General features: G+C 46.6%; 3 protein-coding genes across 3 annotated transcripts in view; all 3 read right to left on the bottom strand.

Moving 5' to 3' along the window:
* Positions 1 to 12,015: 12,015 nt before the first annotated feature.
* On the bottom strand, positions 12,016 to 16,118 carry LOC146041794 (chemerin-like receptor 1). Its single transcript, XM_083161687.1, has 2 exons — positions 16,046 to 16,118; positions 12,016 to 13,974 (listed from the first exon to the last, which is right to left on the bottom strand). The coding sequence occupies exon 2, from the start codon at positions 13,944 to 13,946 to the stop codon at positions 12,843 to 12,845; it is 1,104 nt and encodes a 367-aa protein (XP_083017813.1). The 5' UTR covers positions 13,947 to 13,974; positions 16,046 to 16,118; the 3' UTR covers positions 12,016 to 12,842.
* Positions 16,119 to 43,238: 27,120 nt separating this feature from the next.
* LOC146041793 (chemerin-like receptor 1) lies at positions 43,239 to 44,318 on the bottom strand. Its single transcript, XM_083161686.1, has one exon. It carries the CDS (start codon positions 44,295 to 44,297, stop codon positions 43,239 to 43,241), a length of 1,059 nt encoding a protein of 352 aa, XP_083017812.1. The 5' UTR covers positions 44,298 to 44,318.
* A 27,010-nt stretch (positions 44,319 to 71,328) lies between these two features.
* LOC146042390 (chemerin-like receptor 1) overlaps positions 71,329 to 72,089 on the bottom strand; it is a 17,985-nt gene continuing 17,224 nt past the window's right edge. Inside the window, exon 3 of the mRNA XM_083162365.1 lies at positions 71,329 to 72,089. This exon is cut by the window's right edge and continues 4,238 nt beyond it. The gene's annotated coding sequence lies outside the window, so the exon portion shown is untranslated.

Genomic DNA, 72,089 nt, shown 5'->3' with positions numbered 1-72,089 from the left:
GTGTTGCTGTGTCTCGGCTGTCACTGTCCCTACATTTCCAATGGCACAGTCCCTGAATTTTGTCTCAATCTGTGTCTCATAATGTGAATTTTGGCTCAATCCATGTGGCATAACGTGTTTGGCTCATTCCGCATGGTATAATGTGAGTTTTGGAAATGGCTGCTAATTCCAAATTTAGTAGCCATTTCCGTGACAGCAGATTGGGCTCTTGAGAAGCAGATTCGGCTTTTCAAACAGCCGGATCTGCAAATGCGAATCCCAGCCATTTCCCTGGCGAAAACAACCGGTATTGAATACTCAAATCCCGTTATTTCCAAAAATTGGAAATAATTGGAAACATTGAATACCCCACATAATGTGTAAAGCCCCCCATACACGGTCCGTTAATCTGATCCGTTGTGTGCTTAAACAGCACACATCGGATCGGATCGCATCCCTAGTGCATGCAGTGTGCATGCACTGCGATCCGATCCGATGTATAGCTAGTACAAAAAGTATGTGCAGCACATACTTTTTGTACCGTACTATGTGATGCGCGGGAGCGCGCATCGCATAGTACAAAACGGAGCCATACACAACGGACCGTGTATGGGCTCCTTAAGGGGCACTAGTACTAGATAGTATAAAAGGGTCTACTATTGTGTTGCATAATGTGTATAAGGGGTACATGGTGTTGTTCACTGCAGTAAAGGACACGCCCCCTTTTGAGTGGCCACACCCACTTTCTGGAGCACGCAGAACTACGTCCTTCACTCTTTGATACCCCCACTTCGACCACTGGATCTATCTATCTATCTATCTATCTATCTATCTATCTATCTATCCAGTGGCGTAACTAATAATTGTGCGCCCCCCTGCCGAAAATGCAGGGGGGCGCCCCCCCCCCCCAAAAAAAAAAAAAACAAAAAAAAACAAGCAGCGTGGAGCCGTGGCGCGCGGGGGGGGGGGGGGAGAGGGAGGGAAGGGGATTGAGGGGAGAGAGCGTGTGTGTGTGTATGTGTGTGTTTGTGTGCGTGTGTGTTTTACCTTGGGCCGCATCCGTCCGCGCCGGGTCCCGGCTCTCCGGCTACTGCTGCTAACGAAAGTGACACTTGGAAAATGGCTGCCCCCATACAGCAGACGAAAAACTGTCTGCGGTATGGGGGCAGCCATTTTCCAAGTGTCACTTTTTGTATCAGTGAGAGAGCAGCGCTGCGGCAATAGCCGGGAGAGCTGGGACCCGGACGGTGCACACACACACAGACAGGCAGGCAGGCAGACAGTGACTGTCGTCCCGCAGCCCCCCGGCGCCCACATACCCTCAGCGGGACGGTAGTTACGCCAGTGTATCTATCTAACAATAGAAGGGATCTCTGAAGGATCAGAGGGACCAGCAGCACCTGGTTCACAGCGGGATTCAATGAAACAACCAGTTTACCAACGGAGCCCTGCTACCTGCTATAGGGGCAGCATGTTAGAATGCAGCGCCCTGCGTCTGTCTCCATACACTGTTTAGTGTGCAGCCTAACAGACTGCCTTGTCCCCTTGCAGCCACTGTAGCTAGACGTCACCCAGAGTGACAGCTCACATAGCGAATAGCAGGGCAGAGACCCCTGACCCTGCTGGCAGAGTTCCCTTTCTTGTAGGGAAGTGATAGCGTGATAGTGTGCCTCAGCGCGTGTGTGACATCCTCCATGCCTGTTTGCAGCTCCACGTGCACCGGAGCGCGTAAGAGAAAGCCCCGCTGTACTCCCGTTACAAGCGTGACCTTTATACAGGGAGATTCATCATCTGTGGCAGCAGCGTCGGCTGGGAGAGATACCGCAGCGTAAACCAGTCAATTGCCATTAACCCTGCACAAGCTGAACGCTACAGTTAAGTAACACCTGAGACTGTGATTCCTGCATCAGTTGTATTACACCTGAAGTTAACTACTGAAGTACTGTTATATTCTACAAGCTTGTCACTTGAATAAACCTCAAGTTGGTTATATCTTCTAAGTGTGTCGTCTAACAACCACACAGCACGTATTTATAGACACTCTGCCAATACAGCACAGTTCCCGCTAGGTACCGCTCAGACTACGTTGCTGCTGCTGCTGGACTGAGAGATGGGACCCACCAGTGAAAGCTGATTGTGCATGCTACAGACAGCTGAATCTCATGCGCCTGACCCTGACCTATCAGCTGTTGTCACACAGCATAGCTGGAGCCCTACCAATTCACTGCAGACTCTTGTCCCTGTAGATCGGCTGAGGGCGCTATGTACAGTATATCATTCTATAAGTAGTCATCACACATGTGAATACACAATGCATGATTACTGCAGGTAGTTCCTTGAGCTTGTTGGTTTGTAAACAAAGGAGAGATCTTATAAATGTACTGACCTGGGGCTGTAATGAGGGATGTGCAAACAGTGCTGCCATTCAGGGCACAAGCAGGGCATACTTGCCTTCCCTCCCGGAATGGCTCCTGAAAATCGGGTCCCCCACCCAGCCCCCCAGGAAGGCGGGCAAGTCTATTACATGCCCCCCAAAGCCCCGCAACCCCCTGGAGTAATTCCAGAATTCGTGGGTCTGAGGGAGGGGGCGGGACTTAAATGGCACAAACACATCATTTTGCATCATTTTGGCCCCGCCCACTCCTCACAGACCTGTGAATTGCGGCTGTTGTGTGGATTGGGGGCAGGGTTTGAGAGTCAGCTTTGTCCCCGACCCGGTTAGTGCTTTGTTCCTGTCCTTTCCTATTTTGCCCTTGGTAAGCTTTTTGGTATTGGGATAAAGTTAATACATATTTACCATCCATCTTAAATGTAGCACAGTCCTGCTCTGATGTTTGTCTCCTTGGCAGGCGCAAATGACCTGGTCCTATAAAAGGGGTACAGTCCACCGATGGAGGATAGATGGTGGCACTAGGCTCCAATGGAAGGCTCTAGTGCAGGTGGAGATGTATGGTGTGGCATTAGCGCTGGTTTGGATAGGTCTAAGGCTTGAAATTGAAAAGGTTTGATGTAACCAGGTGTTTGGGGGAAGGTAAAAGATGCCACTCACGTGTTTTTTTTTCCCTTTGATAAAGCCGCTTGACATGACGAAACGCATCAGTGGCATCTTTTACCTTCCACCAAACACCTGGTTACATCAAACCTTTTCAACAAGCAGTACGGACGGTGTAATGGTTAGCATTACTGCTTCACAGCACTGAGGTCATGGGTTCCATTCCCACCATGGCCCTAACTGTGCGAAGTTTGTATATTCTCCTTGTGCTTGTGTGGGTTTCCTCCGGGTGCTCCGGTTTCCTCCCACACTCCAAAAATATACCGGTAATGTTAATTGGCTCCCAAATTAACCCTAGAATGTTTGTTTGTGCCTGTACATGTGGTAGGGAATATAGATTGTAAGCTCCACCAGGGCAGGGACTGAATGTTAAACTAAGTAACTAAATATAAGAAACTGTTAATATATATAATAAGTTGAAGAGTATGTGTGTGTCTGTCGCATTGCAGGCACACCGTGGCACTCAGAGCCACCAAATTCAGCAAAAAGGTACCTTTTGACCTGGTGGTGTGCACCTCAAAGCCGTTTTTGGTAAATTTCAATTTAAAAAACACCAATGTTTAATTTGCCCTGATTGGGAAAAGATTGACGATCTGGGAAACAGATGACGAAGGAACAACTCCACACCTGATTTCATTGCATCATTGAGTATGAATGACACATTCTAACATTATGGTGAAGGTTTTAAAAAATTAGGAATAATTGATGCTATACATATACCACACATCACACACACGTACACACATACACAGTACACCACATACGCACACATAGAGCACACACACACACACACACACACACACACATATATACGTAGCGCACCTCACACACACATTGGACAGATACACACAACAGAACACACACACATAACCCGCCACATGCAGTACAAAACCAACCCACATACATACACTATAACACACACACTCAAAAACAGTACAACAAACACACAGAACACACACACTTGAACATTGCCAGGATACACACAGCACACTACACACACATATATACGTATACCTCACACACTTACACATTGGACAGACACACACAACACACACACATAACACACCACTCACAGTACAACACACACCCACATTCACTACAATACACACCCAAAAACAGTACAACACACACACTTAAACATTGCACAGATACACACAGCACACTAGACACTCATATATATGTAGCACACCTAACGCACTTACACATTGACAGTTGCACACAACACACACACACACATAACATACCTCTAACAGTACAACACACACCCAAAAACAGTACAACAAACACAAAACACACAGACTTAAACATTGCACAGATACACAAAGACACATCATACACATACTATATATACGTAGCGCACCTCACACTCTTACGCATTGGACAGAACACAACACACACACCCACATAAACTACAACACACACAAAAACAGTACAACACACACATACACACAAAACAAATAAAAAATAATTGCATCATAGCATACCCTGTACCGAATTTGCAGTTTTTTAACCTTTTTTTCCCATATCCATCTCTCCAGTCCTCCAGGCTGTGACTGCGCTCCCCGGCCGACGGCAGTTGGATGTTAGACGCTGCTCTGCCTTAAGGGTGTCCCAGACCCTTTTGGTTCATAGAGAATGTTTGGTCGATGGCCATGAGCGCTGCCTGTATTTGTTTGAATGTTATGAGTGTAAGAAGTTGAAGAATAAGACTGAGATAAAGCAGTGGCAAACGCAGGATTTTCAGAAGGGGGTTTCCAGAGGGGCGGAGCAAAGCACGGAGTTGGACACTTATGTGACCCAGTATATGCCGGGTCAGTTAAAGTATTATAGATAGACCAACTGTATGTAAATAATAATGATAATAATTATATATATATATATATATATATATATATATATATATATATATATATATATATATATATATATAGAGAAAAGACAAGTGTGAGCAGCGCTGTTGATTAGAGTCCAAAATGTCTGTAAGAAAGTCCAAAGTCAAACTTTAGCAAGGATGACCGATATTGTGCACCAAGTCCAAGTTAATGAACTGAAGCAACCTCTCTTAGGGGGGGCATCCAGGGTCAGGATGAAACAAATATCTAAAATAAACAGGAGAGAGAGGTGCGCCTAATAGTGCAGATCAATGGATATTTATTAAAGAGTTAAAACACTCCAGGTAAAAAACACAGTTGCTCGTACCATGAATTAAAACGCTGTGGACTGATTACCACATGATATAACACGTTACCCACGGCAAACAGCTCCTCTGGAACCACGAAGTCCTTAGTAGCATGTATCGCTGCAGACACTGGGTTGTGCCGAAGAAACCAGCAGACGGTTGGACGAAGGGACACCAGAACAGGAGAGAAGACGGGACGTGATGGAAAGCGGGTATCACAGGCCACGCCCTAACGCGTTTCGTCAGAGACTTCGTCAGAGGGCGTGGCTCTGTGACTACCCGATTTGAATATAACAGGACAACAACCAATGAAAACACAGTGGGTGTCTGACATCACTAAAGGTGTACACAATATAGTAACGTGCTGATTAGCAACAAGTGCATGAATGGAAACAAATGAATTCAATGCACCCTTTCATTTACATAGTACTGGCGTATTACGACGGACTGGAGTGATATATATCATGTCACAATCCTGTATGCATATACAATTTTGAACAAAACAATTAAGAACATGATTTAAAACATGTATAATAAAAAATATATATATATATATATATATATATGTGCAAAAAATAGCGCACATGGAATATCATTAAAACAATACAAAACAGAAAGACATAATATACATTAAAAAAGGTGAATAAATAAAAGATGTTTATCAATAAAATAAGGACGTATAAAATATAAGTATAAAATAGACCAACTGTATGTAAATAATAATGATAATAATAATATATATATATATATATATATATATATATATATATACACACACACACACACACACACACATATATATATATATATATACATATATATATATATATATACACATACAGGGGCATCAACAGCAGTAAAGACCCCTGGGCATAGCAGTGTATTGGGGCCCCTACCGATCCTCCAGCGGTAGGGGTGGGGGAAGCTTTGATGACCCCCGGGTGGTAGGGGGTATTTTATCAACTGCTCAGCATGAAGGGCCTGGATCAGTAATTTCCACTAATTACCCCTTTACTGCACAGATGGTGGGAGAAGGGGGCATTAGGCTGAATGAAGGGGCCCTGATACATAACTTCCAGGGTGGTGGAGGATGTTTAATATGCAGAGGAGGGGTGTGGGCTTATTATCCATAATTTTCTGGTGGGAGGACAGCTTGCTTGACTGCAGATATCTCCAGTTCCCAGAAATAGATTTCTAATATTTTAATGGAATTAAAAACTAGAGAATCCCACCTACCAAATGGTATTGGGGACTAGGGGATCAGAGTTCAGGAGGCAGAGCAATCTGCCAACAAGTATATAAAACTACATACCAGGTGTGTGGAGCTGGAGCAGTAACCAGCTGCTGGAAGGCTGATATCTCTGGTTTTGGGAAGAGTGTCCTTCAAAGGGGGAGTCCCAGCTTTTGGAATATACCCTCAGAAAAACTCTAAGTCAGACAGAACCCGAAATATCTGACTGGAAAGAGCAATTAACAGGTTTGGATGGGGACCACTTCTTTGAAGTCAGATATCTCTGGTTCCCAAGGGCCGATTTTTAAAATACTTATACCCATGGAAAGAGGGGACCCTCAGCTTTCAGCCTAGGGCCCTCAGACTCCAGGGGGGGTTTCTGGGTACTCAGAAACCCCCCCTGCGTGCGCTACTGTAAAGATTTGTCACATTAAAGTGTACAATTTACTCAATACATCGTGAAAAAAATATAGGTGTATAGGTGATAGAAATACAACCAAGAAATGAAAGTAGGATTAAAAAATAAGTTCTGATTCAAATTGATAATTGTTTGGATGGGGGTGCGTTTCAAAACAAATCTATAGGTGGGGGGGGGAATGAATATTGTGGGCATCATTGGTGTTTGGTACACCTACAGGGGGTCCCCAATTGATGGGAAATTTTCACTACTTATTTTAATCCTACTTTCATTTCTTGATTGTATTTCTATGTACACCTATATTTTTTTTTTCACAATTTATTGAGTAAATTGTACATTTTAACGTGGCAAATCTTCATCTCAGTCTTCATCTTCAACTTATTACACTCATAACATTCAAACAAATACAGGCAGCGCCATGCCCATCGACCAAACATTATCAATGAATCCGTTGATGCTTGCGATGACTGGATCGGTGGATTGGCCCGGCGGGTGTAGGGAAGAATTTGGCCCATTGCACCTGTTGCCAGTGGTGCCTTGCGATCCGGGTAGCGTGCGTTGCATCATGACGTCATGTGGCCGGGCCCGCGGACCTGCTCCTGCACTCAGGGCTGCCCCACTGTTTGGTAGAGACGCCCTGTGCATGCGCTTTACAGATCTCCAGACATCAGAGACTGCGGCAGCAACTCTGCCACTGCTGCTCACCTCAACGCTCCGTTTTTATTAATTATGGCGAGCTAAGTAACGCCCACCCCGGTCTCCACGCGCTCAGCGCCTGTAATTACATACCCTAGAAACTGTACCATTGAAAGTATAGAAATGGAGATGTGGCCACGCCACCTTTCCCATGGCCATGCCCCTTTCTGATTTTGTACTGATTTCTGACCCTCAGATGTTGGAGTGTATATCATAGGTGCTAAATCTCAGGAGTGGATGTGCAATTCATTAACACACACACAAGCTATGAAGTCTGGAACGGTCGGTTTCAAACAACAACCCCACACCTGATTTCATTGCTGTCATTGAGTATCAATGCAAACACATTCTAACATTATGGTGGACACAAATTACAATCATACTGTAGATCTTTGGCACAGCATAAGATGAAATTTGACAGCAATTTTGGAAATAAAAGAACCCAAAGGTTTCCCCGGGCAATGCCGGGCGGGTCAGCTAGTAAATAAATACATAGGTGGGACACTTATTATTATTTATTATATTTCATAACTGGTCACATACCTGTTTAATAAATGCTTTTATTTTTTTTATTCCACATTCCAAAAATGTGAGCGCTGCCATCCATTTGTTGTGTGTTTTCTAGTTATCTGGGGTCTGACCACCCCTTATTGCAGCTGCTAGTGAAGCAAATTGTGTCAAGCGCCTGTACCTCCCTGTACCTCCCTCAAGGGGGCAGGTTTTTCTTTTCTTACCATTGTCCCTGCCCCCCGATGAGCAGATTTGATTGTCCTCCCCGGGTTTCTCGAAGAGACAACTTCAAAGGTAGGAAAGTGTGGAGCAGGGTAGTTGCACTGATGGGAATCTTTCCCACCTTCCAAGCATGGAAATACACCTACTACATAAAATGGTGTTTGCTACCTAGGGGCAGATCCAAGAAAAATTACACAATAGAGGAAGAAGGAAGATCAGTGGCAGTGATCCTGCTACAAGAAGCATGGCCTCACAACATACGCCGTCCCCAAGACCAGCACCCCTATTTTTTCCCGGTGGCAAAAGCAGTCCTGCCAGAGAAATGCAGTAATGAAGAGTGAGGGGAGGAGAGGAGCCAAGGCCCCACATCTCTATCAGGGAGAAGTTATGCTTTCTGGCTTGTTACGGAAACCATTGTCCTAGTGAATAGCTTTCACCCTTTATACCCCTTATATCCCTTTCACATCAAACAAATAATAACCTGGTTTATTGCCGAGTCAATCCGGGTAAAGGTGCGCTGTGAAAGCACCAAAAGCACCTAATAACCCAGGTTGACCAACCCAGGCAATTGGACCCGGTTATAAGAAGGGTTAAACCTGGGTCACCCTGTTAATAATGGGCTACCCGAGATTAGTGTGAAAGGATCGGACCCAGGATCAGGAACCCGGGTCCAACTTTCCGATGTGAATTCAATATTAATTAAAAGAGCAAAATATACTACTACTATACGCATAACTGAGTGCAATGTACTACGCGTCAGTGAGTGCAAAGGACTACTGTGGCATCAGTGAGTGCAATCTACTATGCACGGCATCACTGAGTGCAATGTACTATGCGCGGCATCAGTGAGTGCAATGTACTACGTGCGGCATCAGTGAGTGCAATGTACTACGCGTGGCATCAGTGAGTGCAATGTACTATGCGTGGCATCAGTGAGTGCAATGTACTATGCGTGGCATCAGTGAGTGCAATGTACTATGCGTGGCATCAGTGAGTGCAATGTACTACGCGCGGCATCAGTTAGTTCAATGTACTATGAGTGGCAACAGTGAGTGCAATGTACTATGCGTGGCATCAGTGAGTGCAATGTACTATGCGTGGCATCAGTGAGTGCAATGTACTATGCGTGGCATCAGTGAGTGCAATGTACTATGCGTGGCGTCAGTGAGTGCAATGTACTATGCACGGCATCAATGAGTGCAATGTACTACGCGCAGCATGAGCGAGTGCAATGTACTAAGCGTGGCGTCAGTGAGTGCAATGTACTATGCGTGGCATCAGTGAGTGCAATGTACTATGCGTGGCATCAGTGAGTGCAATGTACTATGCGTGGCATCAGTGAGTGCAATGTACTATGCGTGGCATCAGTGAGTACAATGTACTATGCGTGGCATCAGTGAGTGCAATGTACTATGCGTGGCATCAGTGAGTGCAATGTACTATGCGTGGCATCAGTGAGTGCAATGTACTATGCGTGGCATCAGTGAGTGCAATGTACTCCACAGACTCTGCAATTAGGTCAGCAAAAGTCAGGGATCTGCTGGCTTCACTGAATTGATGTCACCATTGCCAGGTAGACTCATTATAGTACTGCCACTGGGTGCAGAACCACCTTCCTGCCCTTCTCCTACTTCCGCCTCGATCTTTGCAGGGCGCCGCGCATCCCAGTGCCTGTCGGTTTCTAACAAATGGTGACCGATAGAAGCCGCAGCTGCTACTGATGTATCTTTAAAATGCTATAAATATCAGAGGCCCTGCATGCCACACCCCCCCCCCCCCCCCCCCGGATCTGCCACTGAAGCTACCCCCTTCCTGCACAAAAAGCCTGTTCTGATAAATTGCAGTGACACATGCCCCAGGGCCATCGGGCCACCTACAACTATCTTAAGAGTTGTCTTGTCAAATATTTCGTAATTAGCTGAAGCCCCCTACATACTCGGTGATCCCGGAAGGAAGGGAGTGGCGGCGGGCAGGAGGGGGTGACAAGGGGAGCGACGGCAGGTGCAGCATGGTCATTGTCGACTATGTATGGGGCTTTACACAGTACACAAGTGTATAAATATTATATTTCTCTATATTAATGTTTTTCTGTATTTATTGCAGAATTTACAATGAAAATTTTGGATTTACAATATTTGGTAGATATACAAGTTACATTACTGCAGTGATTAATCATATACAGCATAATAATGAAAGATACATAGTTTAAAAAAACATTTCAAAATAATATCACAATATCAGCATTTATTATTTCCCAGCACTGATATACAGACCACACTGTGCTAGAAGCTTTACAGCAGAGAGCGACACCCCAGGCAGGAAATCGGAACTGCACAGGTTTTGAAAGTTGCAGGGTGCTAGAACATTAGTCTTAGTACGTCATGCTGACTTCTCATGCTGTTCTACGGGCCCAGATTGAACTATCGGCTCGATTCGTGCAGGCAGGGGTACGTCTGCATTTGCTGGGGTCCATCCTTTTTTGTGGGCACGCCCATGAAACACTGGAGATATGACTGGGGTCTCTATGGGGTGGGGGCATTGCCAACTGCCCTGGCCGCCTAGTTGTTAACCTAGCACTGTTCTTATAATTCTCATTGAATTGCATTTTATATAAGCTTTTATTATATTTCTTCAAAATGTCCATTTGCCTTATGAAATGAGATTAGAATTTTACATCAGTTGAAAACATTGTAGGGCGGAGGTTCCAAAACCATTTTTGAATCACTGGAGTATCAGAATTTTTTTCATGGCACCGAGGCTAAAAGTTTCTTATTGAGAAATTTTGGAAAAAAATATATTCAATTTAGTAAATTGTGTTTAAATGTCACCCTCAGGTTCCATTATCTGGTGAAGATTTCGCTTGTGTTTGTCCATGTGTTTGATTGTGGAAGGTTAAGCAGTGAGACGATAATCACCTGGGTGAATGTCTACTTGAGGTACTTGCCCTTCTAGCCAATGTATATGCTGATTACGGAAGACAATGTCAAGGCAGCGTGACCTATTGGTCAAGCCAAATCTGGGTGTTAGTATGAAAGCTCATCTAGCGTTGGATATGCTCAGAAACATAAAATATGAGGCCCAAACTCTAGTTCCAAACCAGCTCCACAATGTTAACAATACTTTACTGTGAAATACCTATTTTAGTAATTAAGATCATGCTCCTTTTCTGGTACCAGTTCTTATTTGGATGACAGCGACCCCTCTAAGGTGGATCTAGATATGGCAATTTATTGGAAGTGCTAACCAAGCCGGGAACCAATACAGTCTTGCTTTTCACAAATACGCCTTGGCTAAAAGTTGCTGTGCAACGAAACGCGTCGGTGAATCCATCAATGACCTTGTGACACCAACTCAGCTATCCAGTCACCCTTTTTGTACCTTAGTGTCCGAGCCAGCCTCCATACTTCAATTGCAGGTTTTCCCGGGTGACGACCCGGTTGAGAACCCCATCTATCTCCAAGGGAGTGTGCCGTATACCATCCAGGCCAAACAAGTAAAGTAGGTTGTATCCTCCATCAAGCGACAGGAAAAACCATTGCTACCAAGGATATCGAAATACACATGAGGCATTATAGCAGGCCTGGCCAACCTGTGGCTCTCCAGATGTTGTCAAACTACAAATTTCATCATGCCTTGCCACAGTTTTGCTATAAGGGAGTGTTAAAACTGTGGCAAGGCATGCTGGGATTTGGAGTTTGACAACATCTGGAGAGCCACAGGTTGGCCTGTCCTGCATTATAGGAACGGACACCCATAATGTACAGGTAGGATGACCTAATGGTGACTATACAATTCCTTATAAGAATATCCGAGTTACAGTCACACAGTTAGTGTTACATGAACAAGTCCTTGATTTTATTTATTTTGTATTAAATATCAAGTTTTTAATATAACAATTGTGGCATCACACCGCTATACTCCTATTGAGCGCAGTCACACCACCCACCCCATTTTTTGTTACTATTGTACGGGAGGGACAACCCCGTCCTTTGTACTGCAGCTTGGCACAGCAGTCTCACATCTGGCGCCCCATTGGATACTTGTTATCTTTCCCACCTGCACGCCTTGGCTAAAGGCTATTGATCAAAAGCTCTCTTCAAAAAGGAGTTGTAAATATATCACACTGTTACTAACACCTATTGCTATTGTTCTATACTGACTCTCCGCCCTCCACATACTAACGGACTACCAACTACTAATCCTTATGGCCCTAACTGGAATTTGCTTTATGTTCTCCAACTAACACTGCTAAACAACATCATATTCTGTCTGTGGGACTAGAATATTAAAATCAATACTGTTCCGTATGTCTGCCTCTCAGTATTATTGTGTTATTGTTATTTGTTTATGATACATTTTTGAAGTTTTATTGATTCGATTACATTTATGTTCTATTTTAGCACAGTGTTTCTCTCTATTTCTATGTATTTTAGTAATGAAACATTTAAGACACAGAATATTGTCTTGAATGAAAGAAGAAATGATAACTGGATGCAGCGATCTTGAAAAAAAATTTTTTGCATAAAGATGTATGGATTAGAGCTCTGGTCTCATCTCAGACCATCTTAGAGTCAGAGGCGTCAGAGGTGGACTTGGTCTTAGATGGTACATCTGCCTGCGGGGAATCCTCAGTGAAAGCTCTCTCGAATATAGATTGGAACGATGTCCCGAATTTGTCCTTGAAATCTCGACCAATGAAAACATAGAGAACAGGATTAACGCAGCTGTTAATAAATGCCAGGCTGGAGGTAAGTGGTATTCCAACACCTACCACATCATAGAGAGCTTGACTATCGCTATAATATAAAGACCATTCAAGGAAGGAGAAGACATGATAAGGGAACCAGCAGACAAAGAATGAAATGATGACAGCTACGATAATTTTAAATGGCCTGGTAGATGTGGCAATGTGATTTCTTTGGATACGCCACATAATTATCGTGTAACATGAGACAATAATGAAAAAAGGAAATACAAAGCCTATGATGAATCTATATATCACCGTGTCCCTATGTCTTGATATGAACAAGTCCTCATTATCTGCAAAGTTGTTATAACAGAATATTTTCCCATTGTCATCATCGATATCTCTAAATATAAAGTAAGGTAAACTGAAAATAAAAGCCAAGATCCATACAACAAGCACAACAATGGAAGCCAGTCTTGGGGTTCGATGGTTCTGACACCAAACAGGAAAAATGACAGAAATACAGCGATCTATACTGATAACGGTGAGCAAGAAGACACTGGCAAATAGATTGAGAAAGGCCACTGTGCTGTTTAACTTGCAAATATATTTTCCAAAGGGCCAATGAAAACCAAGGGCAATGTAAGCAACGCTCAAGGGGAGAAACAACGTGAAGACAAAATCAGCTATCGCCAGATTGAGGAACCACACGACGTTGAATGTCTTCTTCATTCGAAAGACACTGAACCAGATGACCAGGCCATTTCCTGTTGTACCCAGTAGGAAAGCCACAGAGTAGATTACCATGGAGAAAACATGAACGATGCGTCTCACATTTTCCATCTGCACTGAGGGATCCTCGTAATCTTCGGTTGAGTAAGTTTCATAAGTGCCATCAGAGACACCTTCACTGATGTTCCCCACACTTTTGGTGATATTGGGTGTCAAATACGCATTTGTAGTGTTGTCCATTTTTTCGAGGCTGAAGGAAGAAGTAATTCTGCGGAGATAATTCAGCAAAAGTCTGAGATTACATTTTATGTCAGTAAACACTGTAAAATGATCAGTTTTCTAAATAAAAGTGATACACAACAGTTCTACTTTCAGCATAGATTCATCACAACGATATATAGACATTTAAGAAGGTAGTCGTTTAGAAATGTACATATAACAATGATTGAAGTCTTCTCTATCACGACTCCTGTTTAGCCTTCCCTATACATTTTGGGCCTGATTCAGATTTTTTCGCTAGGCAGCATATACTCGCAATAAAAAATTAATATTTATACACTGCATATACTGCAGCCTAGCTAACAAATCAGTGCTGAATGCCAGCCCCCCCCCCCCCCCCCGGCCACCTGCATCACCTCTTAACATGCGAGGGGAGTTGTACGAGATCACCTCCCCTCTAATGCAGACAAAGGGAAGAAAAATCTTTCAATGGTCCCTGACTATCGAAGGACTTTTCTCCCCTTTGGAAATAAAAGTTGGTAAAAAGTGACTTTTACTTCAGCCGCAGTTGGGCGAAAAGGGGGAGGGCGCTGTGACATCAGCTGCCTGCGTTTTTGGGGGAACGCCCCGTGCTGAGAGTTCCCCTGCTCCAGCCCTGTGTCCGCCCCCGTCCACCCCTCCTGGGCGAATGGCCCTGTGAGTGTGAAACTCGGTGGTGCCATGCGCAAACCCCCCCACAATAGGACAAAGGGCCAAATTCGGACCCAACGGAATGGCCCCTTTGTTGGCATCCCTACTGTAGACAGTGGCATTAATAGGGGGATGTGGGCCACACTCGGGTGCGTAGTTATCATTTTGCTTCCCAATCTTTGAGGGAAGAGCTTGTGACCCAGCAGTATTGCTATATTGAGTGTTGTGTATTTAGTGGATATCTTACCACAGTCACATTAAAAATGTAAATGAAGGAAGTAACACATTTCTATCTAATGCGCATCTGCTGGAAGCTACCTGTGAATGGCTCAACCAATGCGGTGTCTGCTCACCTCTATAGATAAAGCTCTAAATTAAGTAAATAGGTCTTCCACCGGCGCTCCAAGAAAACCATAAAGACCACATGTCCCTTTAAAATGTCCCATTAAAAAGGTGCATTGAGAAAATAAATTCCCTTATTAACTATGGATTTCTGATCGTCTACATGGTTTTCCCACTATAATTTATTATTCCATGTGTGGACGTACCACCACAGTAGTAGTGTTCCTATGGAGAAATCACTGGTAGTACAATATGTAAAGCATAAGATCACAGTACAACGTCCTCCTACTTTAGAAGCAACTCTGAATAAAATTAAATATTTCTACTTTCCACCAAAAATACTGCTCTGTTAATTCTGAATTGTGCCCTAAAATGATGAAAAAAATAAAAAAAATTAAGGGGAGAATGGAATAGAATACAACATTTCGCCAAATTTAAAACTTTTAGAAGCTTTAATTATTTTCTAAACTGTACTAAAAAACCTGACTGCTATGCTCTAGTGCAGGCTGGCCAAACCGGTCCTCAAGATCTACCAACGGTCCACGTTTTCCAATTCAACTAGCTGGTGCACAGCTGCAGTCATTATTAACATTTTCAAACATGCTGCATTCATTCCTACTATAGATCCACAGGTTGCCTGAGACACAGGAACTGTTGGTAGATCTTGAGGACAGACTTGGACACCCCTGATCTAGGTGAGAGTGAAAAGATACTAAAACATGATTCATCAAAAAAGATCATATTGTCAAAAAAGTTTTATGCTGTAGAGGCGTAACTCTTGAAGGCAACGGAGTCATCTGCCGCCGGGCTCCTGCTCCCAAGGGGGCACCTCTACTCCCCTGCAAGTTTGAATCAGTTAATTGAAAGCCATTGATATAGCTTCCTTGGCTGACTCCCACTCCTACCAGGACCATAGACATCACACTGTCTGTATTTTAAACATATCATCCATACACACACATGCATACATATATTTATATAAGGTTGTGTGTGTGTGTAGGGGGGAAGCGGACCAATATTTATCTTGCTTCTGGGCAATTGGGATGAACTTACGCCACTGGCTGTACATATAAAGTGGGTGTACTCACATTCTGTGATTGTCAATAGGGACAATATCCAGTAGTTTGAAGAACTTGTAGATGTAGTTATCTGGTCCTTGTAGCTATATATTTGAAAAAAGCAGAAAGAAATAATTTTTAATGCAATACTTTTTTGAGCAAGGCAGTTCTATCTATCTATCTATCTATCTATCTATCTATCTATCTATCTATCTATCTATCTATCTATCTATCTATCTATCTATCTATCTATCTATCTACCTATCTACACTTACCCAACCTCAGATAAGGAAAGGAACAGCCCAGCACTCACAGGGTAAATGAAGAAAAAAGTTTTTATTGTGGTTTACAGCATATTAGGAAACCGTTACATCATGGCTGACCCAACATACATTTAAATGGAAACCTTCCAGCTTTCATCACCCCTGAGGTTATCTAAGGATGGGTAAGTGCAATTATTGGTACTTGTTTCCTAGCACGGCCACAAATCTTATGGATCGTGTACCTTTAGTTAAGGTACACGATCCATAAGATGGACCCGATTTCCTTTGAAATCAGGTCCATTTGGCCGGCTAGGATAAAATATCGGGGGCATCGCGTCGGTCGGGACCGTTAACAATGGTCCCGACGCGACCGACGCGATGCCCGCGATTTCCCCATAGGCTTCAATGTTAAAAAATATTTTAACATTGAAATCGTGTCGGGAAAGGTAAAATATCGGGGGCATCGCGTCGGTCGGGACCATTAACAATGGTCACGACGCGATGCCCCCGATTTTTCCATCGGGTTCAATGTTAAAATATTTTTTGACATTGAAATAGTGAAAAAATGTGAAAAATGTGAAATGGGCCAATATGACCCATTTCACATTATAGATGTCCCCGTCGTCACCCCACGATAGACGCCAACCCGAAGCGTGGCGACCGCAGCGAGCCCGCGAGGGGCGGCGGTGCGCGTCCTCCGACCTTTTCATTCCCCTACTATCCACGTCGGCGTGGAGTTGAGAATAGAATAGTGTGGCGAGCGCAGCGAGCCACCGAGCCCGAAGCGTGGCGAGTGCAGCGAGCCCCGCGAGGGGACGCGGATACCTTCACAGTTATACGCGTCCCCTCGCGGGCTTCACAGGTGTCCGTGGCGACGCGGACACCTGTGAAGTCCGCGAAGGGACGCGTTTACCTGTGAAGGTATCCGCGTCCCCTCGCGGGGCTCGCTGCGCTCGCCACGCTTCGGGCTCGGTGGCTCGCTGCGCTCGCCACACTATTCTATTCTCAACTCCACACCGACGTGGATAGTAGGGGAATGAAAAGGTCGGAGGACGCGCACCGCCGCCCCTCGCGGGCTCGCTGCGCTCGCCACGCTTCGGGTTGGCGTCTATCGTGGGGTGCGGTGTACGCCGTTAAATTTGGGGGGGTTGGGAATATTTTTACATTGAATACAATGTAAAATCGGGTCCCAGGGACCCGATTTACATTTCATTAAAAAAAAAAAATCGGGTCCAAAATCGGTCGGTCGCGACGATCGCATCGCATGCGACCAAATCGCATGCGATGCGATCGACCCGATTTTTCCGACACGACCACCCCGATGTAAATCGGTGTGGCCGTGCTAGGAAACAAGTACCCAATTATTATTACCTTCTGGTTCTGGACCCTGCACCACTGTCATTAACATCCTATGAGTGAGTGCCGTTTTGTAATCTTACTATATAGATATATCTATCTATATACTGTATTTATCTATAGATGTATAGGTACTTATGTAGTATCTGGGCGTCCGATTTAGAAATCGGATCGCATCGCATCGCATCGCATCGCATGCGACCAAATCGTATGCGATGCGATGGTCAAGATTTTTCCATAGGATTCAATGTTAAAATGGTCTGAGTCCATTTTAACATAGAATTCAATGGGAAAAAGGGGTCCTTTTCCTTTCCCCACTATCCAAGTGGGCATGGAGTTGGATATAAACCTGTGGCGAGCGTAGCGAGCCACCGAGCCCGAAGCATGGCGAGCGTAGCGAGCCCCGCGAGGGGACACAGAATACTTTTTAAGAAATATGCGTTCGCTCGCCACGCTTCGGGCTCGGTGGCTCGCTGCGCTCGCCACGCAATATAAAATCAACTCTTTGCCCACTTGGATAGTGGGGAAATGAACAGGACCTTCTTAACATTGAATCCTATGCAAAATCGCATCGAATCGCATCGCATCGCATCTGATTGTATGCCTTAAGGTAAGGCATACAATCACAAAATCGGACGCCCAGATACTACATAAGTACCGATGTATATATCTATATATAAATATATATATATATATACAGGTCCAGACAATCCCACCAAAGCGGGAATAAACGGCACTCGTAGAGACTTGTATAAATGCAAAAAAGGTGTATTAAGAAAATACAGGTATGTGGGGGACGTTTCGGGGTATCAGCCCCGTCCTCAGCCCCAAACCTACAGCTGTAGGTTTGGGGCTGAGGACGGGGCTGATACCCCGAAACGTCCCCCACATACCTGTATTTTCTTAATACACCTTTTTTGCATTTATACAAGTCTCTACGAGTGCCGTTTATTCCCGCTTTGGTGGGATTGTCTGGACCTGTACCTATTACGTTTCTGGCACCAGGAGCAGCTGTTACCGAGACTATTTGAGTGCCGGCAGGATTGGACAGATATATATATATATATATATATAGAAAGCACTTACCCCCCTCTTGTTGGAGAAGGATAGAGACCGGCACACGAATGATGGTTGAAGAAGGAAAACGTTTATTGTACAATCATATTGCACAAAATGACAGCTGTAGACCTGACAGCCGTTTCAACTGCATGCTCACAGTTTTCCTCTGATGAAACGGCTGTCAGGTCTACAGCTGTCATTTTGTGCAATATGATTGTACAATAAACGTTTTCCTTCTTCAACCATCATCCGTGTGCCGGTCTCTATCCTTCTCCAACAAGAGAGGGGTAAGTGCTTTCTGTCTAAAATTTATATGGTCCTGGCACCGGAGCTATTTTACATTTGCATAGAGTGCCATCCTGCGAACCGTCATATATATATATATATATATATATATATATATATATATATATATATATATATATATATATATATATAAATGGGAATAAATCACAACAGCGGCACTCGTGAGGAAATTTTTCAGCGTGTATTAAAGTAAATCCACGCTGAAAAATTTCCTCACAAGTGCCGCTGTTGTGATTTATTCACATTTATTCACTGCGCCCAGAAGGCAACGGAGGTAGCTGTACCCTGTTGGGTGAGTGCCAGGCCGCCCCCCCAGACTTATATATATATATATATAAACAGGTTGAGTATCCCTTATCCAAAATGCTTGGGACCAGGATAACTTTTTTGGATAACGGATTATTCCGTATTTCGGAATATTTTAATATTTCAATGATGTATCTTGAAGTATCCTGCATTTGGGCCTTATTTTGGTTCACTCTTTCTGACAAAATCCTTCTTAGATGGACAAAACCATGTGCACTGCAGGGGAGCATATGCAAAATGTGCAGAGAGAGTTAGATTTGGGTGGGGTTTTACTTCAAAGTGAGATCTATACTGAAGTGTAAAAATAAAGCAGCCAGTATTTTCCCTGCACAGAAACAAAATTACTCACCCAAATCTAATTCTCTCTGCACATGTTACATCTGCCCCCCTGCAGTGCACATGGTTTTGTCCATCTAAGAAGTATTTTGTCAGAAAGAGTGAACCAAAATAAGGCCCTTTATGTTGTACATATACATCAAACACATGAAATAAACACAAATATATATTTTATTTGTGCATAAAACAGGGTTTCAAAACCTGAAACAAAGTTTGTGTACAATCTCAGGCACTGAATTTAAATGCCAAGCAATCATTGTCTTGTACATATATAGTGCCAGTTACATATCATTCCCTCAGTAGTGCTGTTACAGATGTCCCCAGTAATGCCAGTTACATATCATGTCCCCAGTAGTGATTTTAGCAAAAAACAACAACTTTTTGTTCACTTTCTGGAATGTATGATTTTCGGAATAATTCGGATAACGGATATTCGGATACGGGATACTCAACCTGTATATATGCATATACACACACACACACACACAGAAATTACCCCAAGTGCGCCTCCTGAAACCAAGCAGCTGCTCGCTTTTAAATACCGCAAAGTTCATGAGACACACTTCCCCATTTTAGATTATTGGACACTCGGGATGACATTTAATGACATGCGAAAATGTGATTTTTGCGATTTTTTTGGGACAAAAACATCCGAAATCACACTTTTTCCCGAATTCGCATATTTAATGAAATGCAAAAAACGGCAAAAAAAACAAACAGATTTTGTCACCGAAATCACACATTCTGAATGTGCAATTTTTAGTCAGAACTCGCATCCAGATGTTTTCCCATTGAAAAGTATACAATTTGCATATTTGCCCACAACAGTTGTCGACAGTAGTAGCGCTGCCTATACATGTGCCCACACCAGTTGCTGAAAGTAGTAGCACTGTCTATACACGTGCCCACACCAGTTGCTGACATTAGTAGCGCTGCCTATACATAACGCCTACACCATTTGCCGACAGTAGTAGCACTGCCTATACATATGCCCACACAAGTTGCTGACATTAGTAGCGCTGCCTATACATAATGCCCACACCAGTTGCCAAAAGTAGTAGCGCTGCCTATACATAACGCCCACACCAGTTGCAGACAGTATTATCGCTGTCTACACACATGCTTACACCAGTTGCCGACATTAGTAGCGCTGACTATACACATGCCCACACCAGTTGCCGACATTAGTAGTTCTGCCTATACATGTGCCCACAACAGTTGCCGACAGTAGTAGCGCTACCTATACATGTGCCCACACCAGTTGCCGAAAGTAGTAGCACTGTCTATACACATGCCCACACCAGTTGCCGACATTAGTAGCGCTGCCTATACACAACGCCTACACCATTTGCTGACAGTAGTAGCGCTGCCTATACATATGCCCACACAAGTTGCTGACATTAGTAGCGCTTCCTATACATAATACCCACATCAGTTGCCAAAAGTAGTAGCGCTGCCTATACATAACGCCCACACCAGTTGCCGACAGTATTATTGCTGCCTATACACATGCCCACACCAGTTGCCGACATTAGTAGCGCTGTCTACACACATGCTTACACCAGTTGCCGACATTAGTAGCGCTGACTATACACGTGCCCACACCAGTTGCTGACATTAGTAGCAGTGACTATACACGTGCCCACACCAATTGTCAACATTAGTAGCGCTGACTATACATATGCCCACACAAGTTGCTGACATTAGTAGCGCTTCCTATACATAATGCCCACACCAGTTGCCGACATTAGTAGCGCTGCCTATACATAATGCCCACACTAGTTGCAAAAAGTAGTAGCGCTGCCTATACATAATGCCCACACCAGTTGCCGACAGTATTATTGCTGCCTATACACATGCCCACACCAGTTGCCGACATTAGTAGCGCTGCCTATACATAATGCCCACACCAGTTGCCGACAGTATTATTGCTGCCTATACACATGCCCACACCAGTTGCCGACATTAGTAGCGCTGCCTATACATAATGCCCACACCAGTTGCCAAAAGTAGTAGCGCTGCCTATACATAACGCCCACACCAGTTGGCGACAGTATTATTGCTGCCTATACACATGCCCACACCAGTTGCCGACATTAGTAGCGCTGTCTACACACATGCTTACACCAGTTGCCGACATTAGTAGCGCTGACTATACACATGCCCACACCAGTTGCCTACATTAGTAGTGCTGCCTATACATGTGCCCACAACAGTTGCCTACAGTAGTAGCGCTGCCTATACATGTGCCCACACCAGTTGCCGAAAGTAGTAGCACTGTCTATACACGTGCCCACACCAGTTGCCGACATTAGTAGCGCTGCCTATACACAACGCCTACACCATTTGCCGACAGTAGTAGCACTGCCTATACATGTGCCCACACAAGTTGCCGACATTAGTAGCGCTGTCTACACACATGCTTACACCAGTTGCCGACATTAGTAGCGCTGACTATACACATGCCCACACCAGTTGCTGACATTAGTAACGTTGACTATACTCGTGTCCACACCAATTGTCGACATTAGTAGCGCTGACTATACACGTGCCCACACCAGTTGCCGACATTAGTAGCGCTGCCTATACACATGCCCACACCAGTTGCCGACAGTAGTAGCGCTACCTATACACATGCCCACATCAGTTGCCGACATAGTACACTCACACTTTAGTCTCCTGGCAGCTCAGCCAAGGGGCAAACACAAGATTTTCAGAAGGGGGTTTCCAGAGGGGCGGAGCAAAGCACGGAGATGGACACTTAGGTGACCCAGTATATGCCGGGTCGCTTAAAGTATTATAGATAGACCAAATGTATATTAATAATTATATATATATATATATATATATATATATATATATATGTATATTGTGTATATATATATATATATATATATACATACATACACACACACATATATGTATGTATACATACATATACATACATATATATACATACAGAGGCGTCAACAGCAGTGTTGACCCCTGGGCATAGCAATGTATTGGGGTCCCTACCGATCCTCCAGCGGTAGGGGTGGGGATACTTTGATGTCCTGCGGGTGGTAGGGGGTATTATATCAACCGCTCAGCATGTAGGGCCTGGATCAGTAATTTCCTCTAATTAGCCCTTTACTGCACAGATGGTGGGAGATGGGGGCATTGGGCTGAATGAAGGGGCCCTGATGCATAACTTCCAGGGTGGTAGAGGATGTTTAATATGCAGAGGAGGGGTGTATAGTGGAGTGGGCTTATTATTCATAATTTTCTAGTGGGAGGACAGCTTGCTTGACTGCAGATAACTCCAGTTCCCGGAAATAGATTTCTTAGATTTTAATGGAATTAAAAACTAGAGAATCCCACCTACCATAGGGGATCAGACTTCAGGAGGCAGAGCAATCTGCCAATGAGTATATAAAACTACATACCAGGTGGGTGGAGCTGGAGCAGTAACCAGCTGCTGGAAGGCTGATATCTCTGGTTCTGGGAACAGTAAAGACAAGCTTCTAGTGTCCTTCAAAGGGGGAGAGTCCCAGCTTTTGGAATATACCCTCAGAAAAACTCTAAAGGCCCCCATACATTAGGCCGACTTGTCCCTAGGACAAGTCGGACCCAATTCTCCTGTGAGCCACCCGGCAGCTCCCCGGGAGGCTCACATACAATTTGTCACTTGATGAGCCAAATTTACATGTGATAAATCGCTTGCGATTTACCACATGTAACGGGGAGCTGCGGGCGGTGAGGAGCAGGGGGCAGGCAGTGAGGGGCAGGGGGGCACTGGTGATCCTCATCAGGAGGAGCAGTGGGGCGGGCGGCGGGTCCCTGAGCACTTGCAAGAAGCCACTGCCGTCAGCGGGAGCAGGGGGGGCAGCACAGAATACCAGAGATCCGGGCAGGAGAAGACGCTGCCGGGCAGCAGCGGGACTCGGGAGCAGAACACTTAAAAAAAAAAAGCCCATACAAACGCATAGGAAGCCATTGATTGGCTGAGACCTCTCTCAGCCAATTAGCGATTGGCTGAGAGAGGTCTCAGCCAATCAATGGCTTCCTATGCGTTTGTATGGGCTTTTTTTTTTTTTAAGTGCTCTGCTCCCGGCGCCACTCGCGCTGCCGCTGCAGCGTCTTCTCCTGCCCGGCTCTCTGGTGCTCTGCTCCGCCCCCTGCTCCCGCTGACGGCAGCTTCTTCCTCCTCTGCCCGGCTCCCTGCGCCGCCCCCCTGATCCCTCCGCCCGGCTCTGGTAGGTCCCCCCGCCAGCTGCAGTCCCCGCACGGCTCCGGGCAGCATAAGATTTAGAAAATCTTATATGCAGCCCGTCCGACCTGCCGACTCCGATCCGATGCACACGGGGCCACGCATCAGGTCGGAGGGCATGTCTCCACATGCGATTTTAGCTGATTTTACGGCCCGATTCATCCGAATCGGGCAAAATCGTGCCCAAATCGCATAGTGTATGGGGGCCTTAAGTTAGACAGAACCTGAAATATCTGACTGGGAAGAGCAATTAACAGGCTTGGATGGGGACCACTGCTTTGAAGTCAGATATCTCTGGTTCCCAAGGGCAGATTTTTAAAATTCCTTTACCCCTGGAAATAGGGACCCCCAGCTTTCAGCCTAGGGCCGTTAGACTCCTGGGGTTTTTTCTGGGTGCTCAGAAACCCCCTCTGCGTGCGCCACTGCAGCCTCTCCTGTGTCTTCAGTCTTGCTCCCTCATAGCCCCTCCTCCGTCAATGCAGCCCCGCCCCCTCCACCAGTGTAGCCCCGCCCCTTTTCGACCGTACTGCTGGCCTGATGTTTAGGAGCCTGGAAGGATGGTATAATGGTTAGCATTACTGCCCCACAACGCTGAGGTCATGGGTTCGATTCCCACCATGGCTCTGTGTGGAGTTTGTATATTCTCCCCGTACTTGCGTGGGTTTCCTCCGGGTAAATAAAAAAAACCTGGAAAATCAAACTGGTTTTGCAGTGTAAATGATCTCTCACTTTCTGAATCTCTCATCCTATTAAATCTCACCCAATATTTCTACATTCACATTGATTGCTTAATGATATGTAATAAAGAGTCCTTGTACTGTACGAGTGAAGCTTACAATCTACAGTATATTCCCTAACACATGTACACGCACATGCATTCATTCTTAATTTTGTTGGGAGCCAATTAACCTACCAGAATATTTAGGATTGTGGGAAGAAACCGGAGTACCCGGAGGAAACCCACGCAAGCACGGGGAGAATATACAAACTCCGCACAGTTAGGGCCATTGTGGGAATCGATCCCATGACCTCAGCGCTGTGAGCCAGTAATGCTAACCATTACACTGTCTGTGTTGCCCTTAAGGTAGGGTGAACTAGCCGGAATAGCTATAAATTCAATTGAAATATTCTGCATGATAAAAACACAGGTTTAAAAGTTACATCCACGCTAGAAATGTTTCTACTAGATGGACTTTGTCTAAAGAAAGGTGACATTCCCTGTGTACAGTATATAATGGTCTAAGACCTATGTCATCATTGTCCCAGTCTGGTATTTAAATGCTGGTGTGGAATTCACAGCAACAACTGAAATACTAAGATCCACATAATTTACATGGTAAATTCTGCTAAAGAAAACTTTTAATACTAATTGACTTAAAAATGTTAAGGTACTTGTGTAGTTTCACGGTGGCAGCTTGCGCTACATTCGAAGTAACGCTATTAGCATAACCCAACGGCTGCCTTACTTTTCACGGCGGCAGCCTAAGCTACGTTATCAGCATAGCCCAAAGGCTGCCTTACTTGTGTAGTTTCACGGCGGCAGCCTAAGCTACGTTATCAGTGTAGGCTGCCGCCGTGAAACTACAAAAGTAACTACCGAAATGTTGCCGGGAACTGCATCAGCGCCTCTCACACCGCCGGCGCCAGCATGATCCCCTCTCTTTGGCGGAGAGAGGATCATGCTTGCCTTGGCGGAGAGGCGCTCCATCTGTTTGACACGCAGGAGCGTTACGCGTCATCCTGACCTTTTCATACCCCCACTATCCACGTCGGCGTGGAGTTGATTTTATTTAGTGTGGTGAGCACAGCGAGCCACCGAGCCCGAAGTGTGGCGAGCGGATGCGGATTACATGTAAGGTAATCCGCGTCCCTTTGCAGGGCTCCCTGCACTCGCCACACTTCGGGCTTGGTGGCTCACTGCGCTCACCGCACTATATATAATCAACTCCAAGCCAACGTGGAAAGTGGAGGTATGAAAAGGTCGGGAGGACGCGTAACGCGTTCACTCGTGGGGATCGCTGCGCTTACCGCACATCGGGCTGCCGTGGATAGTGGGGGTTTGAAAAGGCGCTAAAGAACCCCTAACCCTGTAGGCAGGGTTACTGTACCCTGCCGTAATAGCTACTCAGACGCCGGAGCGTCTCATTGCTGGAGGGTCTGAGACGCTCCTGCGTGTCAAACAGATGGAGAGCCCCTCCGCCGGCGCCAGCATGATCCCCTCTCCGCCAAAGAGAGGGGATTATGCTGGCACCGGTGATGTAAGAGAGGTGCTGATTAGTCTTGCCAGGGACGCCGGGGACAGAGATGCAGTTCCCAGCAACAGTACGGTTGTTACTTGTGTAGTTTCACGGCGGCAGCCTACGCTGATAACATAGCCAGGAACGCTTAAGCGGCCGCGGGAACACTACGCTACTTCTGACTGACTACGCTAACTACGCTGGCCGCGGGAACACTACGCTGATTCTGACAGGAACACTACACTGACTGCGTAACTGCTGCCATGAAAGTACACAAGTACCAATGTTAATATATTATACATTATGCAAACGCAAAAAAAGAAGAAACAGAAATTGTGCAATAAACCAGCAACTGACAATGTTGCCTGTAGTCATGATCCCAGTATTCTGCAACCTACATTATACTATAATATACTCAATTAGTATTTAGGCGTTAGCTAAGTAACATGATATATTAATTGTAGTCTGTTCCTGTTTCCAACAGTTTGCCTTTTGTTTGCAGTCAGTCACTGTACGTATATGATGATGAGATTAATGTTCTAACTGTTAACATGTTTTAAAATAATTTGAGTAGAGGAGCAGATATAATGACTGTAATTTCTAGATTATCCTTAGTAAAGATAAATTTTCCAGTATTAATAGATTAATACTAATTAATTATTAAATACCAATAATTAATTATTAATGCTCCTGATTGATTTATGTGGAAATGATTCTGCTAAATCTTATTTGCAAAGTTTTAAACACGTGCCACTGATTAGTCAGGGAAGATCATCTAAGTGAAGTCTGTATTGTGTTACTTACAATTGTACAATAAAATACACTCACCTCTAGTTTCTATGCAGCCAGCTGGATGCAGATGCCCGAATTGCACTGAACAACAGGTGTCGGATAGGATGAACCTAGCACACATAGGGGTGGGAGGAGGAACACAAAGGGACGGCACTAAAACATTTAGATCTCTGAAGTGATGTATTGCAACATGAGTCCTGTACATCATCAGATGGATCATTAGGTCACCACAATGTTGGTCAACAGTCATTAGGTCGACACCATTAGGTCGAAATGGATTTAGGCCGACTTGAGTCTAGGTCCACATGCAGGAAGGTCGACAGGAGTCTAGGTCGACGTGGGTTAGGTCGACAGGGGCATTAGGTTGACATGGGTTAGGTCAACAGTCAAAAGGTCGACATGGGATTTTTCACATTTTTTGGTCCCGAATGTCGACACAGTTGACATGGGCACTGAAACGTAGCACCGCCTCCCCTAGCATGGCTCTCTGTGCTCGTCATGCTTCGGGCATGTGCCTGATACGCTCGGCACACTATTTTATTCTCCCACCACACCCTAGTGGATGGTACGGCATGAAATACTGCCTGTCGGCACATGTTGGCTCAAAAAAAATTGCGAAAAACGCCATGTCGACATTTTGACAGTTGACCCATGTCGACCTAATGACCCTGTCGACCTAGACTCATGTCGAACTTCCTGCATGTCGACCTAGAGTTTTGGAGCTTAACCCTTTCAGGTCCAATGTCTAGTCAGGCTCAACAGCCCTAGCACTAGCAGCAGACCCAGTGGTGAGCTGGTGAACTTAAAAATAATAACATTAGCATTGTTTAACATTCAATGTAGACCATTGTTTAATAAAAAAATTACAATTAATTTAAACCAGACTGTTTGAATTGCAAAAGGTTAATATATTTCAATATCACAGTAAATAAATTTCGGGCCCGACTGCCTCTGCTGAGCTGCCCCCACGGAAGCCCACTGCTCCAGGATCGCTTCCAGAGCGCAGGCTTCTCCTTCACCTCCGAGCGCTGGTAGCCATTTAAAATGCTGCACCGTCTGGTGAGCCAATTAGAGCTACTCTAATTGGCCGGAGGTGGAGGAGAATACTGCACTCCTATACAAGCACTTCGGGAGCAGTTGGATTGAACGGGGCAGCGCAGCGGAAGCGGGGGGAAGCCTGTGCCTCACCCTACTCCCCCCCCCCGTAACCTGCAGAGCCGGGCAGCGAGTGAGCACCAAATGGGCATTATGTGTCAATGGGGGCTGGGACTAGAAATCACTCACGGGCCCACAATTTCCAGTGGCAGCCCTGGTAGCATGTGCCCTTGCATTGTATGCTTCAGGCATGGTGCTTCCTGCGCTCGGCACACTTTACAGTTTCCAATTGGAGTACACCATTAATCAGTGGCGTAACTAGCGGTAGGCAGCCCCAGCGGTGGCGGGGGGGGGGGAGCCGGCGCCACAGGGGCGCAGGTGTTGGAGAGGTGCGCTCGGCAACCTTCTCCATCGCAACCCCAGCAGCAGCCCGCAGGCTATTTGTCCCCTGCAGCCACCATCCCCAGGTATACGCGGTTCTGCGCTGTCACATCTGAGTGACAGCGCAGTTAGCCCCTCAGCGCTCCGTTACCAGCCAATTGTAGCGCTGCTTGTGGGGGGTCCCAGCGCTGTATAGTGTGCTGTGCCCGCGCTGTGTACCTAGTATCAGCGTCCCTCCTGTAGTGACTGAGGAGAGCCCCAGCGCTGTGTCATTATGCCGGGGGACAGGGCCGGCGCCACCACTAGGCAGCCTTAGGCATTTGCCTAGGGCGCCGGCCGTTGGAGGGCGGCAGTTTGGAGCTGGTCTGCGCCGCATCACCCAGCAAGCCGCCCCATCCATGGAGAGCGTTGCGTCGCTGCGACCCGCACCAGCCGCCAAGTTCCCCCCCTGGAAAGTCACGGCGCCGGACACCCCCCTCCTCTCTCCTCCCGTCCCTGGGCAGAGTTGCGGCGGGTAGCGCTGCATCGCACGGCAAGCACCCCTCCCCTGGAACGTCACAGCGCCGGACCCCCCCTCCTCCCTGGGGAGAGTCGCGGCGGCGCACAGCAAGCCCCTGCGAAGGTCACAGCACCTTGCGCCGCATTACTGGACACGGCAGCGTGGCAACCCTGGAGCAGGTAAGTATTTGAGCACTGGGGCGCCCCCCTCTCCGCCTGGGGCGCTCCGGTGCCCAGCACTGGCCCTGCCGGGGAAGCTGAGGAGACGGAGCCCGCTGTGACATTATGCTGGGGGAGCTGTCAATGACCGTCCAACAGTGTCTCCAGCGCTATTTCATTGCCTGCCTCATAGAACCCTCCTGCTCCAGGCTGCCTGTGCCGACTTCAAGCCAGCAGAGAGACCTCTGCAGGAGCAGATAAGTACAATAACTACACCAATACACCTGCACCAAGTTTGCCTGTGTACACCTACCCCCCTGCAGCCTAGAACCCTAACCATATGTGGCACCCCACAAGCTGGGGCACTACAAGTGCCAGCAGCATAAAGTAATGGAAACACTGTAAAGGCCTGCAGGCATAAAGTAGCTGTGGCACTACAGGTGCCAGCATGACTGTATTAAAAAGTACTACTTGAGTTGCACAGAACTGAGCTTATATAGCTTGCAGCACAAGAGGGGTTAACAGCTCAGCTCACAGCAAGGCAGGTCAGTTTGCAAAAATAACATTTTTTACAGAACTGACAAGTTTGCAGAAAAAAGTGGGAAATCCCGGATGGAATCTCTCCCTGGGAGTCTGAGACAGCAGAATGAGAAGTGTGTGGTGTTGACTGGTGAATGTTGAAGCTGGCAGAACCCTGAAGGCTGGGGAAAGCAGCCTGACTCATACTTGCCTACTTTTAAAAACTAGTTTCAGGGAGATTATATTTGGTAGTAGAATTTTGCAAAGCGCCCAATTGAGGAGGCGTGTAATGCTCCTCCCACAGGGCGTGTCTAGTTCCATATATGGAAAGATTGTGAAAAGAGATTGTGAACGTGGTACCTAGAAGCGTGGGTGTGTACGGAGAGGAATCTTTTGAAATTACTTATATCCAAATATAGATGAGCCCCAAAGCAGTTAGTAAGAGATACTATACTTGGTAAAGTGCTGGGAAATGGTGCTGATGATTCAATGTAACTGTATCTGTCTCTCATTCCTTTTTTCTTAACAAATGTATCAGTGTAATGTGGGCTAGGTGAAATGAGGGAGATTGCTAGACTAATGAGGGAGAGAGGGAGATTACTGCTATTTCAGGGAGTCTCCTGCAGAATGCAGGAGGGTAGGCAGCTATGGCCTGACTTGGGTAAAGATGAAGCAGCATGCCCTGAAGTGTATGGGGGGCACAGACTGGTAGCATGCAGAGAGCGCTGGTCAGTGAGGACAGCCTGTCAGCCCCATCAGCAAGTGTGCAGCTGCAAGGGTCAGAGAGAGTGGGCCTGAGTCCCTGGAGCTGAGGCATCGGGAACAGCCCTGTGCAGAGAGAGAAAGAACCCAGTGGGAGTACCAGCAGCAGCAGAAGGCCAACAGAGGTCCTGGCAAGTATCCTGCATCTGAAGTGTTATTCATTTAAAGTACCCTGCAACTGAAGTATCTTGCATTTAAAGTATCCTACATCTGAAGTATCTTGAATTTGAAGTATCTTGCATTGTAACTATTCTGCATATGCAACGTCAGCACCTGACTATTCTGCATTATTAGTGACAGGGTGCATAAGCCTTCCATATTCTAAACATTGCTACAACAAGCGACCATGTGTTTTATCAGTGTATATCCAGCATACAGTCAAGTTTCCCAATAAAGTATTTACAGTCACTGTCAGCCTAGCAGTGACAGGATCCAGTGGCAGTGACAGGATCCAGTGGCAGTGAGAGGATCCAGTGGCAGTGAGAGGATCCAGTGGCAGTGGTGAGCTCTGGCCATATCATACTTGTGACCATTCTGGACACTCATGAGACATCTATTTAACAAGTGTGCTAAATATTAATGACTTACTGCACTACGTCCAAAGTCACTTCTCTAAACTTTTGAGGAATACACTCCATTATTACACAAAGGGTTTTATATACATGCATGCATATCCCAAACGTCAGGACCACGTGACTATTCAACTGGGATTTGAGCATTTAAGTTACACTAAACGGTACAGTTATAAAGGAGACTGTTGACATTTACCTACAGTATGTTGCACTGCGAATTGTGGATATGTGCATGTGATGTATGTTCTGAATTATGTTACTTTAAAACAAATAAGTCTCAGATATATATGTCTGCTATGGTAGATAGTGAACCGTTGAAGTGAATATAGAAATGTATTGCATTTATTGTGATAACCCATTGCAATTATAGGAGACTACCCACGGGCAGTGTCCCTCTGGGTTTCTCCCTTTTCACCCGACCTCTTACACAAAATAAATGATCTCAAAGTGAGGCCTTAAAAGGACAACACTCGCGTGAGCCGGTATTCCTTCTACTAACTCTCCAAGGAAAAAGAAGAACCTGTGCGTTGGGACGATTAACACCAGCGACCTCGGTGAGTGCATTACATCTCACCCACTGAGCCGGGTGTTACATTTGGCGTCACTAAGAACAGGATTGGAGCCCAAAGTAAAGGGAATACAAATTCAAGAAAATGTCTAGAGAACAAAGCCCCTCATCAGGGCCATCAAATGGCATAGAACAGCCACCACCCACAAAAGCACAGCTCAATCCAATCACTATGCCCTACTACTTTGGAGCCCCAGGGCTTCCAACTTATAATGGGTATGCCTGTAGCAGAGATAGCAGCACCCTAATCAACTTCAAGAACAAATTGAACTCCATGTTCCAAATGTATGCCCTGAGTGAACAACAACAAATGGAAGTACTGATTTGCCAGCTGAAAGGGACGGCCCTCAGGGAAGTGAACTCATGGCCAATTGACCAAAAAAAAAGATGTGGAACAGGTATTCAAAAGATTGTCAGCCACATTTAAAACACAAACACTCCCAGAAATAAAAATAAAGTTTTATGCCAGGAAACAGCAGCCTGGCAAGACTCTCCGGGAATATGCACTAAGCCTACAGGAAGCCCTAAAGGTGATACAGGCTGTTGACAAAGAAGAAGTCAAGAATCCAGATGAAGCATTGATCACCCAATTCATTGAGGGAGCCTTAGGAGCGAGTGTCCGAACCCATCTACGACTACTAAGAAGACAAATGGTGGGCCAGCCATTTCTGAGTTTTAAAGAGGCTGCCATAAAGGTAATGGACACCAATGCAAATCAGGAGGAAGGGTTTCACGAAGGGTTTCACGAACACCCCCAGTCACAGGGAGCCATGGCACCGAGCCCGGAAACATCAATGAGCAATAAAGGCACGGTGATCCAAAGCAGCCAGTCTCCATCCACTGACTTACTACAGACATTTAAGGGGCAAATGGAGGAAATGATCGCAGGACTAGCAGAAATGCAACAAGAAAGGCAAAATATGTTCAGTCGACCAGCATGTGCCACGCCAAAATCCAGATGGAAATCAGAACGTAGAAGATCATCTAAACTCAAGTGCACTGAGGAGAGAGGCCGAGCATCGGGGAAGGCAAGAGCAAGGTCATTTTCGGAAGAATGGGGGCCTTGCTGTTGCAGGCAATACCCTATAAGTGAAGTTGAGTTTACCCCCATATTAGACATGAAGGGGGAAATTTACTAAAGGAAATTTGTAAAAAAATAGGTGTATTTCTATTCAGAAATACACTAATTTTTGACATTTACTATCCCGAAAATACAGCAATTCGTATTCGTATTGATGTGTTCCTTTAGTAAATTTCCCCCGAAAGCTCCAGTCTGCATAGGAAAAGTTTCAGGAAAGGTCATCTGGTTTCACGTACGACGTGGTTATGGATTCATAAGTCGTGAGGACACCGAACAAGATCTTTTTGTTCATTATACGGCCATCCAGAGAAACAACCCCAGAAAATACCATCGTAGTTTGGGGGAAAGACAAATTGTGGAATTTGATGTCGTCAATGGAGTAAAGGGTTTACGGGCAACAAACGTCACAGGTCCAGACGGTGCTCCAGTCAAAGGCAGCAGGTATGCAGCAAATCGCAAGTGTTATTGGAACTATGCACATACCAGAGGTTCTCCACGTGACTACCAGCAAAACTATCAATACAGTGTAGGGAGAAAGCACACAGAAGCAGAAAATGTAGCAGAGAGTGCCAATAAGAGATCATATGGACATAAACAGCAGTATCCTGATACCCAAAAGCAGAATGCATTACTGGAAATAACAGCTAATTTGGGGGAATCAAGTGGATATATGCAACAGAACCTGCAAGAAACTGTTGAAGAGCAACTTCCTCAAGAGTTCCAATCTCAAGGTAGACTTAGCATGGATGACACTAATTCCAATTCATCCCACCTTAATCAGGTCGATTTACAGGCCGCTGACCAAGAAGGAGACACTGAAGGAGTGACCCACAAGGTACCAGTGGAAGGGTTGGGACACCCTAAACCTGCTGACTCAGATTCAGTTACATTGGAGACTGGAGTCTCTCCACCGTCCAATAATGTAGCTAATACCGTGACATGGCTCTTCCCAGAATGGCACCGGCCTGACTGTGAGTATGACAGGATAAGCGGTGAGGATGCCACCTTACTGTTGCAGCAGGCATCAAGAAGACAAGGAAGGAGGCACAAAGGGATTTCTGCTCATTAGATGTTAACAATATTGTTTAAAAATGGTTGCCTCTAAGTAAGTCTGTAAAATAGTATTAAGTTAATATGTTGTTTTAGCTACTTTTATTAAAATTTCACTTCCATTTTGTTAGAAAAAGGACTTTTTGCATTAAGAGACTTTAGTACTGTCATTCCAAATGCTTGGGGACGAGCAATCTTTCAGCGGGGTTGAATGTGGCACCCCACAAGCTGGGGCACTACAAGTGCCAGCAGCATGAAAATATTTTGGCTGGGGATAGCAAAATTTATAGTTACGCCACTGGCGTTAATGATAAGTTTGAAAAAGTAAAAAAAAAATTTGACCGAATTCATGTTGACCTTTTGTCAATGTTGACCGAGTGCAAGTCCACCTTTTGGTGTAAATCTTTTGACTGTCGATCTAGACACTGTAGGCCTATCATCCAAATCTTATATCTCCTATATAATAGCCCAGACCTGTCACTCTGGGCCTTATTCTGGTCGGTGCGGCCGGATCCGATTATGCGGCCAGGACCGTGCGTGCGAAACCCCGCCTTCCATACGGATCGCCAACTCCGTCCGTACGCGGTAAGAAGCTGGCCGAACAGACCGCACGTGTATTTTACACGGAATACGCCTCCTCCATCTAAGGGAACCTCCCCCATCATTCGATGGTCGCAGACCATCGAATGCAGGACCGAGTGCTCCACCAGCTCCCGCAACCTCAGACCACACAGACATTTTTCCGTGCAAAAGCAGGGATCTGGGTGGGCAGCTGACATCCGGCGATGTCATATGTCCGCCCCCTACACGTGCGTCACGGCCGCATTACCATACGTACGCCCAGCGTTTGCATGGAAACGCCCATGAAATGCGGGGCGTATGCATATGGTAATGAGCACAAATAGCCCTTCACGCCCCTCTCCACCCCCTGTTCGGAGTGTTCACATATCATGCGGGATTTGGCCGTACGCCCCGCTCGCACATGCGCAGAGACGCCTTTGCACATGCGCAGACACAAAACATCGGCGGCCCGAACGCACGCGGATATATCCGCACCAACCAGAATAAGGGCCTCTGTGATTGTGTGTATAACGCTGGGCAGAGTCATAGAGTGATAGCTCAGGTCTAATAGCCTATCAGTGCAGCACTTGCCGATATCGCCCCTGCCCAATCTCTCCACCAGAGAACTCCACCAGCCCCGGCATCCGGACAGCATGTCCAACACCACAGAGATACACAGCAGAGCCATAGCAGCTACATTATAGGGTAGGCTTTGTATGCAGACTTGCTTCTTTCTTTTCTTTTTCACTTTCTGACATTCCCCAACCACGGCACCCTCGACCCCCCTTCCCCCATTCAGATCCCTTGCTCACTCCTCACACCGCCGCTCCCCCATCCGTGGCACCCTCAGCCCCCCTCCCGCATCCAGATCCCATGCTCACTTCTCGTGCACCCCTCCCCCATCTGCGGCATCCCTTCCTTCATCCAGATCCCCTGCTCACTCCTCAGACACCCATCCCCCATCAGCAGCATCCCCTCCCCCATCCAGATCCCCTGCTCACTCCTCACACACCCTTCCCCCGTTCACAGCACCCCCAAACCCCCTCCACCATCTAGATCCCTTTCTCACACCTCACACACCCCTCCACCATCAGCGGCATCCCCCACCTCCCCCATCCAGATCCCCTGCTCACACCTCACACACCCCTCCTCCAGGCGCAGTAGAGTGCGATCTATAATCTCCCTTAAACTACTTTTCAAAAGTAGACAAGTATGGTGTAAGCACACCCACACCCGCCCCTCCCACACCCACAGCAGCACCAGACACACTCCCTCACCTGCCACCCCCCAGCATCTGCCACTCCCCAACCCACGGTACTAATGCACCCCCACACCTGGACCTCCTAAACTTGCAGTACCCCCACACCCAGTGCCCCAAAACTGCACTCGCCCATCCCCCACCCACAGTACCCTTACACTCATCCCTCCACTTCCCACAGCACAACCGCCGCCACACCTCCGACACCCACAGCACATGGGGCACCCTCGCACATGTAACTCCACCACCCGCAGTATCCCATCACTTACATATCGGCTGCAGGGCTTGTTTGTCAGTTGTAATCATCACATACAAGTGCTGCGCATCAAGGACGTACACGTGCTGACATCATGCGGCTGTAGCTATGACTTACCTTTTTCTGTTTCTGACTATGTACTTTTTGGTACTTGTTTCCTAGCACGGCGCCCACTAAGTTATTTGCTTAGTGGGCTAATCTGCGTAGGGAAATCGCATCGCATGGGCCATTTTAGTGCCAAGCGATGCAATGCGATTTTTTCATGTAATTTTGGGTATACAATAATATGATTGTAAGTCATAAAAAGAGGTTTTACGCACCCCCCCACTATCCACGCCACCCCAAAGTGTGGCAAGCCCCATGACGGGCGGTGGAACGCGTGGCGAGTGCAGCAGAATACATGTAAAGTGATCCGCATTCCCTCGCCACTCTTCGGGCTCGGTGGCTCGCTACGCTCGCCACACTATATAAAATCAACTCCACGCCGGCGTGGATAGTGGGGGTATGAAAACGTCGGAGGACGCGTTCCACCACCCCTCACGGTGCTCACTGCGCTCGCCACAATTTGGGGTGGGGTGGATAGTGGGGGTGTGCATAAAACATCATTGTATCTCATAAAATGATAGCATTGTATAGCTAATGTAATGCCATCGCACACCCTATAAAATCGCATGCGATCGCATGCGATTTTGCGGGAGGTGCGATGCGATGTGATCCCCTGGGGCACACAGAGCAGTGAATAAATTACATTTAAAAATAGCATTGCATCGCATGCCACTAAAATGTCCCATGAGATGCAATGCGATTTCCCTACGTTTGCGTAAGTAGAAAATCTGGGCGCCGTTCTAGGAAACAAGAACCTACTTTTCTTTAATAATGTAATATATGTATTACTGCTGTGTTCCTGCAGTACACTTGACCGGTGTACCAAGGAGCTAAACAGTGTGCAGCTAATGCCAAACACTCACTGGAAGCTAAACAGGAAGTATCACCAGCCATGAGCAGCTGGTCAGAATCCCTAATAAAGTGTAACCAGCTAATGAGATATCCTGTGCAGGTGGGCTGCTGCACATAGAATCCAGTCCAAGTTGCTAAGCAACAGCTTCATAACAAAACCAGCAGCAGCACACCTGACATTACTCCCCCCCCCTTTGAAGGATGGCCTCTGGATAACAGGTGGTGAAGACGAACAAAACTAGACAATATTCCCGACAACAAACAAGACAAGTGATTGCGCTTATTTTTATTTTTTCTTGATTTTAGTGGTCTAAGCAGTTTAAGACCTAAGACCCCACACATTGTCTGAACTGATGGTTCCTTCTACCAAACCATTCTTATTGACTACCAAATCAGAATCCGAGTTGGAGTTGACATCTGAGGGAGATTAAAAGCTTTCTTCTTCATTGTAGATGGAATCCGAGAAAGAGAAAAATGAATTAATTGGCCATAGGCAGGATTCTTACCGGATTCCCTGGGTTTGGAACAAACTGATGGAGCAAAAGAACAATGAACAGATTGAGACTGGGAGTTCTCAGAAACCATGTTTTTGTGTCCCTGGCTTATGTTGGACACCACATCCTTAACTACTGAAACAGGGGCTGTAAAGGGCTCGAGAGGGACTACCCCAGAATCTCCAAATCTCTTAAGAACTGCATTATTGAAGGCTCCCAAGTCTTGAAGAAAAGGATCACAAGAGCGAATGAGTGGTTTTGCCCATTCCAAAGCCTCTCCTTTAAACGCCATGAGCAAGAATATAATTTGCTGCTCTGGATAGGGAATAAGTGAACCTAATGCAAGACACTTATGCATCAGATTAATGTATTGTTCTAGATCTCCTGTCTTCTTCTGATCTCCTGACGACGACTGTCGTCTATCCTCCACCCTGATCACTACTTCCCACGATAGGAGACCTGAAGATGGTCAGTGAAGGGGACAGAGATGAGACAGATGGATGGAGAGGCAGAGATAGGATATCGGGAGATGGTTAGTGAGGCGGACAGAGCTGAGACAGATGGATGGAGAGACAGAGACAGTAGACATGAAGATGGTCAGTTAGGGGCACAGAGATGATCCTGGGAAGGAAGCGACGGCGGGTAGGAGGTGGTGATGAGGCAAGCGACAGCCATGCTGCAGCCACGGCATGGCCATCATTAATGAGGACCTCCCTCGTCAGTACATGCAGAAGGCGGGAAAGGGTCATTAACGATGCTTTTACGATCTTGTTGAGTATGTATGGGGCTTTACACGGTACACAAATGTATAAATATTATATTTCTCTATATTAATGTTTTTCTGTATTTATTGCAGAATTTACAATGAACATGTTGTATTTACAATATTTGGTAGATATACAAGTTACATTACTGCAGTGATTAATCATATACAGCATAATAATAAAAGATACATAGTTTAAAAAAGATTTAAAATTTCAAAGGAATATCACAATATCAGCATTTATTATTTGCTCTTGTGTTCTGTACAGAATGAAATATCCTGTTCTAGGTATATAAATATCATCAGTGACTTTCTTCAAATCGTCTTGAACTAGTGTTCATTCTAGCACCCTGCACCTTTCAAAACCTGTTCAGCTCTTTTTTCCTGACTAGGGTTTTGCTCTCTGTTGTGGTGCTTCTAGAACAGTCTGGCCTGTTTCACAGCACTGATATAAAGACCACACTGTGCTAGAAGCTTTACAGCAGAGAGAGAGAGACCCCAAGAAGAAAAACTGAACTGTACTGGTTTTAAAAGTTGCAGGGTGCTAGAATGAACATTAGTCTTAATACGTCATGCTGATTTCTCATGCTGTTCTACGGGCCCAGATTAAAATATGTGCCCGATTCCGATGCTCACTAGGCTGTGTATATTCGCTTCCTAGCGAGAAGGTAACTGCAGGGCTGTATATCTGTATGGGCTTAATGGGCACTTGCCCAGGGGCCCCAGGTGTTTAAGGGCCCTATGCTGATAGCTGAGGATCCCGTTTTTCCAGGGATACCAGAATTTAGAAAATCGGCCCTGGGGAACTGGAGATATCCAACTTCAAAGCAGCAGTCCACAACCGACCTGTTAATTGCAATTCACAGTCATATTTCTCAGGTTCTCTCTGACTTACAGTTTTTCTGAGAGTGCATTCCAAAAGCTGGGACTCTCCCATTTCTATTGACACTAGCGGCTTGTCTCTATCATGCCCAGAACCAGAGATATTAGCCTTCCAGCAGCCGGTCCCTGCTCTAACTCCAAACATCTGGTGTACAGTTTTATATTTATGTCAATGGATTGCTCTGGCTCAGTCCTGATCTCTGATCCCACCACCTCCTGAAAGTTGGGACTCTAGGTTTTTATACTATTGAAGGCTAAGAAATCTATTTCCATGTAATGGAGATATCTGCAGTCAAACAAGCTGCCCTTCCACCGGAAAATGACGAATATTAAGCCGACTCCATTATCCAACCCTCCCCTGCGTATAAAACACCCCCTACATCTCTGGAAGTCATTTACAAGGGACCCCTCATTCAGCTCACTGCCCCCTTCCACACGTTAGTGTTCACCCTCCCAAAACCTGTGCAGTAAAGGAGTAATTAGCAGAAGTTGCTGCTCCAGGTCCTACATGTTGAATGGAAGATAGAGCACCTCCTGCCACCCGTGGGACATCAAAGCTGCTGCTGATAGCAGCACCCCCCACCCCTAGGTGGGGAGAATGGGTAAGGGCCCCAGTGCATTGCTTTGCCCAGGGGCCCACACTGCTGTTAAGACGGCCCTGGGTAACCACCGCCAAACACATGCCCACTCCCCTGCCCAAATCTCTGCACTATGTTATGAGCGGATGTGTACGTTTTTACATCCGCTCGCGTGCGCCCAGCTACTCACCATCAAATTATTTTCCCCGTTTGTTATGAAAAGTAAGCCAGGACTTACATTTCTTTTGTACCCTTTCCGACAATTTGGGGACAGGCGCAGATGTGCCGCTTGCTGTGTACGCAGGGGTACGTCTGTGTTTGCTGGGGTCCACCATTTTTTTTGGGCACACCCATGGAACTCTGGGCGTGTTATTATAGATATGTCTGGAGTCTCCATGGGGTGGGGGCATTGCCAACTGCCCTGGCCGCCTAGTTGTTCACCCAGCACTGTTCTTATAATTCTAATTGAATTGCATTGTATCTAAGCTTTTATTCTATTTCTTCAAAATATCCATTTGTCGTATGAACTGAAACTAGAATTTTACATCAGTTGAAAACATTGTAGGGCGGAGGTTCCAAAACCATTTCTGAATCACTGGAGTATCAGAATTTTTTTCATGGCACCGAGGCTAAAAGTTTCTTATTTAGAAATTTAGGAAAAAAATATATTCAATTAATATATTGAATTTCTGGTGAAGATTTTGCTTGTGTTTGTCAACGTGTTCTATAACTGACAGCCGCAAGAACTGGTTTGGCCTATTGCACTGACCATAAATAATGTAATATGGTCACGGACAACCAGTAACCTCAAGGGGCCCCAGGGTGCCATGGTACACAGTTTGGGAACCACTTCTCTTGTGGAAGAAGGGATTTGGCTCTCAACACAAATATCAGGCCTTTGTCCTGCTCCTCCTTTCAGCTTTTCACTGGTCACCACTATTAACACTTTGATTGTGGAAGGTTAAGCAGTGAGACGATAATCACCTGGGTGCATGTCTACTTGATGTACTTGCCCTTCTAGCCAATGTATATGCTGATTACGGGAGACAATGTCAAGGCAGTGTGACCTATTGGTCAAGCCAAACCTGGGTGTTAAAATGAAAGCCCCTTTAGCGTTGGATATGCTCAGAAACATACAATATGAGACCAAAGCTCTAATTCCAAACCAGCTCCACAATGTTACCATTACTTTACTGTGATATACCTATTTTAGTAATCAGGATCAAGCTCCTTTTCTGGTACCAGTTCTTATTTGGATGACAGTGACCCCTATGAGGTGGATCTAGATATGGCAATTTATTGGAAATGCTAACCAAGCTGGGAACCGATACAGTCTGTGGCCTTGGTTAAAGGCTATTAATCAAAAGCTCTCTTCAAAAAGGAGTGGTAAATAATATATTACTATAATATGTTACTAACACCTATTGCTATTGTTCTATACTCACTCTCCTCCCCCCATATATCAGGGCCGTTTCTACAGGCGGACAAGCCGTGCAGCAGCCCGGGGCGCCGCACGGCTTGTCCACCTCTTTTAAACAGCCGGGGCGCCCGGCCGGCAGCTGAGCTCACCCCAATGCCGCCCGCCCGCCGCCGCCTCCGAGTTCCTCCTCCTCTCCCTGTCCGCAACGAACAGAGCAGGCACAGCGTGAGTGATTTCCGAAGGGAGGGGAGCGCATAACGCGACGCTCTCCTTCCCCTCGCTCACTGTGTCATTAGGCTGTCAGCCAATCATAGGAGCTCGCGGGCTGGCAGCCAATCAGGAGCCAGCCCGCGAGATATGAATGGCTGACGGCTCAGGGACACAGTGAAAGCAACAGCACCAGCGGGCAGCGGCGGGGAACTGCAGGGGGAGACCCAGAGAGACAGTAAGTTGTGCTGCTGGCACTTTGGGGGCATGTGTGGCACTGTGGGGGCATATATGTGGCACTGTAGGGGCATATGTGTGTGTCACTGTGGGGGCATATGTGTGGCACTGGAGACACATCTGTGGCACAATGGGCATATTTGGCACTGTGGGGGCATATATATGTGGCACTGTGGGGGCATATGTGTGGCACTGTGGGGGCATATGTGTGGCACTGGGGACACATCTGTGGCACTATGGGCATATTTGGCACTGTGGGGGCATATATATGTGGCACTGTATGGGCATATGTGTGGCACTGTGGGGGCATATCTGGCACTGTGGGGGCATATATATGTGGCACTGTATGGGCATATGTGTGGCACTGTGGCGGCATATCTGGCACTGTATGGGCATATGTGTGGCACTGTGGGGGCATATATGTGTGACACTGTGGGGGCATATGTGTGTCACTGCGGGGGCATATGTGTGTCACTGCGGGGGCATATGTGTGTCACTGTGGGGGCATATGTGTGGCACTAGGGGCATATTTGGCACTGGGGGCATATATATGTGGCACTATGGGGGCGTATCTGGCACTGTATGGGCATATGTGTGGCACTGTGGGGGCATATATGCCACTGTGGGGGCATATTAGTAAACGGCATGAGTTGTGCGGCAGCGGCGTGTGGGGCATAATGTGTAATAGGCATTACGGTGTGGGGAGTATTGTGTAATTGCCATCACAGTGTAGGGTGTAACGGGCATCATAATGTGTAATTGTCATCATGGTGTGCGGCGTAATGTGTAATTGTCATCACGGTGTGCGGCGTAATGTGTAATTGTCATCACGGTGTGTGGCGTAATGTGTAATTGTCATCACGGTGTGCGGCGTAATGTGTAATTGTCATCACAGTGTGCGGCGTAATGTGTAATTGTCATCACAGTGTGCGGCGTAATGTGTAAATGTCATCACAGTGTGCGGCGTAATGTGTAATTGTCATCACAGTGTGCGGCGTAATGTGTAATTGTCATCACAGTGTGCGGCGTAATGTGTAATTGTCATCACAGTGTGCGGCGTAATGTGTAATTGTCATCACGGTGTGCAACGTAATGTGTAATTGTCATCACGGTGTGCGACAATGTGTAATTGTCATCACGGTGTGCGGCGTCATGTGTAATTGGAATCACGGATAAATAGTGTATAATGATTCAAGTAGCCTGTCTTTGTTAAGCCTTGATCTGTGAGGCGTACTAGGTCACTGTGTGGGCCTTTATATTTTTATGTCACTGTGTGGCCTTCACACAGTGACATCACAGTACAATGACAATTCCTGCGGTAACCAATATCTGGACCTGCAGGTTGCAAAGGTGAGATGTAAGGTAATTGTTTTCCTGCTAGACCACGCCCTTATATTAAGCCACACCCCCTTTTAAAATAAACCACGCCCCCTATCCATATGTTCCATATGTCTGCCTTTCAATAAGCCCTTTTATTGTTATTTATTTATGATTAATTTATGCAGTTTTATTGATTTGATTCATTTTATGCTCTATTTTAGCACCGTGTTTCTCTCTATTTCTATGTATTTTAGTAATGAAACATTTAAGACACAGAACATTGGGCCTTATTCTAGTTAACTCTTAGAGGCAAATTCCTTCTCAGATGGTGCACTGCAGGGGGGCAGATGTAACAGGTGCAGATAGAATTAGATTTGGGTGAGTTAATTTGTTTCTGTGCAGGGTAAATACTGGCTGCTTTATTTTTACACTGCAATATAGATCTCACTTTGAAGAATAACCCCACCCAAATCTAAGTCTCACTGCACATGTTATATCTGCCCCACCTGCAGTGCACATGGTTTTGTCCATCTGAGAAGGAATTTGCCTCTGAGTGAACTAGAATAAGGCCCTTTGTGCTGGATGAAAGAAAAAATTATAACTGGATGCAGCGATCTTGAAAAAAAATCTTTACATTAAAATGAATGGATTAGAGCTCTAGTTTCATCTCAGACCATCTTAGAGTCAGAGGTGGACTTGGTCTAGGACAGTACATCTGCCTGCGGGGAATCCTCAGTGAAAGCTCTCTCAAATATAGATTGGAACGATGTCCAGAATCTCTCCTTGAAGTCTCGACCAACGAAGACATAGAGAACAGGATTAACACAGCTGTTAATAAATGCCAGGCTAGAGGTAAGTGGTATTCCAACACGTAGCACATTTTTGAGAGCTTGACTATCGCTATAATCTAAAGACCATTCAAGGAAGGAGAAGACATGATAAGGGAACCAGCAGACAAAGAATGAAATGATGACAGCTACGATAATTTTGAATGGCCTGGTAGACCTGGCAATGCGATTTCTTTGGATACGCCACATAATTATCGTGTAACATGAGACAATGATGAAAAAAGGAATAACAAAACCTATGATGAATCTATATATTACGGTGTCCCTATGTCTTGATATTAGCAAGTCCTCATCATCTGCAAAGTTGTTATAGCAAGACAATTTTCCTTTTTTATTACGAGTATCTCTAAATATTAAGTAAGGTAAACTGAAAATAAAAGCCAAGATCCATACAACAAGCACAATAATGGAAGCCAGTCTTGGAGTTCGATGGTTCTGACACCAAACAGGAAAAATGACAGAAATACAGCGATCTATACTGATAACGGTGAGCAAGAAGACACTGGCAAATAGATTGAGTAAGGTCACTGCGCTATTTAACTTGCAAATGACTTTTCCAAATGGCCAACGAAAACCAAGGGCAATGTAAGCAACGCTCAAGGGGAGAAAAAATGTGAAGATGAAATCCGCTATCGCCAGATTGAGGAACCACACGACGTTGACCGTCTTCTTCATTCGAAAGACACTGAACCAGATGACCAGGCCATTTCCTGTTGTACCCAGTAGGAAAGCCACAGAGTAGATTACCATGGAGAAAACATGAACAGTGCCTCCCACATTTTCCATCTGCACTGAGGGATCCTCGTAATCTTTTAATGTAGTTTCATAAGTGTTATCAGAGACAACTTCACCGATGTTCCCCAAACTTTTGGTGATTTTTGGTGTCATGTACGCATTTGTAGTGTTGCCCATTCTTTTGATGGTGAAGGAAGAAGTAATTCTGCAGAGATAATTCAGCAAAAGTCTGAGATTAAATGTTATGTCAGTAAACACTGTAAAATGATCAGTTTCAGGGGCGGATTGGCCATTAAAATGACCGGGAAGTTTCCCGGGAGGCCGATTGCTTTGAGGCCGAATTGTGGCCGGGACCCTCATTACACTTGGCAGACGGCAGCCCCCTAACCGATGTGCCCAGGCGGCCCCGCCTCCTCTGACTGCATAGAGCAGGGGTGGCCAACCTGCGTCTCTCTGCTTAATGAGCCGCAGGTTGTCCACCCCATCTCTATCCAATCAGAAGAGGCGGGCCGCCCGGCTCTATGAAGCCTCCCCCTCATCGCAGAAGCTGTGGACACACTCAGGAGCAGGGCCGGCGGCTTTGCATCCACGATGATGTGTGGTGTAGTGTGCCCGTTATACTGCTCTCATGGCAGGCAGCATAATCTGTGTGGCTCCCCTTTCCTCCTCCCTGCTGCTCCTGTCAGAATAGATGACAGGCAGCAGCGCAGCCCTCCGCGCTCTCTCCCTCCCCACTGGACCTGAAATCCCGGCAAACTACTGCACGCGGGGACACCGCTAAGCTGCCACTGTTCCTATACCCCCACACACCCTGAGAAGACATATGGGTGTCACATCCAGAGACCAGGGAAGAACTTCCAGAATTGCGGTGAGGCACACTATTACTCACAGGACAGGTCAAGCATAAAGATCACTGCTTAGCTGAAGTTTTATGAACAGTGGAATGTACTTTTTGCCCAACTGTTGAGCAGAGTTTGTATCTCTCTCTGGGCGGGATGTTGTAACATCCGCGGCCCCCTTCGCCGGACATCGCATTTTTAATAACGGCATATGCTATAACATATGCCGTTATTCATGCAAGGGACAGCTCTTGCGGTAAGAGCTGTCCCTTGCGATGCGGTGCCGGCACTGGACTTCCGGGTCTGTGACCCGGGAGTCCATCTGCGCATGCGCAGACCCCGGCGCCGGCCGCAGGGCACGCTGGGAGGGATCCGTGACGGATCCCTCAAACAGCGCTGCGGTAAGAAGCCCATAGGCTTCTGCAGGGATTCGCCAGCTTTAGCTGGCGATTCCCTCCGCAGCGCTGACACTGCGGAGGCGCCATATAGCATATAGAGATGCGGTAGAAACCCCGAAAACGGGGTTTTTACCGCATTTCTGCTATATAGCATCCCGCCCTCTCTCTCTCTCTCTCTCTCTCTCTTCCTTTTGTCTCTGATTATTAGAACACACATTTCAAATATTTAGCTCCCTTCTATTAGTTCTATATGTTATGCTGAATTAGTAAATCACATTACTGATTTTTTGTTTTTTACTGTTCTAGCAGGGCACATTTTTACCCTTTAAACATCAGTCAGGATGTGGCGCCCTGCTAAAACAGCCTAGCATGAACACGATGTAGTGTGTACAGGGTAGCGGCAGTAGTGTAGTGTGTTTGGGAAGCGAAGTGCAGAGTAGCAGCGATAGGGGGTTATTCAGACCTGATCGCTGGGTGAATTCACAAGCCGATCGAGTACTGAATGACTACGCATGCGTACGGATCATAGTGCGCATGTGCAAGGTCAAACAAGAAAAACTGATTACTTTTTCGCAATCCCTTCACAACTTGACTGACAGAAAGCCGGTGTTTGTTAGTGGTAACCAGACGTTTTCTGTGAGTTTCAGATGGATTGCGATCAGGGATTCATTCAGACTTGCACCGGGCAGGCCTTTACACTGGCGGGGCGGCGGCTATCTGATCACAGCAGCGATCAGTTCTAAATTAGTTCCATAATGTAGTTTTTGTAGGGTGCTGGACGCGGTCCCGATAGTCGGGATCCCAAAAGGCATTTACCCGACGTCGGGATCCCGACTGTCAAAATGCCGACATATAGGTGCCCGACGGCTACCCGCTATTTTCCCTTGTGGGGGTCCATGACCCCCATAGAGGGAGAAAAGAATAGGTGGCGAGCGTAGCGAGCCATTGTGCCCGCAGTGTGGTGAGTGCAGCAAGCCCGCAAGGGGCTTTGTTGCACTCACCGTGCTGTCTGAGTCCTATACCACACCCGTTTTTGTGTGGGGAGGGCGCCAATTTTATAGTTTGCAGGAGGGCACCAAATACCCTAGCACCGGCCCTGGGTACACTGATCGGCTGCTTAACAGGCTGGCCGCGGTCTGCGGAGCACCTCCCCCGTCTCCATATTTGGAGGACGCCTGGCTCCCAGCGTGCAGTCAACTACTCAGTAAGTTACCCGGGGAAGGTACGGTGGCCTTGTTTGGGGGCAACCAGGGACTGTGTTGGGGGGGGGGGGGGGGATTTTAAACATCTATGTAGCGGCAGGAAAGCTGAATCGGAGGGTGGGATGCATATCTATGTAGCTGCACTATGTTGTGTTGGTGGAGGCAGTGGATGAATGTATATGAGAGAGACAGTGTATGTATGGATATATGTATGCATGCATGCATGTATGAAGGAGGCAGTGTATGGATGGTTATATGTATGTATGCATGCATGGATGGATGAGTGGTGGGTTAAGTACTTAATGTATGACGATGGTAGCGTATAAATGTATGTATGTATGATGGTGGCGGTGTATAAATGTATTTATGTATGAGGGAGGAGGTGTATAAATGTATTTATGTATGAGGGAGGAGGTGTATAAATGCATGTATGAGGGTGCTGTAAATGTATGCATGTATGGTCGTGATGGTGTATAAATGTATGTATGAGGGTGACGCTGTATAAATGTATGCATGTACAGTATGATGGTGGTGGTGGTGTATAAATGTATGAATGTATGAGGGTGGCGTTAATGTATGCATGTATAATGGTGGCAGTGTATAAATGTATGTATGAGGGTGGCGGTGTATAAATGTATGCATGTATAATAGTGGCGGTGTATGAGGGTGGCGGTGTATCAATGTATGCATATATGATGGTGGCGGTGTATGAGGGTGGCGGTGTATAAATGTTTGCATGTATGAGGGTGGCGGGGTATAAATGTTTGCATGTATGAGGGTGGCGGGGTATAAATGTATGCATGTATGAGGGTGGCGGCGTATAAATGTATGCATGTACACATATAAATGTATGAGGGTGGTGGTGTATACATGTACTGTATGTATGATGGTGGCGGTGTATAAATGTATGTATGAGGGTGGCGGTGTATAAATGTATGTATGAGGATGGCGTATAAATGTATGTATGCATGTATGAGGGTGGTGGTGTATGTATGTATGCATGTATGAGGGTGGTGGTGTATGTATGTATGCATGTATGAGGGTGGTGGTGTATGTATGTATGCATGTATGAGGGTGGTGGTGTATAAATGTATGCATGTATGAGGGTGGTGGTGTATAAATGTATGCATGTATGAGGGTGGTGGTGTATAAATGTATGCATGTATGAGGGTGGTGGTGTATAAATGTATGCATGTATGAGGGTGGTGGTGTATAAATGTATGCATGTATGTATGAGGGTGGTGGTGTATAAATGTATGCATGTATGAGGGTGGTGGTGTATAAATGTATGCATGTATGAGGGTGGTGGTGTATGCATGTATGAGGGTGGTGGTGTATGTATGTATGTATGCATGTATGAGGGTGGTGGTGTATGTATGTATGCATGTATGAGGGTGGTGGTGTATGTATGCATGTATGAGGGTGGTGGTGTATGTATGTATGCATGTATGAGGGTGGTGGTGTATGTATGTATGCATGTATGAGGGTGGTGGTGTATGTATGTATGCATGTATGAGGGTGGTGGTGTATGTATGTATGCATGTATGAGGGTGGTGGTGTATGTATGTATGCATGTATGAGGGTGGTGGTGTATGTATGTATGCATGTATGAGGGTGGTGGTGTATGTATGTATGCATGTATGAGGGTGGTGGTGTATGTATGTATGCATGTATGAGGGTGGTGGTGTATGTATGTATGCATGTATGAGGGTGGTGGTGTATGTATGTATGCATGTATGAGGGTGGTGGTGTATGTATGTATGCATGTATGAGGGTGGTGGTGTATGTATGTATGCATGTATGAGGGTGGTGGTGTATGTATGTATGCATGTATGAGGGTGGTGGTGTATGTATGTATGCATGTATGAGGGTGGTGGTGTATGTATGTATGCATGTATGAGGGTGGTGGTGTATGTATGTATGCATGTATGAGGGTGGTGGTGTATGTATGTATGAGGGTGGTGGTGTATGTATGTATGCATGTATGAGGGTGGTGGTGTATGTATGTATGCATGTATGAGGGTGGTGGTGTATGTATGTATGCATGTATGAGGGTGGTGGTGTATGTATGTATGTATGCATGTATGAGGGTGGTGGTGTATGTATGTATGCATGTATGAGGGTGGTGGTGTATGTATGTATGCATGTATGAGGGTGGTGGTGTATGTATGTATGCATGTATGAGGGTGGTGGTGTATGTATGTATGCATGTATGAGGGTGGTGGTGTATGTATGTATGCATGTATGAGGGTGGTGGTGTATAAATGTATGCATGTATGAGGGTGGTGGTGTATAAATGTATGCATGTATGAGGGTGGTGAGTATAAATGTACAGTATGTATGAGGGTGGTGGCGTATAAATGTATGGATCCGCATGATGTTGGCTCTTAGGCGTCCCTAAGCATATTTCTCTGTGTCTGACTTGTTCTGCCATGTGTGCTGTATAATTCCACTGGCGTCGCCATGTGTGCCGTATCAGTCCAGGGGAGCTGGCTTTTTTTTTTTTTTTATTAAAAGAAAAAATATGTATATATTTTTTTTGCTACTGCAAGGGTGCTGTTAAGTGTGCCAAATCAGTCAAGGGGTGCTGCCATGTATGCTGTATAGTTCCAGACACTATTGATGCTTTAGTCTTGCCTATCACCGATGTCTCTAATGCCGCCTACTGTTATGCTGGCTCCAGCTATTATTTATTTGTTACCGCCTACATGAGGCCACTTCCAGGAAATTTCCAGGGCCACTTTTAGTCCCCAATCCGCCCCTGATCAGTTTTCTAAATAAAAGTTACACAACAGTTCTACTTTCAGCATAGATTCATCATAACGATCTCTAGACATTTCAGAAGGTAGTCGTTTAGAAATGTATATGTAACAATGATTGAAGTCTTCTCTATCACGACTATTGTTTAGCCTAAGATTCCCTATACATTGTGGTCCCGATTCAGACTTTTTTGCTAGGCAGCATATACTCACAATAAAAATTTTATATTTATATCCTGTATATAATCGCAGCCTAGCTAACAAATCAGCGCTGAGTGCCAGCCCCCCACGCCACCTGCATCATCTCTGTAACATGCAATTGGGAAGGGCACGATAACACCTCCCCTCGCATGTGGACAAAGACAATGATCACCGACTATCGAAGGATTTTTCTACCCTCCGGAAATAAAAGTCAGTAAAAAGTGACTTTTATTTCAGCCGGAGGTGGCCGAAAAGGAGGAGGGTGCTGTGACATCAGCTGCCCACCCCACCTGCGTTCCAACGTTTTTATGGGGACACCCATAAAATTCAGAGTGTTCCCCTGCTCCTGCCCCGTGTCCATCCCCGCCCACCCGTCCTGGGGCAAACAGCCCTGCGAGTGTTAAACTCAGTGATGCCATCCACTCCTGGTGTTTGCACATGCGCACAAATGCCCAAGGGCATGCGCAAACCCCCCACAATAGGACAAGGCAGTAGCGCACGCAGGGGGGTTTCTGAGTACCCAGAAACCCCTCCAGGAGTCTAAGGGCCCTCAGCTGAAAGCTGAGGGTCCCCTCTTTTCATGGGTACAAGAATTGTAAAAATCGGCCCTTGGGAACCGGAGATATCTGACTTCAAATCAGTGGTCCCCATCCAAGCCTATTAATTGCTCTTTCCAGTCAGATATTTCAGGTTTTGTCTGGCTTAGAGTTTTCTGAGGGTATATTCCAAAAGCTGTGACTCTCCCCCTTTGATGGACACTAGTGGCTTGTCTCTACTGTGACCACAACCAGAGATATCAGCCTTCCAGCAACTGGTTACTGCTCCAGCTCCACACACCTGGTATGTAGTTCTATATTCTCATTGGCAGATTGCTCTGCCTCCTGAACTCTGATTCCCCAGTACCATTTGGTAGGTGAAATTCTCTGGTTTTTAATTCCATTAAAATCTAAGAAATCTATTTCCGGGAACTGGAGATATCTGCTGTCAAGCAAGCTGTCCTCCCACCAGAAAATTATGAATAATGACCCCACTCCACTATATACGCCTCCTCTGCATATTAAACATCCTCTGCCACCCTGGAAGTTATGCATCAGGGCCCCTTCATTCAGCTCAATGCCCCCTTCTCCCACTCCATCTCCCACTATCTGTGCAGTAAAGGGGTAATTAATGGAAATTACTGATCCAGGCCCTACATGCAGAGCGGTTGATAGAATAACCCCTACCACCCGCAGGACATCAAAGCTTCCCCCACCCCTACCGCTGAAGGATCGGTAGGGGCCCCAATACATTGCTATGCCCAGAGGTCTACACTGATGTTGACGCCCCTGTATGTATGTATGTATGTATGTATGTATGTATGTATATATATATATATATATATATATATATATATATATTTTTTTTTTTATTATTATTATTATTTATAAACATTTGGTCTATCTATAATACTTCAACTGACGTGGCATATACTGGGTCACCTAAGTGTCCATTTCCGTGCTTTGCTGCACCCCTCTGGAAACCCCCTTCTGAAAATCCTGCGTTTGCCACTGCAAGGGGCCGAATTCAGACCCGACCGAATGGGTTTGAATCGGTCCCATTGTTGGCATCCTACTGTGACATTAATAGGGAGATGTGGGCCACACTCGGGTGTAGATATCATTTTGCTTCCCGAACTTTGAGGGAAGAGCTTGTGACTCAGCAAAAGAATATTGCTAAATTCTCTTCAAAATATTTTTACCAGAGTCAACCCCATCGTCCCCACTGATGTGTGTGTGGCCAGACAGTCGCTTACCGGGTCCATATCAAGAAGTAAAGTAGTAGCCATGTCCTGGAAAGAGAAATCTGTTACATTTTCAAATATATTTATTTTGAGTGTTGCGTATTTAGTGGATATCTAACCACAATCACATTTCAAATGTAAATGAAGGAAGTAACACATTTCTATCTAATGCGCATCTGCTGGAAGCTACCTGTGGATGGCACAACCAATGAGGTGTCCGCTCCCCACTATATATAAAACTCTAAATTAAGTAAATAGGTCTTCAACCGTAAAGACCACACGTCCCTTTAAAATGTCACATTAAAAATGTGCATTGAGAAAATAAATTCCCTTATTAACTATGGATTTATGATCATCAACATGGTTTTCCCACTATAATTTATTATTCCATGTGTGGACGTACCACCACAGTAGTAGTGTTCCTATGGAGAAATCACTGGTAGTACAATATGTAAAGCATAAGATCACAGTACAACTTCCTCCTACTTTAGAAGCAACTCTGAATAAATTTAGAGATTTCCACTTTCCACCAAAAATACTGCTCTGTTAATTCTGAATTGGGCCCTAAAATTATGAAAAAAAATTAAGGGGAGAATGGAATAGAATACAACATTTTTCCATATTTAAAACTTTTAGAAGCTTTAATTATTTTTCTAAACTGTACTAAAAAACCTGACTGCTATGCTCTAGTGCAGGACTGGCCAAACCGGTCCTTAAGATCTACCAACGGTCCACGTTTTTTCAAATCACCTAGCTGTAGTCATTACTAACTGTCACATTTTCAAACATTCTGCATTCATTCCAACTATAGATCAACAGGCTGCCTGAGACACAGGAACTGTTGGTAGATCTTGAGGACAGGCATGGACATGGATGGTGAGAGTGAAAATATACTAAAACATGATTCATCAAAAAAGATCATATTGTCAAAAATGTTTAATGCTGTAGAGGCGTAACTCTTGGAGGCAATGGAGTCATCTGCCGCCGGGCTCCTGCTCCCAAGGGGGCACCTCTACTCCCCTGCAAGTTTGAATCAGTCAATTGAAAGCCATTGATATAGCTTCCTGGGCTGACTCCCACTCCTACCAGGACCATAGACATCACACATCTTTATTTTAAACATAACATCCATACACACACATGCATACATATATTTATATAAGGTTGGCCAGGGCCGGATTATAATGGGGGCACAAGGGGTCAGTGCCCCTGGGCCCCCCTTTTAGCTAGGAAACCCTTGTGGTTGGCATGTATTTTTAATAACAATTATTATTATTTTTTTAGCTAAAGCTTTTGTGAATGGGAGTGGGATAGTGCTGCAGCTTCACCTATCTGCCAATGTGACAATTATTAATGGTGCTGAGCATTGGGAGCCAAGTGTGCAGTGCATTACTGGGAGTTGACTAAGTCCCATGACACTTTGCACCAGAGGGCAGAGACTGAGACGTTTGTGCTGAGCTCTGATTGGTGGAGCTCATTACTTGCTTCTCAGGCCCATGGATAACAGCAGCAGCCTAGTCATGGGAGGGTTTTTAATCAGAGGCAGCACTGGGACTGTGAGGTCTCCTACAGAGTAAGGTGCAGAGGGACAAACACAGGCTTTTCATGTGGTATGAATGTATGTATGTATGTATGTATGTATGTATGTATGTATGTATGTGTGTGTGTGTGTGTGTGTGTATGTATATATATATATATATATATATATATATATATATATATCCCCTGAAGTTACCCATTGACCAAGTTTATACTGCCTTTACTCTGTGTTTTGACAGTGTAATATTCCCCCATGCAGTTTGCGGCCAGTAATGACAAATGCAAGGGGGCCCCCCTGTCTAAAGTGCTCCGGGACCCCTGAAGGCTTAATCTGGCACTGAGGTTGGGTGTGTGTGTGTGTGTAGGAGGGTAGGGGGGGGGGGGGCAATATTTATCTTGCTTCCGGGCAATTGGGATGAACTTACGCCACTGGCTGTTCATATAAAGTGGGTGTACTCATATTCTGTGATTGTCAATAAGGACAATATCCAACAGTTTGAAGAACTTGGAAATGTAGTTCTCTGATCCTTGTAGCTATATATTTGAAAAAGCAGAAAGAAATCATTTTTAATGGAATACTTTTTTGAACAAGGTAGTTCTATCTATCTATCTATCTATTTATCTATCTATCTATCTATCTGTAATGATGTGCCCTGGTGCTGGGACACCAGCAGCAGCAGGGATGGGGAGAGATAGGGCTGTGTCCCCTACGGGACACAGCTTCCCCTGGGGCAGGGATCAGCTGTCTGACCCCTGTGCCAACAGTGTGGGCAGTGGCAGAGAGGGACAGCGTTGGGATCAAGGCACCGATCCCAGCGCTGCCAATGCGGCAGAGATCGGCTGGTGGCTATTTGAAGTTGGCGCCATTGTGGCCGCCAATAGAAAACGCCGCCCCCTGCGTTTGAATCCTGGCGCCCTTCGGGAGCCAATCACGGTTCCCGAATCGGCAGCCAATAGAAACCGGCCGCGGCGAGCCAATCAGCGCTGGGAGGTGAAGGAGGAGGAGGGACCCATGCCTGCGGAGCGCAGGAGCGCCACCGCTGAAGAGGAAAGACGCCGCTGGAAGAAGAGGACGACGGCGGCGAGGAGACAAGTTCCGGCGGAGGAGGCCAGAAGACGCCGGGATCAAGAAAGAAGATCTCCGGCGCCTTCTGCAGGAAGAGGAGAAGCGGCGCCGCCGCTGGCCAGGACAGGCCAGCGGCAGAAGAAAGAAGATGGCGGCCGCCCACGGAGAAGCCAGCGGGGGGTGGGAAGCATCAGAGCTGAGGGCTACCTACCCCTACCCTAGACCACCGGGTGTCGGGCATTAGGCCTGCGGGTACTTTCAGTCGGGCCATCTTGGCCCGGGGGCATATAATTGTTGGGCCCTCCTGGCCCTTTGTTCATTTGGTTGGGTCCTCCTGGTCCAAGAACCGCCCGGTGGCCCCACTAGGTTGGGCATTAGGCCTGTGGCCCCAATTAGCCGGGCATTAGGTCCGTGGCACCACAGCCGGGCGCTAGGCCCGAGGTCCCTATAGCTGGGCACTAGGCCCAGGGGCTAAACCTTCCAGTCAGGCCTCTAGGCCTGTGCCTCCATTCAGGCATTAGGCCTGTGGATACTGACAGGCACTAGGCCTGAGCCACAGTTAGGAGTGATTGTAGTGTAAGGCACTGGTGTAATTGAATAGGCAGGTACTAGGCCTGCAAGTGATTAGTAAAAGGGCTCTAGGCCCCATATTGTGGTTTCCTGTGGGTGGTTTGGGTTAACAGGTGGACATGCTCCGCGGCAGTCCCCTCCTGGTTCCCCAAGTAGCTAACTGGTACCGTTTAGATTGTGCATACGCTGGCCAGCTCTAGTCAGGAAGGGAGTACATCTGAATACAGGCAGAGGTTGAAGGAACAGTTGGTTGGTAAGGTCTTGTACTGTATTGTATGTTGTCTTCCGTGCAGAGCAAAGTTGTTTAGGTTGTCGTAGTTGTGTTGCACCACACACACTTAGTCAGTTCTAGGGCTTTGTGTTGTAGTTATGTAGTTGTGCCACATTTAGGTTTCGTTAGGCTCTGCACGGGTCTGGTGTTTGTCTCTTTACAGGGACCTGTTAGGAGAACTGAGGATGCAGCACAAGAGTGAGGACGGTGAGTGTCTGTCCATCTGTGTGTGTGTTCCTGCCTATCTCCCTTACTTCCTCCATCCAGGGCGTATGCGTATCTTGCACCCCCGTGCAAGGTCAAGGCCTCACCTAGGTGCGCAAGTGCCACTTACCCAAGATAAGGAAAAGGAACAGCCCAGCACTCACAGGGTAGATGAAGAAAAAAGTTTGTATTGTGGTTTACAGCATATTAGGAAACCGTTACATCATGAGGTTATCTAAGGTTGGCTAAGTGCAATTATTATTACCTTCTGGTCCCTGCACCACTGTCATTAATATCCTATGAGTGATTGCTGTTTTGTAATCTTACTATTTATAGATATATATCTATATATCTATATATATATATATACACAGACAGAAATGAACCCAAGTGCGCCTCCAGAAACCAAGCAGCTGCTCTCCTTTAAATACTGCAAAGTTCATGAGACACTTCCCCATTTTTGGATTATTGGACACTGAATGTCTAAGAATCTGTCTTAAAGGATCCATTTGCATTATTTTTCTTAGCATACTGCCTGTACGTTAACCTCTGATAAAGTCTGTATAGACAAAACGCACAGGGTTTTGGATATATCTTGAGTCATCTACTACTGTAATGAACAGAACAAACAGATGTGGATCATAAAGTTTAAAAGAACCATTTTAATAAAAGCAATTTTTATTTACCAGATGTCTGTACAATATATATTTGTCAAAGATAACCTTTGGTGAAACTAGTTAAGGTGGTGTATTCCTCTAGCGCGCTCTATCTACACTATATATATATATATATATATATATATATATATATATATATATATATATATATATATATATATATATATATATATATAGTAGTAGACAGTGAGATCGTCAGTGAGGGGGACAGAGATGAGAGACAGGCTGGATGGAGAGGCAGAGATAGGACACAGAGACAGGGAGATGGTCAGTGAGGGGGACAGAGATAAGAGGCAGATGGATGGAGAGGCAGAGATAGGAGACAGGGAGATGGTCAGTGAGGGTGACAAAGATTAGAGACAGTGACCAGGACAGGTGGCAGGCTCAGGGATGTTTGGGGCGGCTTGGGAGGACACAGGTTCCCGAACTCCCGAACTCTCCTGTAAACCTTCCAACCCTATCGTCCATGTCCCTGTCATTTCAGGTGTTGACCTAAGCCCTGTCAACCTTCAGTGATCAACCTAATGCCTGTTGACCTTAATGCTGTTGGCCCTATGACCAATACCCTATATTAATGAGTGAAAAAGTTTAGACTGCTCATTATACAGTATATTTATTGCATTTGTACCCAACCTACATTTCCTTCTCTGGCCACTGGGTGGAGGTGTTGCTAAAAAATAAACATTGCCTCACCAAATATGAAAGCCAATCAGGAGACAACTGGAGAGAGACAGGAAAGAGGATGTGGAAGGGAAAAATGTTTTTGTGGGTTGTGTGTCAATATGCAATTTAAGAACTTGCGAAAATGTTTCTTGGATGTTTCCTCATCATGACTATTTTGACTGTTCTATTACTTTAGCCGTGCAGTTCTGTATCAGAGTCACAGTCACAGTCACAGTGGGGGATGTTTATAGAGTATTTACACTATGGAGGTTATTCTGGTTTGTTCGGGGGAGCGATGTTTGGTGTCTCCGCATTCGCATGTGCAGACGCTTGGTCATTGGCGGCCCAAATTCATGGGACGATGCCCGATCGTACCAGTGACGATCGAGGGGGTAGAGATCCCGGCCATGCTGGACACCAGCTCCCAGATCACCACGATCCAGCTTCCGACTCTTCGACAACACTAGGATGAAGATCGGGTGGTCCTACCACCTCCGTCGTGGCTGCAGCTAATAGCCAGCAATGGCCTTGCCATACCCTGCGTGGGCTACTAGAAAGCCGACATCAGAATTGGAGACACGCTGCTGCCCAAACAGGGATGTCTGGTCACGGCCGTGGAAGGAGACCAGTTCGCCCCGATTATCCTAGGGATGAACGTACTACACAGGTGCCCCGACGAACTGGTAACTACGTTGAAGGCCAAACTAACTAGGGGCGCGACGGCCAGGGACTAAGCCCTACAGAAAACTATCAAAGTACTACAAGGGCATCAACGGTTTGTACCCAAGACGGGCGAAGTCGGCAAGGTCCGGTTAACTGATGGGAAGCTGGTGAAACTCCAACCGAACTCCGAGACTATCCTATGGGGCAAGGCCTGATGCAGGCCCAACGGGTGTGACTATGATGCACTGGTCGAGGCAGGGCTGATTCCGGCACGGTACGACCGTCAGAGGTGGCCGTGTCCCCATTAGGGTACATTACTTTAGCCGTGCAGTTCTGTATCAGAGTCACAGTCACAGTGGGGGATGTTTATAGAGTATTTACACTATGGGGGTTATTCTGGTTTGTTCGGGGGAGCAATGTTTGGTGTCTCCGCATTCGCATGTGCAGACGCTTGGTGTGAGCGGCCGCAGCGTACTGCCTGTTCGCTTTCCCATTTGCACCTAGCAGTGCAGGCGGGTGGCGTGGGGCGGTGATTATAGGCTGCGCCCATGGGAATGCCCAGCGTTTCAAGGTCATTCCTATGAAAATGCTGGGCATTCCCGGGCGCGGGAGGCGGGCAGCTCACGTCAGCGAATGTCAGCTGCCTGTCTGCTTCCCATACAGGGCTGTCTTAGATCTGCGAGGGCTTGCAAAATCATTTGATGGTTGGCGACCAGCAAATGATTTTGTCCCAGCACTCAAGGCTGCAAATGGATGTTTATGCAAAACAACCATTTGCATGCCTGCGGGGGAACGCGGCGTGCGAGGGGGACGGATGGGCATTATGTATAAGTTGTAATATTACTACTGTCTGCAACAGGTGTGGGCGTTATGTACAGTATACAGATGGGGCAGGTCCATTCTTGGCAGGGGATGGCGCTGGCGACGCCAGCCGCCATCCCCTACCAGCGCCATATCATTTGCGAGAAGGGGACGCGCACGAGAGGCGCGCGCGTCCCCTTCCGATGGCGCTTCCGTCGCTTCCCCCGGGTCACTGCCGGCTTGTCGGCGGTCACCCGGGGTCCCCACCGCCTGCCCGCACCCCCCCTAACCCTGTCCATCTCCCTGAGGCGGAGACGGACAGGGTTTCTGTCGCCCCGTCGACGGAGACTGAGACGCTCGTGCGCGTGAGACGCACGCGCGTCTCAGTCTGATGGATGGCGAGGCTGCTGGCGGATCGCCAGCGGGGACGTTCTGGCGATCCGCCAGCCAGGATGTAGCCTGCCCCATCTGTAAGTTGCGATGCTACTGTTGGTAACTGGGAATTATATATATATATGTAGTGCTACTACTGCTATTAACTGTGCGCATGATGTAGGCATATGCAGGAGTACTCGGGAATTGGGTGGAGCATGATATGTGTCGTAATATCATATGGGCATTATGGTGTGTGGCATATTGTGTAAGGGGCATTATGGTGTGTGGTATAATGTGTAATGGGCATTACGGTGTGCTGCATATTGTGTAAGGGGCATCATGATGTATGGCATAATACATAATGGGCCTTACTGTGAGTGGTATAATGTGTTATGGACATTACTGTGTTATTAGTACTTTTATATGGCCACGATCCTTCCTCGTGAAGCCACTCTCCTACATTTTGACGTGCGCCTTTGGCGCGCACTCTCCCTATATTGACTGTGGTGGCGGGACAGTCACCTGGTACAGGGAACCAAAATGGCTAGTTATGCCACTGGTTCTGTTGTGCTACTGTGTGGTGTCATTTGGAATGGGAGTACTATCGTGTGGCCATGCCCATTCCTTGTGAGACCACATGTCTTTGTTTCAGTGTGCGCTGTCCCTTTGTAAAGTTTGGTAAGGGTGCAAGTTTATAGTTTGCAGGGGGACACCAAACACCGTAGCACCGGCCCTGGACATGCTGCAGACTGTCACAGTGTGCCGCCTGCCGCTGCCCGCACTGCCTAGTAAGCACGAGTGAGTCGCCCGTAGCACAGTAACCCATGACAGTCAATGTCACAGACAGTCAATGTCAGTTAAAAAAAGCCCTTACTTGAGTGGCGGATGGGCGGTCGAATGGGAGGAAGGGAGGGTGGGTGGGGGCGCATCCTAGGACAGAGTGTCAGAGACAGGGGAAGCAGCAGTGTCTGCTGGTCTCTGCCTCAGCATCACCCTTGTCCTATGCGTGTGACGTCATCACGTCACATACTGGAGAGGCTAGAGGAGCCGGGAAGGTGGGAAGCCAGCAGGGAGGGAGCTCAGGGAGCAGCAGAGACAAACAGTGTCCCAGTGCCAGATTCCCACCCGGCCAGTCCTCATACATTCAGGAGGAAATTTACTAAGAATACGAATGCAAAAAGTTGCATTCATATTCTTAATACGAATGGCTATGACTGCAAAAGTCGAATGCCAAGTCGTGTTCCGGAGGGGGATTTATAAAGCAGTCAAATACGACTGCTTTGTAACCCTCCGATGTCGTATTAATTCGTATTAGCTGGCCGAATATACGGCCGCTAATACGAATTAGTGTAGGCAGTCTGCACGGATCAATCAGATCCATGCAGGCTGCAAGGTGTAAAAAAAAAAAAATGGTAATATAATTAAAAAAGTTAAAAAAACAGCGTGGGGTCCCCCCCACAGCTGTAACCAGCACCAGGCTGGAAGAGCCGGGCCGGTAATAAAAAATCAGGGAACCCGACAAATAGGGGTTCCCTGGTTTTTTAAAACCAGCCCCAGGCTCCAGGTCCGGGGCTGGCTCCCAAAATATGGGGGACAAAATGAGTAAGGGTCTCCCGTATTTTAAGAATTAGCCCCAGGCCAAACCAGCCAGCAGGGTAATGCCACAGCCGGGGGGGAGACTTTTTATACCCCCCCCCCCCCCCGGCCAAAGCATTAACCCCCTGACCGGTCAGCCTGGCCAGGGGCCCTGGGGAGTGGGGACCCCCCAATAAAGGAGTCCCCCCCCCTTCAGGACTTACCTGACTAGGCTGAAGCCTGGTGCTGTCCTCGATGCCCCTGGGCGGTGGGCATCGGGCTGATTCAGTGTAAAAAAATAGTAAAAACTATTGTTTTAAACTGTGGAACTATGAGTCCCAGCAAGCCTCCCCCGCAAGCTGGGACTTGGAGAACCACAAGTCCCAGCCTGCGGGGCATTAAAGGGCCCGCTGGCACTTGTAGTTCCACAGTAAAAAAAATAGTGAAATAAACACACACTGACACATAAGAAAAATAAAACTTTAATACATACATTACACACATACTGATACTTACCTATCTTGATCCTGTAGGTAGGTCCCAGGGTCTTGATCCGGTGCCTTGTCCTCCTCTGTCGGCTGTGGGCTCCATGTCGACGGCGTCTGTGTCGGCGGCGTCTGTCGGCGTCCATCCGGGTCCGAAGAAATCCATGGGGGACCTGTGGAAGGAAATCCTACTTACCCAGGTCCTCCATGGAAGCTCTGAAGTCTTGATCCGCCGTAGTCCTGGACTTCTGTCACCTTCTGTGACACGCCGGCAACTCCATCCGCTCCCACATCGGTGCGTGGAACGGTACATCCGCCAGCCCTTGTCTACTGTGCAGTGTGGAGAACGCCAGCAGGAGCCGACACAAGCACCTGTAAATGAAAGTCACGGTGGTGCACTGTAGGACCCTACGATCTCCGGCAGCGTGGGTGAGAGACACGCGTACCGGCCACTACATCCAGGTCCGCACTGTCAGTCTCCTCAGGCGGGACACTCCACCAAGCAAACACCGCACAGGACTCTTACCATCCAGCAGCACAGGTGATGTATGCGCTCACTGTGCTATGATCCATTGCTCCTAAAAAGGACATTGTTACCACCAGCATTTTTATTCAAATACCCACAGTATGGTCCGACACTAAACCCAGTCGACACAGTGTCAACATATGCAAGATTGTCAGTTTCTATATATATTCAGAGAGATTATTATTATTATCTTTTTTTATCCAAAACTAACATTTAGCTTGTTTTTATGTGCACATTGGTATTATAGCATATGCTAATATACACGCTTAATCTTTTAGGTGGCCACCTTACAAATAGTTATGTATATGTATATTCTGTTTGATAATTAAATTGTTTTTTGATACATTAATTCGAAGCAGTCTCCAGTCTTTTGCTACACATGTGATCCCCTCCATGGTGCACTGGAAATTGATACAATTTATTGTGTATACATTAGCGCAATCTTCCTATTCTCCATTTGTATATAAATAAAGTGCAGTACATGTTTTTGTCTTACCAAAATGCCATGGGGAGGGAGCGCAACAAATTTTTTGGCAGGGGGGAGCAAAATTTATAGTTACGCCACTGATTAAGGTCGACATGCATTAAGGTTGACAGGCATTAGGTTCACATGGGGAAGATTGACAGTCAAAAGGTCGACATGGGACATGGGGTTTTTCACTTTTTTTTGAGCCAACATGTGCCGAAAGGCGGTATTTCATGCCCTACCATCCACTAGGGCGTGGTGGCAGAATAAAGTAGTGTGCCAAGCGTAGCAAGGCACCGCACCCGAAGCACGGCGAGCACAGCGAGCCATGTGAGGGGACGCTGTGCTAAGTTTCAGTGTCCATGTTGACTGTGTTGACATTCGGGACGAAAAAATGTAAAAAACCCCATGTTGACCTTTTGACTGTCGACCTACTCCCATGTCGACCTAATCCTAGTGTTGACCCAATGACCCTGTCGACCTAACCCATGTCGGCCTACAGTCATGTTGACCTTCCTGCATGTGGACCTAAATGCATGTCGACCTAATGGTGTCAACCTAATGCTTGTCGACCGTCCTGCTGTCTACCCAATGAGTGACCCGCCAATATATCTCCCTGCATTTTTCTTATGCTAGCCCCCTGCCTTTTCCAGGTATATATAATTAATTGAAAGTATTTACACAAATACAGACACACCCATGAGCAGACCACCCAAACAGAACACTGGTCACGCCCCCCACATTATTAGGTGCTCGCCACAACCCCTATTATTGCACATAATAGGGCCTTGATCATTCAGCTCCTTAATCTGGCTCTGTCCATACCCTATCAAGCAGTGAAAATAGTGGTCATATGGAGAATTTGCCCATATCAACGAACCAACTTCTAACTATAACATTTTTTTCAGAATGGACTTGATAATTGCTACCCTCAAAGCTGATTGGATGCTACTGGCAACATTGTCACTGCTACATCTATCTCGTTTCACTGCTTGATACATTACCACAACAGAGGTTAACAACAAGACACATGTATCCTATAAAGTAATAAGTTACTGGCTGGTGGGAATGGTGTAGGGTATACTTACCTGGGTTGCCGGTCCTCAGTGTGCTGTCCGGCCGGGAATCCACGCAGGTGGCGGGCGCAAATGACGGGACAGGCGGTGGATGATGATGATGACGCAGCTCTCTGGCGGCAGTGAGGGCGCCGGAGAGCTGCATCATCTTCATCCGCCGACTGTCCCGTCATTTGCGCCGCCGCCTGTGTGGATCCCTTGATTTCTGGTGTGAAAGGGGTATAAGATGACTTCCATAAACTGTCAAAAATAAGTCATGAGAGAGACACTGGAACTGTCTGTATTGTGTGTGAGGGGACGTGTGTGTCAGAATGTACTCTATGCATTATGAATTGGTACCAATGGGCTACCCAACATGCACTTCAAGCAAAGCGTATATAAATATAGGCCAACATCTTATCTACTGGACAAAGGTGAATGAATTAGTACCTCAGTCCTTTTAATTTAACATCTTTAAAACCTGGACTGCTAGTGTGTCTTGAGCTTGGGAAACACTGATCTAATATCTCTATATTAGCTGGGAAACATTGATGATCAGATCTGCCCTTATTTATGTGTTACCAGTTATTTATATAGTACACACATGTTTTGCAGCGCCTAAAGCTCCCTACACACGGGGCGATTTCAGACATTATTGCCGGGGATATGGTCGCTGAGTGATCATATCCCCGTGTGTACGGGGTGACTGCCATCGGGAGCGCGTTCCCACGATCAGCCCTGGAGTGGTTACTGGTCGAAGGAGCATGCTTCTGTGTCCAGCGACTTCACCCGGAAAGCCCCCTGCGGCTTCCCCCCGGCAGAGTCTCGTTTTCATCAGAGACCACTGCTCAGCAATATATTGCTCCATGTGTACAGAGCTTTACAGAGTGGAGCTTACAATCTATGGCCCTTATTCTGATCGGTGCGGCCGGATCCGATTATGCGGCCAGGACCGTGCGTGCGAAACCCCGCCTTCCATACGGATCGCCAACTCCGTCCGTACGCGGTAAGAAGCTGGCCGAACGGACCGCACGTGTATTTTTCACGGAATACGCTTCCTCCATCTAAGGGAACCTCCCCCATCATTCGATGGTCGCAGATCATCGAATGCAGGACCGAGTGCTCCGCCAGCACCCGCAACCTCAGACCACACGGACATTTTTCTGTGCAAAAGCAAGGATCTGGGCGGGCAGCTGACATCCGGCGATGTCATATGTCCGCCCCCTACACGTGCGTCACGGCCGCATTACCATACGTATGCCCAGCGTTTGCATGGGAACGCCCATGAAACGCGGGGCGTATGCATATGGTAATGAGCCCAAATAGCCCTTCACGCCCCTCTCCACCCCCTGTTCGGAGTGTTCACATATCATGCGGGATTTGGCCGTACGCCCCGCTCGCACATGCGCAGAGACGCCTCTGCACATGCGCAGACACAAAACATCGGCGGGCCGAACGCACGCGGATATATCCGCACCGATCAGAATAAGGGCCTATATTCCCTAACACGCACACGCACATGCATTCATTCTTAATGTTGTTGGGAGACAATTAGCATACCAGTATATTTTGGATTGTGGGAAGAAACCAGAGTACACCCACGCAAGCACAGAAAGAATATACAGACTCTGCACAGTTAGGGCCACGTTGGAAATCAATCCCATGATCTCAGCAGTGTGATGCTAACCATTACACCATCCGTGTTGCCCTTAAGTACAGGTGAACTAGCCGGAATAGCTATAAATTCAATTGAAATATTCTGTATGATAAAAACACAGGTTTAAAAGTTACTGTACATCCACGCTAGAAATGTTTCTACTAGATGGACTTCATCATTGTCCCACACCGGCATTTAAATGCTGGTGTGGAATTGACAGCAACAACCGAAATACTGATATCCACATCATTTACAGGTTAAATTCTGCTAAAGAAAACGATTAATATTAATTGACTCAGAATAGCTTAAAAATGTTATACATTATGCAAAAGCAAAAAAGAAGAAACAGAATTGTGCAATATACCAGCTCCTGACAATGTTGCCTGTAGTCATGATCGAAAGTATTATACAACCTCCATTATACTATAATATACTCAATTAGAATTTAGGTGTTAGCTAAGTAACGTTATATATTTATTGTAGTCTGTTCCTGTTTCCAACAGTTTGCCTTTTGTTTGCAGTCAGTCACTATACGTATATGATGATGAGATTAATGTTCTAACTGTTAACATGTTTTAAAATAATTTGAATAGAGGAGCAGATACAGTATAAAGGGCCAGCCAATCAGCTCCTACCTGCCATGTCACAGACTGTGTTTGAAAAATGTCAGGCAGGAGCTGATTGGCTGGCTGTTTATCACTCTTTATTTTATCACTTTTGAAGCTTAGAGAATCTGGCCCAATGACTGTAATTTCTAGATGCAAAATATTATCCTTAGTAAAGATTCATTTTCCAGTATTAATAGATTCATATTAATTAATTAATTATTCATTACCAATACTTAATTATTAATGCTCCTGATTAATTTATATGAGAATTATTCTGAAAAGTTTTGTTTGCAAAGTTTTAAACACGCGCCACTGATTAGTCAGGAAGATCATCTAAGTGAAGTCTGTATTGTGTTACTTACAATTGTACAATAAAATACACTCACCTCTAGTTTCTATGCTGCCAGCTGGATGCAGATGCCCGAATTGCACTGAACAGCAGGTGTCGGATAGGATGAACCTAGCACACATAGGGGTGGGAGGAGGAACACAAAGGGACGGCACTAAAATTTTTAGATCTCTGAAGTGATGTATTGCAACATGAGTCCTGTACATCATCTGAAGGGTATGGATCATTAGGTCACCACAATGTTGGTCGACACCATTCGGTCGACATGGATTTAGGACGACATGAGTTTAGGTCCACATGTAGAAAGGTCGACAGGAGTCTAGGTCAACATGGGTTAGGTCTACAGGGGCATTAGGTCGACATGGGGTTTTTCAAATTGGTACTTATGTATAAGCCGAGTGCCCGGCTACGCTATGCTGACAATGTAGTTTCGTTGTCGGCGAAGCCATTGCTGGGCGGCCGGCTAATATCAGGCGGCGGGGATTCAGCGGTGGCTGGGGGCGGCCGGGTGGACATGGGGGTTAACTTACAGTGGACTGGGTGAAGGACAGGCGGCGGGGCGGGTGGCAGGGATTCAGCAGCGGCCAGTAGGGGCAGTTACATCCAGGCGGTAGTGCAGCAATGGCCGCCATTCAGCGTAGTCACCGCTGGGGGAGCATCGTATGGTTTCCCTGCTCCCCCAGTGCCACTATGCTAATACCGTACATTGCTGGCGCCGGGGAGGAGTGTCATGGCGGCCGTGATGCGGGGAGCCGCAAATAGAACATTAGCGATCTCGAAACAAATAGGATCCAAAGGCGGCCTTGCTGCTAATATGTGAGCAAACATATAATAAATAACCCAGAGTAAAATAAACATAAAACAACAGTATATAAACAGAGCACCTGGCTGCAATGTGCCGAAGGCCCGCAGGACTCATAATACCCAGAGTAAGTGACAGGAGATGCAGCTTGCTGTAGTGGATTTCAACTGCAGGTGTAGAAACCCCAGATTGGGGACTCAGAAAGTGACTGCAGGCTGAGGGATGCTGGAGACAGGAGGCTGGGCCACAGACACACGGCTTGGAGCTCAAACTGGGAAGTGTACAAGGGAACTGCACGGTGTGCAGCTTAATGCTGACATTCACTAGCAGCTCAAGCAGGAAAGTGTAACAAGGAGCTGAACAGTGTGCAGCTAATGCTGAACACTCACTGGAAGCTAAACAGGAAGTATCACTGACCGGGAGCAGCTGGTCAGAATCCCTAATAAAGTGTAACCAGCAGATGAGATATCCAGTGCAGGTTGCTTAGCAACAGCTTCATAAAAAAAACACCACCAGCAGCATACCTGACATTACCCCCCCCTTGAGGATGGCCTCCAGGCCACCGGAGTTGTCAAGACGGACAAAACTAGACAAGACAATATACCAGACAACAAACAAGACCCCTATACAATATTAACCAAAAAAGATAGGGCAAGAGTTTGCACTTATTTTTCATTCTTCTTGATTTTAGTGGTCTAAGCAGTTTAAGACCCCACACATTCTCCGAACTGATGGTACCTTCTACCAAACCATACTTATTGACTACCAAATCAGATTCCGAGTTGGAGTCGACATCTGAGGGGAGATTAAAAGCTTTCTTCATTGAAGATGGAATCCGAGAAAGAGAAAAATTAATTAATTAGCCATAGGCAGGATTCTTATCATATTCCCTGGGTTTGTAACTAAAGCTGGGTACACATCTATACAATCCCTGTTTTCTTGAGACCGTTTGACCGACCATAGATGCGTCAGACCGCCTACAAGCAACAGCCGATACGCGTGTACACACATGTACACTTTTACTTGCGATATCCGATGTACTCCCGTCCAAACAGTTGAAAGAAAAAGGTTGTAAATTATCATAATGGGCTGGGTTAAGGGCATACCAAAACAAAGAGGCGTGAGTACATAACCTAAACAAAAGTGATTCATTTTCTACATCAGTACTGGCTATGCATCGAACAGCTGTCTATAAAGACGGGGTATGTGTCTACAGTCAGGGTGACTATGGACAGATACGGCAAACTGCTATAAAGATGGGGGAAAGTGTCTACAGTCAGCCGGCAGGGTGACTATGGACAGATATGGCAAACTGCTATAAAGATGGGGGAAAGCGTCTACAGTCAGCCGGTAGGGCAACTATGGACAGATACGGCAAACTGACTGTAGTCGCGTACCCCGTCTTTATAGCAGTTTGCCGTATCTGTCCATAGTCACTCTGCCAGCTGACTGTAGACGATTTCCCCCGTCATTATAGCAGCCGGCAGGGTGACTAGGGACAGATACGGCAACCTGCTATAAAGATGTATATTATGATTATTTCTTTAAATATACATGGGGAGAGGTGAACGCTTCTTGTGCTGTAGGAGAGATCATGCAGCTACGGAATGCCCACATGGGTGTTCCAGCTTTGGCAGTACTGTATAATCACAAGAACGGCCAGCATATCGATCGAACTTGCGTGCACACTGCACTTTTGTTCCGATATGGGCCCATCCTGTCGGATGAATATTAAACAGCACTGAACCTTCGACCGACCGAGTATGGACGGACAAGACCGTTTTTGGCCGATTAACGATCGTACAGAGGGAGTCGGGACAGCATACACACCTATACAATCGAACGGCCGTTCGTCCCAGAATGGAAGAACGGCCCTACGATTGTATATATGTGTACCCAGCTTAAAGTACTTGTGTATTATCACGGCACCCAATATGCCCGATTTGCAGACGATTTGATCCGCGGTGCGATTTTGCGGCCGATTTTTGGCCGATTTTCCATGCTTTCCTGGCGATTTGCATGCTATTCCTACTCGCACACCCCCACTGTCCAAGTCAGTCCGAAGCGTGGCGCGTGGACGCGGTACGCGTCTACCCGACCTGTTCATACACCCACTATCCAAGTCGGCATGGAGTTGACTGTATAAAGCGTGGCGAGTGCAGCGAGCCACCGAGCCCGAAGCGCAGCGATCCCCGCAACTGGACGCAGAATACACATCAAGTAATCCATGTCCCCTCGCAGGGCTCGCTGCTCTCGCCGTGCTTCAGGATCGTTTTCCACGTCCACTCGCCACACTTTGGGCTGGGTGGTTCGCTACGCTCGCTGCGCTTTATAAAATCAACTCCACGTCGACGTGGATAGTGGGGGTATGAACAGGTCGGGATGACGCATACTGCGGGGCTCACTGTAGTCGCCACGCTTCAGGCTAACTTGGATAGTGGGGGTGTGCACAGATGGAATAGCATGCAAATCGGCAGAAAATTGCAGAAAAACGGCTGAAAATCGTCCGAAGACAGGCCACTAAATCGCATCCAATTTTGGCATGCGATTTGCGGCCGATTTCGCAGGCGCCGTGATAATACACAAGTACCGGAACAAATTGATGGAGCAAAAGAACAATGAACAGATTGGGACTGTGAGTTCTCAGAAGCCAGGTTTATGTGTCCCTGGTGACACAGTCCGCATGTGTCACTTACCAGTCCGGGTAGTACGGCGGGATCTGGTCCAGGTGCGTGGTCTCTGGCGTCTGAGCAGAGCGCCAGGAGGACTTGGGCAGTCGCCATTGTGCGTGGGTGATGGTGCCCGCTCTGACTGGTCGCCTGAGTGCCCTGGTCTGGTTCCTGGCTCTGTCTCCTCGCCCTGGGAGCGGGTAGAGGCGGAGCGACAGCTGCAGTGCTTCCAGCCGCCTGTGGGGACTTCACTGACACAAGGCATACTACCTCTGTTGCAGCGTCTGCGCAACAGGCGCCATTTTGTTGAAGCCCTCCAATGACAATCCGGGCTGAAGTCAGCAGCCTATCAGAGACTCTCAAGGGGGATTAAGGACTCATGTTTGAAACAAGCTGGCGCCAGTGCTTCGCTTGTCAATCCTTTTGAAACACCAGCGTCCTGTGCTCTCCTGACTACCTCTGCACTTCCAGCGTCTTGCTCTAAGTGCAATCAGTCCTGATCACCTGTGCACGTCCAGTGTCTTGCTCTAAGTGCAATCAGCCCTGCTCATCTGTGTACCTTCAGTCTGGGTGCAATCTGCAAGCAATCCTCTGTGCACCTTCCATTTGGGTACAATCCTCTGCTATCACCTGTGTACCTTCAGTCTGGGTGCAATCTGCACGCAACCTCCTGTGCACTTTCCATTTGGGTACAATCCTCTGCACTCACCTATGTACCTTCAATCTGGGTGCAATCTACAAGCAACCTCCTGTGCACCTTCCATTTGGGTATAATCCTCTGCAATCACCTGTGTACCTTCAGTCTGGGTGCAATCTGCAAGCAACCTCCTGTGCACCTTCCGTTTGGGTACAATCCTCTGCAATCACCTGTGTACCTTCGGTCTGGGTGCAATCTGCAAGCAACCTCCTGTGCACCTTCCATTTGGGTACAATCCTCTGCTATTACCTGTGTACCTTCAGTCTGGGTGCAACCTGCAAACAACCTCCTGTGCACCTTCCGTTTGGGTACAATCCTCTGCAATCACCTGTGTACCTTCAATCTGGGTGCAATCTACAAGCAACCTCCTGTGCACCTTCCATTTGGGTACAATCCTCTGCTATTACCTGTGTACATTCTGCCTGGGTGCAACCTGCAAACAACCTCCTGTGCACCTTCCGTTGGGGTACAATCTACAACAGCCACCAGTGTACCTCCCAATTGGCTGCAGCTTAACACAGTGTCCTGCGCACCCCTTGCCTGGGTGCTACCCGCTACAGTCACCTGTGTACTCCCAGCCTGGTCACAACTGGTTCCTGCTCTTTCAATACCTTCCTCGTGGCTAACTTCTGAGACTCATTCTTCACGTCAGTGTCCACAAGCTCCAGGCTCCTCCCAGGTCCCGTATGAGAAGGACCTATATACGCCCTGCTACCCTGCAAGCTACACCTGTTCCTGGTCATGACCCGGGTCCACAGAATTCCCAGGTACTGACACCTGGCTTATGTTGGACACCACATCCTTAACTACTGAAACAGGGGCTGTAAAGGGCTCGAGAGGGTCTACCCCAGAATCACCAAATCTCTTAAGAACTGCATTATTGAAGGCTCCCAAGTTTTGAAGAATAGGATCACAAGAGCGAATGAGTGCTTTTGCCCATTGCAAAGCCTCTCCTTTAAACGCCATGAGCAAGAATATAATTTGCTGCTCTGGAATTAGTGGACCTAATTCAAGACACTGATGCATCAGATTAATGTATTGTTCTAGATCTCCGTCAAAAACAATTGGGCCAGGATCTTGATCTGGAACAATAGATTGGGAGTCTCCATCTGGGACAGCATGATTTGAGCCCCCCTTTGGGACTGGACTGATAAAACCCCTACCTGAGGCTGGACAGATCTTACCCCTTTCCCATGTGGAGCAGACTGAACCCCCTCCTGGGGCTGAACCATGTGAACCCCGTCCTGGGGCTGGACCGACTGAATATTAGGTGAACAAACACAAGGTACAGGGAGGTGGAGCAGAAGATGTGGGGGACATGGGGGTCAGAGGTAGAGATGAGAGACAGATACTGTAGATCAGGGGCAGGGAACCTTTTTTTTGTGCCAAGGGCCAATTGTATGGTGGAAAAATCCTTCGGGGGCCATATGTAAAAACTGCTCTTACAAATTGTCCTGCTGCAGCCGTCCCACGCTCCGGCGGCTGCTGCTGTATAGGACTGACAGTCTCGAGTTGCTGTTGATTAAGAGGAATCTCGCAAGAACTACCGACCTCTCGCAAGAAGTCCCCTGTACTTGACTCCCGGCAAAGCCGCCGGGTGGGTAGGAGGGCCACCCCCGGGCCTGAGGTTCCCCACCACTGCTGTAGATGGAGAGCCCGGGAGATAGTCAGTGAGACAGCCAGATATGAGACAAATGGATGGAAAGGCAGAGATAGAAGACAGGGAGATGGTCAGTGAGGGGACAGAGATGAGACAGATGGATGGAGAGGCAGAGACAGGAGAAAGGGAGATGGTCAGTGAGGGGACAGAGATGAGACAGATGGATGGAGAGGCAGAGACAGGAAGATGGTCAGTGAGGGGGACAGAGATGAGACAGATGGATGGAGAGGCAGAGACAGGAGACAGGAAGATGGTCAGTGAGGAGGACAGAGATGAGACAGATGGATGGAGAGGCAGAGACAGGAGATTGGGAGATGGTCATTGAGGGGGACAGAGATAAGAGGCAGATGGATGGAAAGGTAGAGATAGGAGACGGGGATGGTCATTGAGGAGGACAGAGATTAGAGACACATGGATGGAGAGGCAGTGATAGGAGACAGGGAGATGGTCAGTGAGGGGGACAGAGATGATCCTGTCAAGGAAGCGACGGCAGGTAGGAGGTGGTGATGGCCATCATTAATGAGGACCTCCCTTGTCAGTACATACAGAAGGCGGGAAAGGGACGATGACAATGCTTTTACGATCTCATTGAGTATGTATGGGGCTTTACACAGTACACAAATGTATAAATATTATATTTCTTTATATTAATGTTTTTTTGTATTTATTGCAGAATTTAACAATGAACATTTTGTATTTACACTATTTGGTAGATATACAAGTTACATTACTGCAGTGATTAATCATATACAGCATAATAATGAAAGATCCATAGTTTAAAAAACATTTCAAAGGAATATCACAATATCAGCATTTATTATTTGCTCTTCAGTTATGTACAGAATGAAATATCCTTGTACATTCTAGGTATATAAATATCATCAGTGACTTTCTTCCAATGGTCTTTAACTAGTGTTCATTCTAGCACCCTGCACCTTTCAAAACCTGTTACGCTCCATTTTCATGACTAGGGTGTTGCTCTCTGTTGTGGTGCTTCTAGAACAGTCTGTTATACAGACCACACTGTGCTAGAAGCTTTACAGCAGAGAGCGACACCCCAGGCAGGAAATCGGAACTGCACAGGTTTTGAAAGTTGCAGGGTGCTAGAATGACCATTCTTAATACATCATGCTGATTTGTTAACCCAGCACTGTTCTTATAATTCACATTGAATTGCATTGTATCTAAGCTTTAATTATATTTCTTCAAAATATCCATTTGTCAAGATGTGGAGACACATAGGCCCTTATTCTGATCTGTGCGGAAATTCCCGCATTCTTACGGAGCGGTCCGCACGCCACGGTGTTTTGCCGCATGCGGCCATCGTCCGTAGAAACGCCCACGTGTCCTCCGCATTCGGACGGACTCACTCTTTAAGAACAGGGCGTGTTTACGGACGACATACAAACCAT

The sequence above is a fragment of the Crinia signifera genome, chromosome 19, assembly GCF_055691185.1.
Source record: "Crinia signifera chromosome 19, ASM5569118v1, whole genome shotgun sequence".
NCBI classification, from domain to species: domain Eukaryota; kingdom Metazoa; phylum Chordata; class Amphibia; order Anura; family Myobatrachidae; genus Crinia; species Crinia signifera.
Note: the sequence above shows the minus strand (reverse complement) of the source record. Positions and strands in the feature narration are given on the sequence as shown.

Excerpts from the sequence above, each read along its gene's own strand:
- LOC146041794 (XM_083161687.1), bottom strand. The coding sequence starts at position 13,946 with ATGGACAACACTACAAATGCGTATTTGACACCCAATATCACCAAAAGT.
- LOC146041793 (XM_083161686.1), bottom strand. The coding sequence starts at position 44,297 with ATGGGCAACACTACAAATGCGTACATGACACCAAAAATCACCAAAAGT.